Raw genomic sequence first — 72,089 nt, 5'->3', positions numbered from 1 at the left:
CGTTCACCCTCTAATATCTAACAGGCTGGAGAAACTTGCACCTACTGCCACTCTATCTTCAGCTCCTTTGTGAGAAACTAATGTATTTGGGAAGCCACTCAGTCTACCAAATAAAATTCCTGAGAAGGAAATTGGGGATGGCTTCGCTACTGGTACTGGGGGCAGTGCTAATACCATGGCGTCGTACCATAGTTTACTGGAAATATTCCAGGCTGGTTGGAGGCAAACAAATTCCCACAGAAAAGTACCAGCAGTAATGTTCAGGGACCCACGCTTGTAGAAGGCGGAGACAACATCGGGAGAAATAGTGACGACTGGGGACCGAGTATGGACATGAGGCATGAGGTTGTGAAAAGATTTCGCCTCCACAAGCCTAAAAGGCCATATTTCAAGTGCAAGCAGCTGCCCAGAAATCTGGCAGTTTAGTATTGCGGCCTGTGGGTGGGTTGGTGGGTGGCTGGCTGCATACTTGCACTTGCATTCCAAGTAACAGAAAACTAAGCAGATGATGGCCTCTATCATCATCATGGCCTCACCTCGGCACTATGAACTCTACTGAAGGAGAAGCCTCCGGTTTTCTGGTGGGCAAGTCCAACCCTGCCGAGAAGCAGCTCTGGCTAAGAAAAGTGTGGGGGAAGGTTCCTGGACACTCTATGGCTGCTTTTTTAATGTGGATTGGACGTGCTTATGCATGTTATTTCTCAAACCGCATTGCAGATCAGGCCATTTCCCAACTCTGTAGTCATGAAATTAAATGCGCGAAGAAAGATGTTTGTGTGTCAAAGCACCACCGACAAGTGCGAGTTGATGTTGGACGGGCTGCCATAGCTTCTGAAACAAGCTGCATTAGAGGACTTCCTGGGAGAAATGACACCCAGAGTAGATACTGTTTCCCTCTATGCCAGTCCTTTCACCGAGTTAAAGAATATGGCTGTGGTGAAATACAACTCTCAGCAAAAAAAGCTGTGGACTGGCTCTGTACCGTCCCTGGCCACATTCACTTGACCATATGTTTGTGGTTAGGCGGTCCTTCCCAGTAAGTGCACTGGGGAGGGCATGGGTAATGTTGTGGGACCCGTGCTTGTGGAAGACAGAGATGATACCCGGAGAAATAGTGGCGGCTGGGGACCGAGTATGGACACCTGGCCGCCTCCGGCATGAGGTTGTGAAAAGCTTTTGCCTCCACGAGCCTAAAAGGCCACATTTCAAGTGAAAGCAGCTTTAGAGGACTTCCTGTGGGAAATGACAGCTGGGTAGATATGGTTTCCTAAGTCCTTTCACCAAGCTAAAGAATATGGCTGTGGTGAAATACAACTCAGCTAAAAAAACTGTGGACTGGCTCCGTACCGTCCCTGGCCACATTCACCTGTCCACGTGTTTGTGGTTAGGCGGTCCTTCCCAGTAAGTGCACTGGGGAGGGCACGGGTAATGTTGTGGGACCCGTGCTTGTGGAAGGCGGAGACGACAACGGGACAAATAGTGGTGGCTGGGGACCGAATATGGATACCCGGTTGCCGCCGCCATAAGATTGTGGACAGCTTCTGCCCCCACAGCCTAAAAGGCCACATTTCACGTGCAAGCAGCTGTCAAAAATTTGGCAGTATAGTATTGAAGCCTGTAGGTGGGTGGGGGGCTGGCTGCATAATTGCGCTTGCATTCCAAGGAATGGGGTAGGGACAACTGAACGTTGCACTTGGACAAGGACATGGACGGTGATTGTTCCAAGTCTGCAACGACAGGTGCATGGCGGGAGGCATCTTCGCATGCGCCAAGGATCACTTATGATGGGCACACTTTTAGGCAGTGACCTGAGAGTCAGAGATGCTTCCAGAGGTCTTCCTCATGGTGTTCCCATGTCTTTTCAGCACTGTATGAATGTGTCTGATGATGTGTCACACACCACATGGCCAGATAAGGTTTTAAATTGTTAAAATGACATTTCCCAGTGAATGGATTTGTCTTGGTTGAAAGCAATGCAAAAGTGCAAAAACACATCAAAAACACTACGAGTGAACATAGCCCAAGGTGTGGAGGAGTATTTTTGGTTAATTATTTGGCCTTATATACAAGTCATTACCATGGAAAGGATGTTCCTTAACATATTTCCCAGGAAAATCCATTTTGGTTTCGTTTTCGTATGTTTTATTCTGAGTCCATAAAAGTGGCGTAATACTCTGACAACGTTGTTGACAGCAGTGACCTGGGAGTCAGAAATGCTTCCAGGGGTCTTCTCCATGCTGTTCCCATGTCATTTGAGCACTGTTCCCATCGATTTGGGCAATTTTTGGGCCCTCTGCAGACCGCTGGGGGGAGCCGCCTGAAAAATGCTTGCGTTTCCCATAGACTTACATTGGGCTCGTTGCTCGGGTCGAGTACCCGAGTATTCCAATTTGCTCGACCCGAGCATCAAGCACCCGAGCATTTTAGTGCTCGCTCATCACTAGTCACTACCTAATAGTCATCCCTTTTGCTTGATGTTAACAATACACCTGTAATCCCATAAGCATTCTAACCGATCTCACCAAGAAAGGCGCGAATACGGCCCAGTGGACTACTGAGGCCATTGAAGCGCTTGAGTATCTCAAAGAGAGGTTCAGTTCTGCCCCTATCCTTATGCAGCCTGATGAGACCAAGCCTTTTTTGGTCGAGGTCGATGCTTCATCGGTGGGGGTCGGAGCAGTTTTGTCTCAGGAGAACAAGAGTGGAGTGCATCCTTTGTCCGAGGGTTTTACTGTCATCTGGGTGGTCGTGGACCGTTTTAGTAAGATATGTCACTTGGATCCGTTCATTAAGTAGCCCTGCGCCAAGACACTCGCTAAGGCGTTTGTTAAGGAGATTGTCAAACTCCATGGCGTTCCCACAGATATTGTTTCTGATAGAGGACCTCAGTTTGTGGCTCGCTTTTGGCGTGCTTTTTGTGACAGGTTGGGAGTCCATTTGTCATTTTCGTCTGGTTATTATCCTGAGTCTAATGGACAGACTGAAAGAAAGAACCAGGATGTTGAACAGTTTTTGCGTTGTTTTGTGGCAGACAATCAAGAGGTGTGGTCTGAGTTTCTGCCTCTCGCAGAATTTGCTCTTAACAATCATACAACCTCCTCTGCTGGCTACATACCAACGGTTGTTATAAATGCGGCCACAATATCTGCTTATGTTGTGGACACATGAAAAATACTAAAACTTTTTCCTCCTCCAGTACGCATAAAATATACAATATCAAAAACTATATAAATTGTAATACTTCATATGTTATATATTTTCTCACATGTAATATATGCAATGTTCAATACGTAGGATGTACCACCAATTCATTAAAAACTTGAATCAGATGACATCTATCAGATAGCAATAACAAAATGATAACTAAATGCTCAGCAGCATCCAGACATTTCAGTGTGGAATACTTCCAGCTGCGAGGTAATTGGGATAGAAAAGGTTAGGAAACTACATAGCGGAGGAGATTATCGGAGAAAACTCCTTAACAGAGAATCCTGGTGTCTATTTCTTACACATTCCTCCCATGTAATAAAGCTGCCAAACAATTGCAAATCAAGCACACGGGAGGGATTCAAGCATATCACCGAGCAGCTATAAATACTCGGAGCTCGGCCCGAGCGTACTCGGACAGAACATATGCGCTCAACACTAGACAGGACATGATCTATTATTATGATTAATTGTATCATTTTTCATTGTATCTTGTATATGTTATTTTTTTTACTTGTGTGGATATGTTTTTTTTAAAGCAGTTTCATTGGAGGGGGCTAATCATGTGACCTGATAGGATATGACATAAAATGCTGCCCTGTGAATACATGCGGCTATGCAATGACTAAGGATTAATTTCCGAAACGCGTCTGCTGTTCTCCCATGTTTGGGATGGTTGTGACCTAAAAAAACGCATCTATTTGGTGATGTGAAATATTTTAAATGAATTAATAAATATGGCTTTTATTGGAGATCGTCTTGCTGGATTTTCCTCCTCTGCTGATTACCCTTTAAATTATAGACTGTCCATGTCGTTGTCAGTGGGCAAACTTACAAAAACAACAAGGGATCAAATAATTATTTCCTTCACTGTGTGTATATATATATATAATCTGTGAAGAGTGTGAGGGGATCTGATGGCAACATGTGCAGCGGTAACAAGACACTTGGCCAGCTTCAAAGAAGGGATTCACACCCCCACCAGCTGGTTAGTATGCAACCTTCTATATGAAGACCCCCTATGGATCCAAGCAATGTGGTCTAAAATTGCTTTGTTAAGGCAGCAATAGTTTCATAAGGAGTTATGGAGATACTATACATCCTAGCCGTACATCGCGTATATTTCTGAGATCCCCAGACCGGACCAGACTCCTTCCATGGTCTTGATCCGTTCTAGCACCCAGGGACATGGAGATACGTAGAACAGCTAGCAGAAGCTAGGTAGGAAGCTATGTTTAGTTTCCACGCATAGCAAGGGCCCGGCCGGATCCAATGGTGCCAGAACCGCCACCCAAGAAAGGAGTTATGATCTTTTATAGGTTTTGGGAGATTTAGCTACAAACCTCCAGGGGAGGGGGACTTAGGGTCCACCCAGAGGGCAGGAGGGGAGTGACCCAAAAAGGGATAAAATCTAGTTTAAGGCCATGTGCTTTCTCTCTGATGCATGCCGTCCACTTCAAAAGGGTGGGGTCACGTTAAGTAACGTGCCGTGAAGAACCTAGGACCCAGCTGGAAGCCGAAGCCCCTGAGGCCCAGTGCACATATGGTCGGACGTCACACCGGTAACTGGCATGATCCATTTGCAATTTGGAAATAAATAGATTCTCTTGCTTCGAGCCGGGCCTGTGGGCGAGTATTTCTTTGGTGCTCTGGCATTATCTTCATCTTTGTGGCTTATAAGACAGGTCACTGATCCTTCAGTGACTTGCCTCCTATTTTAAATACTGTGCTTGTGCAGTTCATATTGTGGTCTTTTAAAAAGAAATTTAACTCCAGCAAATTGGAGCCCGCCCATGCGCAGCACCATCTGTTGCTTGCCAATAGATGCTACTGTGCACGTGCCACGGCCATTTTGCTGGAGGCAAATTTTTTTTCTCCAACAAAATGGCACAGGCGTGTGCACAGTAGCATCTATCTGCAAGCAATGCTCTTATCTGTGCAAGTCCTGCCCACTGGTGGACGGCACAAGTGCAGTATTGCTTGCCGATGCACATGTGCCGGCGCCATTTTGTTGGAGCAAAAAAAAAAAATTGGCTCCATCAAAATGGCTGCGGCGTGTGTGCAGTAGCATCTATCGGCTACCGCGCATGCGTGGGCGTTAGCACCCTTTTGTTGGAGCAAAAAAAAGTTTACCTCCAGCAAAATGGCTGCAGCGTGTGTGCAGTAGCTACTGCGCATGTGCAGGCACCGGCACCATTTTGCTGGAGTTAAATTTTTTTTTTTTAAAAGACCACAATATGAACCTGTCAGTGACCTGTTATTTAAGCCCATAAGGATGAATATGAGAATGGAGCACCAAGAAAAGGCCCACCCACAGGCCCGCCTCAGAGCACAAACATATCATTATCTTCAAACTGCAATCAAATATTAAACAACAGCCACAGGAAGGATTTCATCAACCCAGGTATCATTTTAATCAGTGTAACTGCGCCAACCTGACACTGTTATGATCTGTAACAAGTACTAAGGAAAGATAGGGGAAAGCTGTCCCTACAGTAAGACTAAGCTGAATCCCTACGATGCAGCGAGCTGCCTGTTCCTAGTGAACAGACTCGCCTTCGCCCTCGGCTAGTCTGAATGAAGACCTATAGAATTAAGGGAGGGGTCCCTAAAAGAACTAAGGACTGGGACAAAAAATGGGACACCTCCTAATCAGAAATTGTTGTAGAACACAAAAGACAAACTGACAAAAAGTACTAGAGGTCCCAGAGGACCAAGCAAACTGACAGAGAAAGGTACCGAAGTACCAGGCTAGCAAAACAGTCAAACAACACTGAAGTCCAGCAAAGCCAGAAGGGCGGAGCTGGAATATATAGGCAGATGGTCACGTGACAGCAAAACACAAGATAGAAAAAACTAACAGGAGGGTTCTAACAGTACCCCCTCTTTTATGAGGATCCTCCGGATCCTCCAGGCCCAGGCCTATCCGGAAACCTCCTGTGGAAAGCTTTAACAAGCCTAGGAGCAGAGACATCATCCGTCCTTACCCAGGAGTTGTCTTCGGGACCGAAACCCTTCCAGGAGACAAGATACTGTAATCTCCCTCTATGCCACCTAGAATTCAAGATATGCGAAATTTCAAATTTGCCGTCTTCCACCACAGGGGGAACTGTGAACATCCAACCTAACAGCAGACGGGTTAACAACCTGAAGCACTTTAAATGGACCCACAAACTTAGGACCCAGTTTTTTAGAGGGAATCCTCAATCGCAGGTTCTTCGAGGACAACCAAACCATGTCACCCACAGTAAACAAAACCTCTTTACGTTTCCTGTCAAAATACTTCTTGTACTTCTTGTTAGCCTCTTGAAGGTTGCAACGCACATTAGTCCAAACTCTCTCCAAATCACCGGAAACATTCTCCTCCTCCGGCACCGCCAACCCTAATTTGGGAACGAACCAAAAGACGGATGTCTCCCAGTACAAGAAAAAAAAGGAGAACACCCAGCAGAGGAGGTTGTATGATTGTTAAGAGCAAATTCTGCGAGAGGCAGAAACTCAGACCACACCTCATGATTGTCTGCCACAAAACAACGCAAAAACTGTTCAACATCCTGGTTCTTTCTTTCAGTCTGTCCATTAGACTCAGGATAATAACCAGACGAAAATGACAAATGGACTCCCAACCTGTCACAAAAAGCACGCCAAAAGCGAGCCACAAACTGAGGTCCTCTATCAGAAACAATATCTGTGGGAACGCCATGGAGTTTGACAATCTCCTTAACAAACGCCTTAGCGAGTGTCTTGGCGAAGGGCGACTTAATGAACGAACCAAGTGACATATCTTACTAAAACGGTCCACGACCACCCAGATGACAGTAAAACCCTCGGACAAAGGAAGATCAGTAATAAAATCCATTGTGAGATGCGTCCAAGGCGCAATAGGAACTTCCAGAGGGCAAAGCAACCCTGCAGCAGGAGTATGTGAAGCCTTTGACCTAGCACACACAGTACATTGACCCACCCACTTGATGACTTCCTTCTGCCATCCAGGCCACCAAAAAATGCGACTGATAAATCTTTTCGTTTCTGAAATTCCTGGATGACCTGCCAACCGAGACTCATGACACTCCACAAACAAATCTCTCCTAAAGGCTCTAGGCACAAACAACCTCCCATGGGGAGTGTTAGATGGAGCATCATCTTGAGCTTTCAGAATCCCATTCTCCAAAACGGAGTCCAAAGCCGCCACCACAACTCCCTTCTGTAAAATGCTCTCCTCCTCCTCGGCACCGACCGTAGGAGAGAAGCTGGGAGATAAAGCATGGGCTTTAACATTCTCAGTATCAGGGATATAGGTGACAGAAAAATGAAACCAAGAAAAAAAAAGTGCCCACCTAGCTTGACGGGCATTCAAGCGCTTGGCAGCATCCAGATAGATCAAATTCTTATGATCTGTGAAAACCTGAATAGGAAATCTAGCGTCTTCCAAATAATGACGCCAATGTTCAAATGCAAGTTTAATAGCCAGCAACTCCTGATTTCCAACATCATAATTCAGTTCGGTTTCCGAAAATTTCCTCGAAAAGAAGGCACAAGGATGCATTCCACCCTTGTTCTCCTGAGAAAAAACTGCTCCGACCCCCACCGATGAAGCATCGACCTCGACCAAAAAAGGCTTGGTCTCATCAGGCTGCATAAGGATAGGGGCAGAACTGTACCTCTCTTTGAGATACTCAAGCGCTTCAATGGCCTCAGTAGTCCACTGGGCCGTATTCGCACCTTTCTTGGTGAGATCGGTTAGAGGTTTAACAATTACAGAAAAATTCTTAATGAATTTCCTGTAATAATTGGCAAAACCCAAAAATCTCTGTATAGATTTCAAACCAATAGGCCTAGGCCATTCCTGCACAGCCTGAACCTTCACAGGGTCCATCTCAAAGCCCTCGCTGGAGACAATGTAGCCCAAAAAACTAATTTTCTGCACAGCGAACTCACATTTCTCCAGTTTAGCAAAGAGTGAATTATCACTCAATAACTGCAAAACTTCACGTACACTCTGCCAATGGGACTCCAGATCTGGTGAATAAATCAAAATGTCATCCAAATACACAACCACATTCTTACCAATCAACGGTCTCATGATGTCATTAATAAGGTTCTGAAAAAATGCAGGTGCATTGGTAAGACCAAAAGGCATCACCAGATTCTCAAAATGACCTACCGGAGTGTTAAAAGCAGTTTTCCATTCATCACCCTCCTTCACTCGTAACAAATTGTATGCCCCCTGGAGATCAATTTTGGAGAACCACTTGGCTCCCACTAACTGGTTAAACAAGTCAGGAATTAACGGCAATGGGTAGGAATTGCGTATGGTAATCTTATTAATTTCACGAAAATCCAGACATGGACGTAAACCGCCGTCCTTTTTTTTTTAACAAAGAAGAATCCAACTGCCACAGGCGACTTAGAAGGTCTAATGTGACCAGCAGCCAGGCTAGTCTCTATGTACTCCTCCAAAGCCTTTCTTTCAGGGATAGTCAGATTAAACAAGCAACTTTTGGGAAGAGTAGCACCCGGAACAAACTCAATGGCGCAATCATAATCCTTATGAGGAGGTAAAACTTGCGACTCCTCCTCCAAAAAAACCCTCCAAAAATCCTGAATAGGTACAGGTAATTCCCCTTTTTCCACAGCCGCAATGCAACCATTACAACATTTATCATAGCACTTCGGACTCCAAGACTTAATCACATTAGTAGACCAGTCCAATAAAGGATTGTGCAGTTTTAACCAAGGAAATCCTAGAACAACTGGAGAGGGAAAATTATCAAAAACAACCAAGTCCAAAATTTCTTGGTGAACTCCATTGATAGTGAGGGAAAATGCAGCAGTCTTGTGAGTAATACATTTCAAAGGAGTGTTATCAATTGCAACCACAGAAATAGGTGATGACAAAGGTTTAGATTTCAATTTAAGGTTTTCCAAAAACCCTTTATCAATCACATTAAGTGTTGAACCACAATCCACAAATACCTGAAATTCAATCAAATCTCCCTGCAGAGTAGTACTCCCAGAAAGAAATACTCCTGAAGAGCGTAAACAAGCTATACGGGCGTAACTGACCTTTTTTTTTTCTTTACTTAAACGACGCTCACAATACTTAATCAAATGGTCAGCTTTACCACAATAAAGACATTGTAGTGCCGGCGTCCCTGCCCTCTGCTAGGCAGGGACGCTGTTCCCCTCACCTCTCTGCTCCGTGCCCGGCGTCCTCCTCCCGCTCTGCTGGCAGCGCGCGCTCCTTCCTGGCCACTGTGCTTAGGGCGCGCGCGCGCGCTCTCCCTCCCTCTTAAAGGGGCTGCGCGCGCTGTCCTAAGGAGTCCCCGGCCAATGGCCGGAGGACTTCACCATATATAAGGCACCTCCTCCAAAATGGAGGTGCCCGAGCAATGTTGTTGCACTGTTCCCTACTCTGCTTCAGCCCTCAGGTCCCGTTGCCAGATTCCTGCCAGCTTGCTGTCTTATTCCTGCCTGATATTCTGCTACCTGCCTGCTAGCCTGAGGTCCGACGGTCTGCCTTACAACTCCTGTCAGTCTGTCTAAGGACCAGCTTGCCCGCTCACCTGGGAGCGCACATCTGCTACCTGCCTGCTAGCCTACCTGGAGGCTCCGCCGTCACGTGCTGTGACCACCTGCCTGTCCAGTGACTCCTGCCCGCTCACCTGGGAGCGCTCATCTGCTGCTTGTCTGCTAGCCTACCTGGAGGCTCTGCCGTCACGTGCTGTGACCACCCGCCTGTCCAGAGACTTCTGCCCGCTCACCTGGGAGCGCTCATCTGCCGCCTGTCTGTTGGTCTTCCTGGAGGCTCCGCCGTCACATGCTGTGACCACCCGTTTATCCAAAGACTCTCGCCTGCTCACCTGGGAGCTCACGTCTACCATCAGCCGCCACAGGTCGTACCAACCCTTTACCCAGAGACTGCCCCGGTCACTTGCCGTGACCATCTGCCCGTTCACCCAGAGACTGCCCCGGTCACTTGCCGTGACCATCTGCCCGTTCATCCAGAGACTGCCCCGGTCACTTGCCGTGACCTCCTGCCCGTTCATCCAGAGACTGCCCCGGTCACCTGCTGTGACTGCCTGCCTGGTCGCCACCCGCTCCCTTACAAGGACCGCCCCCTTGTATAGTAGCTCAGAGGTTCCGCCTCCCAGACCCGTTACAGTTTGCTCGGGCCATGGAACCCGGTGGCACCCAAGCTCCCTCGCTCTCGGACCTGTGTCATGAACTGTCCCGTAGAGGTCCCAACAGGAGTCCATCCTGGGTCACCTGCGGAATGTCAATTCTCGCCTGGACACTCTGACTGCTCCGCCAGCAACCTCCGCCAGTGCCATGACTCGCAATCCGGCAGCTCCGCTGCCCACTAATACCATGGTATCCTACCCCGGACCCCGGCTTTCTGCACCTCCTCGCTTCGGAGGCGACTCCGCCCAGGCTCGGGGCTTCATAAATCAGTGCACCCTGCACTTTGAACTCCTGTCCCACCAGTTTAACTCCGACCGGGCCAAAATTGCCTTCATCATGTCCCATCTCACCGGGGAGGCCCTGGCCTGGCTAAATCCTCTATGGGAGAGAGGAGATCCCCTGGTGTCCGACTTGCCTGCCTTTCTCACGGCTTTCCGGAAAGTCTTCGACGAACCCGGACGGAAGACCTCATCCGCATCATCACTGCTACGCCTCCGTCAGGGAAGTCTCACCGTGGGCCAATTTGCCATACGGTTCCGTACCCTTGCCTCGGAGCTGGCCTGGGATAACGACGCTCTGGTATCCGTCTTCTGGGAGGGTCTGTCCGGCCGTATTAAAGATGAACTTGCCGGTCGGGACATTCCTACCACTCTCGATGACCTAATAACTCTTGCCACCCGGATTGACCTACGGTTCCAGGAGCGTGCCAAAGAGGTCACCCGTGAGAGGAGGTTTCCACGTCTAGCTCCTACTTTTCAGAAACCCGTCACTCCCTCCGTCTCTCCCCAGGTACACTCTCCTGAGCCTATGCAGGTCGACCAGACCAAGATGGTCAAAACCCGTCAGGACTTACGCCGTGCCGAGGGGAGCTGCTTCTACTGTGGCAGTAAGGAGCACCGGATCCGTGCCTGCCCGGAGAGGTCGGGAAACGCCTGTGTCTAGGTTCGCTCAGAGAGGTCGACCTAGACAAGAATAAATCCTCTCCATCTCTGCTGCTGTCAGTCTCAATCGTCTGCGGGGAGAACCGTTATTTCGAACTAGCCCAACTGGACTCTGGAGCAGCCGGGAATCTTATTTCACAGTCCCTGGTAGAGAAATACCGCATCCCCACCAAACCTCTGGCTGTACCCTTGTCTGTTGCTGCCGTGGATGGGGGTCTCTTACCACGCCCCATCCAACTCATCACCGAATCCATTACTCTGCAGGTGGGAATGCTGCATTCTGAGAGTATCTCCTTTCATGTTCTGCCTGGATTCTCTCACGCCCTCTTGCTAGGTCTACCTTGGCTCCAGAGACATGCACCCGTGCTTGACTGGCAGACCGGAGAAGTCCTTCGCTGGGGACAGGACTGCCATAAGACCTGTCTGGTTCCCGTCCATCCCGTCCGTCCTTCTCCTACCCCAGCTAATCTACCTGGACTTCCGATTCCTTATTGGTCTTATGCTAATGTCTTTAATAAAAAGGAGGCAGAGACACTACCCCCTCATAGACCATACGACTGCCCTATCGACCTGTTACCCGGTACTACTCCTCCCCATGGGCGCATTTATCCATTATCCGCTGCTGAGACCCGGTCGATGTCCGAATATATTGAGGAGAATCTGGCCAGGGGATTCATCCGGAAATCTACCTCCCCGGCGGGAGCAGGCTTCTTTTTCGTCAAAAAGAAGGACGGCTCTCTCCGTCCCTGTATAGACTATAGAGGCCTTAACCAGATCACGGTGAAGAATAAGTACCCCCTTCCGCTCATTCCGGAGTTATTTGATCGTCTGAGGGGGGCTAGAATCTTCACCAAACTGGACCTCCGTGGGGCGTACAACCTGGTCCGTATCCGTCAGGGGGATGAATGGAAGACGGCATTCAACACCCGGGACGGCCACTATGAATATCTGGTATTGCCATTTGGTCTCTGTAACGCTCCTGCCGTCTTTCAAGAGTTGGTCAATGACATCTTCCGGGACCTTCTCTACTCCTGCGTAGTGGTGTACCTGGACGACATCTTGGTCTTCTCTCCGGATCTCCAGACTCACCGGAGGGACGTTCGTCAGGTCCTGCTCAGGCTCAGGCAGAATCACCTCTTCGCTAAATACGAGAAGTACCTCTTTGAGCAGACCTCGCTTGCATTTTTGGGCTACATTATTTCTCAGACCGGCCTACGAATGGATCCAGAGAAACTGTCTGCCATCAAGAAATGGCCTCAACCGGAGGGGTTGAAGGCCATTCAGCGGTTCCTGGGCTTCGCCAACTACTACCGCCTCTTCATACCGCACTTCTCTTCCCGGACTGCCCCAATTTCCGCGCTCACCCGTAAGGGTACTAATCCCAAAGAGTGGCCGCCCGAAGCAGAGGAGGCCTTTCTTTCCTTAAAACAGGCCTTCTCTTCCGCCCCGGTGCTGCATCGCCCGGACGGCAACAAGCAGTTCTTCCTGGAAGTTGACGCCTCCTCCTCTGGAGCCGGAGCGGTACTTACTCAAAAATCATCTTCCGGGAGGATGGTAACTTGCGGCTTCTTCTCTAAACTCTTCTCCTCCTCAGAGCGCAATTATTCCATAGGAGACCGAGAGTTATTGGCCATCAAACTGGCATTGGAGGAGTGGCGTTACCTGCTCGAGGGGGCTCTTCACCCGGTAATAATTTACACTGACCACAAGAACTTGGCTTACCTCCAGCATGCCCAGAGACTTAACCCGCGCCAAGCCCGGTGGTCCTTGTTTTTTGCTCGCTTTGATTTTGTTCTTCATTTTCGCCCGGCTGACAAAAACGTCAAGGCGGACGCCTTGTCTCGATCCTTTTTGGTGTCTGATCTCGAGGAAGATCCGAAACACATCATCGATCCCGCCAGAGTAATGCAGGTGGCTCCCGTGAGTCTAAATCGTCTCCCTCCCGGAAAGACGTTCGTATCAGTACCTGATCGGGAGAAGATCCTTCACTGGGGTCACTCGTCTAAACTGGCTGGCCACGCCGGTCAGAAAAAGACCCTCCAGCTTATTACCCGGCACTACTGGTGGCCTACCCTGCACAAGGACGTAATAGACTTTGTTTCTGCCTGTGTGTCCTGCGCCCGCAACAAGGTTCCGAGACATCTGCCAGCCGGTCGCGTCCTTCCGCTTTCTGTACCTGCTGCCCCCTGGCAGCATATAGCAATGGACTTTATAACTGACCTCCCAGTCTCTGCCGGTTGTACGGTCATTTGGGTGGTCGCTGACCGCTTCTCCAAGATGGCTCATTTCGTTCCCCTGCCAGGCCTCCCGTGTGCACCCGAGCTAGCTAAAGACTTTATTCGTCACATCTTTCGTCTTCATGGCCTGCCCCTCCACATCGTGTCGGATCGTGGGGTACAGTTCACCTCACGCTTCTGGAGAGCCACTTGTAAACTGCTAGACGTCACCCTGGACTTCTCTTCCGCTTACCACCCACAGTCCAATGGTCAAGTGGAGCGGATCAATCAGAACCTGACCAGTTACCTCCGGCACTTCGTTAATGCCCATCATTCAGACTGGGTGGATCTCCTGCCATGGGCCGAGTTCTCTTATAACAATCACGAGAGCGAATCCTCCTCCAAATCCCCGTTTTTTGTAGTCTTCGTCAGCATCCTCGGATTCCTTTTCCTGTCTCCACCTCTGTGGACAACCCGGCTGCGGAATCTCTCGTTAGCAAATTTTCCTCCATTTGGGAGAGTACCCGATCCGCACTCCTTCAGTCGTCCGAACGGATGAAAAGACACGCTGACAAAAAACGCCTGGATCCTCCACAATTTCGTCCTGGAGATAAAGTCTGGCTCTCATCTAAATATGTCCGACTCAAGATACCTTCTTACAAGTTAGGGCCTCGGTTCATCGGTCCTCTGGAGGTCATCAGTCAGATCAACCCGGTGGCCTATAAATTGAAACTCCCGGCCAACTTACGGATCCCTAACTCCTTCCATGTATCTCTCCTCAAACCTATGGTACTTAACTCTTTTTCCAAGTCTACAGGTACGCCTCCTGCTTCGGTTTCTGCTGAGGACGAGTTTGAGGTAGAGAACATTCTTGCCACCAAAAGGGTAAGAGGAAAGACCTTTTTTTCTAGTAGATTGGAAGGGGTTTGGTCCTGAGGAGAGAACGTGGGAGCCCCGGGAGAACATCCATGCCCCGCTCATCCTTGCTAAATTTCTGTCTGGCCTAAAAAAGGGGGGGCCTAAAGGGGGGGTACTGTAGTGCCGGCGTCCCTGCCCTCTGCTAGGCAGGGACGCTGTTCCCCTCACCTCTCTGCTCCGTGCCCGGCGTCCTCCTCCCGCTCTGCTGGCAGCGCGCACTCCTTCCCGGCCACTGTGCTTAGGGCGCGCGCGCTCTCCCTCCCTCTTAAAGGGGCCGCGCGCGCTGTCCTAAGGAGTCCCCGGCCAATGGCCGGAGGACTTCACCATATATAAGGCACCTCCTCCAAAATGGAGGTGCCCGAGCAATGTTGTTGCACTGTTCCCTACTCTGCTTCAGCCCTCAGGTCCCGTTGCCAGATACCTGCCAGATTCCTGCCAGCTTGCTGTCTTATTCCTGCCTGATATTCTGCTACCTGCCTGCTAGCCTGAGGTCCGACGGTCTGCCTTACAACTCCTGTCAGACTGTCTAAGGACCAGCTTGCCCGCTCACCTGGGAGCGCACATCTGCTACCTGCCTGCTAGCCTACCTGGAGGCTCCGCCGTCACGTGCTGTGACCACCTGCCTGTCCAGTGACTCCTGCCCGCTCACCTGGGAGCGCTCATCTGCTGCCTGTCTGCTAGCCTACCTGGAGGCTCTGCCGTCACGTGCTGTGACCACCCGCCTGTCCAGAGACTTCTGCCCGCTCACCTGGGAGCGCTCATCTGCCGCCTGTCTGTTGGTCTTCCTGGAGGCTCCGCCGTCACATGCTGTGACCACCCGTTTATCCAAAGACTCTCGCCTGCTCACCTGGGAGCTCACGTCTACCATCAGCCGCCACAGGTCGTACCAACCCTTTACCCAGAGACTGCCCCGGTCACTTGCCGTGACCATCTGCCCGTTCACCCAGAGACTGCCCCGGTCACTTGCCGTGACCATCTGCCCGTTCATCCAGAGACTGCCCCGGTCACTTGCCGTGACCTCCTGCCCGTTCTTCCAGAGACTGTCCCGGTCACCTGCTGTGACTGCCTGCCTGGTCGCCACCCGCTCCCTTACAAGGACCGCCCCCTTGTATAGTAGCTCAGAGGTTCCGCCTCCCAGACCCGTTACAGACATAAACCCTCGGCGAATCTCCGGTCTCTTTCCTGAGAGCGGAGTGACATTGCCCCCACCTCCATTGGTTCTCCGCTGTCAGAGCAGAATTTCTGGGAACTAGGACCTGACGTTACAGGAGTTTTTACATCATTCACCCTGGACCTCAGTCTCCTGTCCACACGAACAGCTAACTGAATAACTTCCTGCAGAGTCTCAGGTGCAGGGAATGCAATTAGCAAATCCTTAACCCTTTCACTCAGACCAGCAAGAAATAAACATCTCAGCACAGAATCATTCCATTTAACTTCTGAGGCACATCTCCTGAAGTGTGTGCAATAATTTTCAACATCATCTGACCCCTGATTCAAACGTCTAAGTTCTGATTCAGCAGATGAGATTCGATCAGGATCGTCATATAATAGCCCCATAGCAGAAAAAAATTATTCAACAGAACTTAAACACGGATCATTAGGCTGGAGAGAAGAGGCCCAACCCTGCGGTTCTTTGCGCAAAAGTGACATAATAAAACCAATGCACTGTGATTTATTCCCAGAGGATCTTGGTCTCAAATGAAAATATAACAAACAAGCATTTTTAAAGGAAAAAAAATCTTGCTGTTTACCATAAAAAACATCAGGCAGTCCTACCTTCGGTTTGACAAAATGCGCTCCAGGACAGCTACTCACGTGTTGCTGAAGCTCAGCCACCTCCAGAGACAATCCCTGCAGGCGTTGAGCCAAATCCTGGACGGAAACCATACTGATCCCCGAATTTCTTTCCTTTAAGTTTTTTGGGCTGGACTTACTGTTATGATCTGCAACAAGTACTAAGGAAAGATAAGGGAAAGCTGTCCCTACAGTAAGACTAAGCTGAATCCCTACGATGTAGCGGGCTGCCTGTTCCTAGTGAACAGACCCGCCTTCGTTCTCGGCTAGTCTGAACGAAGACCTATAGAATTAAGGGAGGGGTCCCTAAAAGAACTAAGGACTGGGACAAAAAAATGGGACACCTCCTAAACAGAAATTGTTGTAGAACACAAAAGACAAACTGACAAAAAGTACTAGAGGTCCCAGAGGACCAAGCAAACTGACAGAGAAAGGTACCGAAACACCAGGCTAGCAAAACAATCAAACAACACTGAAGTCCAGCAAAGCCAGAAGGGCGGAGCTGGAATATATAGGCAGATGGTCACGTGACCGCAAAACACAAGATAGAAAAAAACTAACAGGAGGGTTCTAACAGACACTGCCTGTAGTTTACTTCTGATCCTGATGACAGGTTTGCTTTAAGGCGATTAAATCTATAACTTTGGGTTGCTCTTTTATCTCAATCCACGAACCCACATGTCCGTTGCTTGGCTAAACTTATCCATGCTGCCGGGGCTGGTTTCTGGCCTGATATAATTCCCGTTAACGGACTGGGCTTATATAATGAGGAACTGGTGATAGTTCTAATGGGCTGATAAGGTCCTGTTTCACTGGGGCTAGTGAAAGGGGCCTTTCAGCCTGCCAGGGTTGGGGGCGAGTGTGGTGCCACATCAGTAACTATGTGGGCTGCCTCCTCTCACTCCCTGTGTCTTTCAGGGCCCGTGTGAGCAGGGGGTGTCTTTGTAAAACTGTGCCAAGCTGACCTTATGTGTCCGCGAGGGGTGCAGAGTGGGGAGACTGTATCACGTGATCCTTCTGATGTAATAGTGACGTTAGGCGGGGTGGCGAGATGTGGATCCTTCACAATATCATTTTGACTTTTTGGTCAATGGAGCTGTTAGTGGGCTTGTTTTTTTGCAGGACGAGATCATGTTTCATTTTGGGATAGATATGACACTTTGATAGCTTCTTACAGCATTTTTTTTATAAAACGATGTTGTACCACAATCATGACACGGGACAGCTGTTGGATGCACTGAATGACGCATCAACATACCAGCGCTCTGTTAATGCCATTTTCAGAGATGGATAGCGGCATTTAATTGGTTAACAATTTGTTAGTGGCAGATCCTGGCTGTGCGTCACCCCCTGAACCCGTTCTAGACACCCACTCTTGATGTCGTTAAGGCGTTGAAGGCTGGACGTCAGCTCTTTGTTTAACTACTGCTTATTAACCTGTCTCTTCTAATTGTATCTAGGGGAAGAATAACCCAATGGTGTGCTGCAGTAGGATGATCAAGAAACATGTTTTTTTACACTAAGACATTATTTTAGCCCCAAATGTTTCATTTTCACAAATGTAACAGTAAAAAAATGTACCACACAATTTCTTGTGCAATTTCTCCTGTGTATGTCAATACCCCATTTATGGTTAGGAACTAATGTTTTGGCACACAGCAGGGCCCAGAAGGAAAGGAGTGCTATTTAACTTTTGTCCATGTCACATTTGTAAAGCCTTGGAGATGCCAAAACAGCAGAACGCCCCTCACACATAACCACAAGTGACACCATTTTGAAACAACAACACTCCTCAAGGAATTCATCTAGAGATGTATTGACCATCTTGAACCCACAGGTCCTTCACAGAATTTTACAATATTGTGCTGTGAAAGAGAAAAAATGTTTTTTTCCACTAAGGCTGTGTGCCCACTATGCGTTTTTTAAGCGTTTCCACAGCGGCAATTCCGCTGCAGAAATGCTTAAAAAACGCTTGGTAAAAGGTCTGCAATGATCCCCAATGATAATCCGCATGTGCTGTGCACATGCTGCGGAAATTTAAGCAGCGGATTATCATTGCAGAACAATCCGCAGCACTACCAATTATTTTGCGGAATCGCGGCGTTTTCGCCGCCATTGACTTGCATTGGAACGCATGGAATCCGCATCACTGCATCTGCAGTTTCAATGTGTGGATGATACCCGGGTTTGGAGAAGAGGAGACTCTCCTCCGGACCCGGGTACCATAGTACCTGTAAAAAAATAAAATAAAATAAAAAATAAAGAAATACTTACCTTCTGATGGCACCCGGTATCTTTGTCCTGGCTTGCCGGCAGCTCGCGGTAAACGAAAGGACCTGCGGTGACGTCATGTGACGGGTCACGCGACCGCTGACGTCGGCAGGTCCTTTAGTCTACCGCGAGCTGCCGGCAAGCCAGGACAAAGACACCGGGGGCCATCAGAAGGTAAGTATTTCTTTATTTTTTACCATTCTTTCGGTCACACTATATAAATCCATGCCGGTTGCATGGATTTATATAGTGTGACCAAGTTGTCAAGCACTTTCCAAGTGATGCTAAAATCGCTTGGAATGTGCTTGACAACCTGCATGCGGAAATGCATGTGAAGAACGCTTCACTTCCGCTTGTCCCTGGCAGGAAAAACTCATGTACAATCCGCATGCGTTTTTTCTGCCAGGGAGATGCAGAAACACTCAGGAAAAAATCCGGAGCATTTCTGCATCGCGGGCACATAGCCTAAGATGTTTTTGCCCTAATTGTTTTATTCTCACAAGGAAAACACAAAAAAATGAAACCCACAAGTTGTTGTGCAATTTCTCGTGAGTGCACCAATACACATGGTTGGAAACTACTGTTTGGGCACGTGGCAGGGATCAGAAGAGAAGGAGCGCAATTTCACTTTTGGAAAGCAATTTTACCTATAAAAAATACCAGGCACCATGTTGAATCTGAAAAGCCCCTGAGATGCCAAAACAGCAGAAACCCCCCAGAAGTAACCTTGGAAACTTCATCTCTCAAGGCATTGGTAATTCAATTTCTCCTGGGTATGCAAATCCCCAATATGTGATCAGAAATGTCACATATGTCACAACATTAACAATGTCACATTGGCAGGGCCCCTGAGGTGAGAGAACAGCAGAACCCAGCAAAAGAGACCCCTTTTAACAAATGATATTTCTCCATCAATTCATCTAGAAGTGCAGAGAGTATGTTGATGCTACAAGTATTTCACAGAATTTTATATCATTGCACCATAAAAATACAAAAATTACATTTTCAACAATAAAATGTTGTTTTAGCCTAAGACTTTTCATTTTCACAAGGGGTAATAGGTGAAAATTACCCTACAATACATTATTCACTTTCTTCCAACCTTGGAAATACCCAGGGACATACAAAGAAATCATAGGGCCCCAAGGCCAAGGCAGAAGTTGATATTGGGCCCTCTGCCACAAAAAAAAATTCTCAGGGTCACAGAAAAGCATATCTCGCAACTTTGCAGCCCTTGCTAAGTAATTTTCCTCCTATTGAAGGCCCTAGATTCCCCTTTCATCACCCCCATAAATTATGATGGTAACAAAAGTGCCCCCTAAACACAAAATGATACCCCCAAAATGAATTCCTTCACAGTACCCTCCACACTCACAGTATGATGACCCAGCTGAACCCCCCTAGCAAAGTATGGTGACCCCAACACAGTATGATACCCCAACTGTGACCCCAACACAGCTCGCCACATAATATGATGGCCTCCAAACAGCCCTCCATACAGTTTAATGGCTCCCACACCCCTCCACATAGTATGATGGCCCTAACACAACCCTTCACACAACATGATGGAACCCACACAATCATCCACACTGTATAATACTCCCCACTAGCCCTCCAAAAAATATAATGGCCCCCAAATAGCTCTCCAAACAGTATAATGCCCCCCACATAGCCCTCCAAACGGTATAACGGCCCCAAAATACCTTTCCAAACAGTATAATGGGCCCCACATAGCCTTCCATATACTATAATGGGCCCCTCATAGCCCTCCACATAGTATAATGGGTCCCATGTAGCCTTCCGTATAGTATAATGAGCCCCACATAGCCTTCTATATAGTATAATGAGCCTCACATAGCCTTCATGTAGCATAGTGGACGTTACATAATCGTCCATATAGTATAATGGGCCCCACAATGTACTCATTGATTTAAAAAAAAAAAAACTCACCTCTCCTCATTCCCCCACTACTTTTTATGCAGGATGCCGATACAGTTGTATTGTGAGAGAGCATCCACTGCCAGAGGATGATCTCCTGGGTCGAGAGAGAAGAAAGATGTTGTCTTTGCATTCATTCTGGATGCAAAAAGGTCTAGGTGCGGCTGACCCCATCTGCGAGTTAGTTGCTGGAACACCTCTTCGTTCAGTTCCCATTCTGAAGCCTTCATCTGACGCCTGCTGAGATAATCTGCCTCCTGATTGTCGGATCCCCAAAGGTGAACTGCTGAAATGGAGCTCACTATTTTCTCTGTCCCTAAGAATATCCTTTTGGTCAGGGACTGGAGAAGTGGACGTCTTGGTCCGCCCTGATGTCTGATGAAGGAGACTGCCGTGATGTTGTCCGACAGGATTTTTACATGTCTGTCTCTTAAGACCGCCCGGCTTCTCTGTAGGGCTTCCCAGATCGCCTGAAGTTCCTGAAAATTTGATGATCGGGTCTGAATTTCTGTGGACCATGTTCCTTGGAGATAAGAATCTCCCACTCGAGCTCCCCATCCTGAGAGACTTGCGTCCGTGGTCACTAAAAGACAAGGTTCCAGAATCCACTGCACTCCCATCTTTAGATTTTTCTGGTCGAGCCACCAGTGTAGAGAGTCCTGGGCGTCTCTGGACAAAGACATCCTCCTGTCTAGGTAATTCTGATGTCCGTCTGTCACTTCCAGGATGCATTTCTGTAGAGGCCTGGAATGGAACTGGCTCCATCTGACGCAGGTGATACATGACGTCATGATTCCCAAAATACTCATTGCCTTTCGGATTGAAGGTTTCTTCTCTCTTGAAAAAGAACGAATCCTTTGTGGAATTGAGAGCATTTTGTCTTCCGGGAGATAAGACATTCACCTTCGGAAGTCGAGCTGGACTCCCAGGAAGATGTGTGAAGTACTGGGGATAAGATTGGATTTTTCTTTGTTCACAATCAAACCCAAGTTGGTAAATGTCTGTAGGACAACTTCCAGATGTTGCGTCATACCTAGAAGAGATCCTGCCACCACCAGGAAGTCGTCCAAGTACGGAATGATGGTAATATCCCTGAGTCGGATATAGGCCACCACCTCTGCCATGATCTTCGTAAAGATTCTGGGAGCAGATAACAGGCCAAAGGGAAGACATCGGAACTGGTAGTGTAGAATCTGACTGCCTGATGGTAGTGCAAACCTCAGATATTGCTGACTTGAGGAATGTATTGGCAGGTGGTAGTATGCATCTCTGAGGTCCAGGGTGCACCTTACCGCATCTGCGTCTATTAGAGGAATGGCTGATCTTACCGATTCCATGCGGAATTTTTTGTAACAGACACATCGGTTTAGGAGTTTCAAGTTGATTATTGTACGGAACTCCCCTGACGGTTTCTTTATTGAAAACAGAGAGGAGTAATGGCCCTGATGTTGTTCGTGTTCCGGAACTGGCACAATAACCCTCTGATGTAGCAGCTTCTCTATGTCTGCCCGTAGACGGGAAAGAGAGGTAGGGGAACCCTTTGTCAGGCGGAATTTTTGAGGGGGATATTGAGAAAATTCTATCCTGTAACCCTGTGCTATAGTTGTTAGTATCCAGGGATTTTGAGTGACCCGATGCCAACTGTTTTTGAAAAACTTTAATCGCCCCCCCACTCTGACATAGTCATTGTCGTTTTGGACGGGAGCTAGCACTGGGCTGGTATTTCCTATCTTTTTTCCCCTTATTAAAACTCCAGCTTGTGGACCCCCCTTTTTTCTGAGTGTTATATTTACGGGAGGGGAAGGGTTTACGAAAGGGCTGCTCCTTCTTTTTCTCCTCGGGGAAGCCCTTCTTTCTATCGGACGCTTTTTCTAGAATGTCATCTAGTACAGGTCCGAATACTCTGAGCCCTGAAAATGGAATAGAGCACAGCTTGTTCTTAGAAGCTGTATCTCCAGACCATGTTTTTAACCAGACAGCTCTACGGGCCGAGTTGGAAAGCACATTATTTCTGGCCGCAAATCTGAGCGATTCCGCCGAAGCGTCGGCCAAAAAATTTGTTGCCATCTTTAACAGGGGCAATGATTGAAGGAGAGTTTCCCTCGGGGTGCCATCCCGTAGGTGACTCTCTAACTCTTCTAGCCAGATTCTCATGGATCTGGCAATAGATGTAGCAGCGATATTAGATTTAATGATTTCCACCGAAGATTCCCAGGCTTTTTTCCAAAAGTCCGTCCGCCTTCCTATCCATAGGATCTTTAAGTCCTGACTAGTCCTCAAAGGGGATAGAGGTTTTCTTGACCACTTTAGCCACTGGGACGTCAATTTTAGGAACAGTGTCCCACACGTTGGTGTCCTCTGGGTCAAAAGATAGTTGGGCGCGGAAGTCTCGTGGTATAGAGAGTCTCTTCTCCGCATCTTCCCATTCCTCCAGTATCATGTCCTTCACATGAGCATTAACAGGAAAAACCATGGATCTCTGGGTTCCGGCTCGTAGAAGAATATCCGTACCATCTGAGTGGAACATATATCTTTTCCGTTCCCCGCCCTGAGGTAGACTAATGGTCTCACTGTCAGAGTCGCCAGATGGGTCGATTTCACCCTCAGAAGATGGTGCTATATCTTCTCTGGGTCTTTTGGGTCCCGGGACTTCCTGGACTCCTGAACCAGGGGGCTGTAGAGACGTGATAGAAGCCTGAACTTCTTCTTTAATTATACTGCGCGTCTCATTTAATAAAGCCCCGTGCTCCTCCTTTAGCATGGAGGCTCTACATTCAGTATATAGACTCTTTGTATATGAGTCGGGAAGTTTGATGTTACAATCCAGGCACCTCTTGGATTTTACTGTGGCCTTTTTTCCCATATCCTTCTTTTTTTCAGAAGGAGGTGGTAACTGCCCAGAGACATCCTATAAAATATATGGAGGGCCTGGTAAGCGTAAGCCCCATTAGCCATATAAAATGGGGTAATGGTACACTTACATGACTCTGGGGCGATCCAGGGTGGGTATCAGGGTGTGACACGTCAGCCATTGTACTGCCAGGGGTGCCAAAGCTGTAAGCCTGCCTATGCTGCTCCCCAGACCCCCTTCTTATACCTTACCTGGTCGTTCAGTCATTTTCTCCTGCTCCCTGGCGTCTGGTCTAACCTCGGTTTGAATTTCCCGCGCGACCGCCACCGGAAGTCGTCATCTCCGGACTTCCGGTTTCGACGCCGGGCGGTCCTGGAGTCGGGAGAAGCCGGACCCGCCCAGAGCAGGATGCCGAGAGCCCCGGCGATGGGAAAGCAGCACCCGGAGGCTCCAGCACACCGGAGGGCTGAGGGACTCCCGGCAGGGAGTGTCGGCCCAGGACCCGCTTGACGGCGGGAAGGAAAGAGCCGCGGCCCCCCCGATCCCCCGGGGTCCCGCGAGGTAAAAAACCTTTTCTTCAGTGCTCCTGCACCACTGCTCCTCCTGCACTCCCTGTCCTGTGTAGGGACAGGAAAAACACTGAGGAGGTTGGGGGTGGGAGGGCTTTTAACCTCTTGTGCTTCCTGTCCCTACACAGGATATGGGATTACTCCTCCTATGGTGCTGTCATGGGGATGTACTGGAAAAACACACTACAGGCTGATCCAACTTTGATGCAATGTCCTTAAAACAAGTCAAAATGAGACTCAGTATTGTGTGTGGCCTCCACGTGCCTGTATGATCTCCCTACAATGCCTGGGCATGCTCCTGATGAGGTTGCGGATGGTCTCCTGTGGGATCTCCTCCCAGACCTGGACTAAAGCATCCGCCAACTCCTGGACAGTCTGTGCTGCAACGGGATGTTGGTGGATGGAGCGAGACATGATGTCCCAGATGTGCTCAACCGATTTCAGGTCTGGGGAACGGGCGGGCCAGTCCATAGCTTCAATGCCTTCATCTTGCAGGAACTGCTGACACACTTCAGCCACATGAGGTCTGGCATTGTCCTGCATTAAGAGGAACCCAGGGCCAACAGCACCAGCATATGGTCTCACAAGGGGTCTGGGGATCTCATCTCGGTACCTAATGGCAGTCAGGCTACCTCTGGCAAGCACATGGAGGGCTGTGCGGCCCTCCAAAGAAATGCCACCCCACACTATTACTGACCCACTGCCAAACCGGTCATGCTGAAGGATGTTGCAGGCAGGACTCAGTCACGTCTGTCACATGTGCTCAGTGTGAACCTGCTTTCATCTGTGAAGAGCACAGGGCGCCAGTGGCGACTTTGCCAATCCTGGTGCTCTGTGACAAATGCAAAGTGTCCTGCACGGTGTTGGGCTGTGAGAACAACCCCCATCTGTGGACGTCGGGCCCTCATACCACCCTCATGGACTCGGTTTCTAACCGTTTGTGCAGACACATGCACATTTGTGGCCTGCTGGAGGTCATTTTGCAGGGCTCTGGCAGTGCTCCTCCTGTTCCTCCTTGCACAAAGGAGGAGGTAACGGTCCTGCTGCTGGGTTGTTGCCCTCCTATGGCTCCCTCCACATCTCCTGGTATCTGCTCCATGCTCTGGACACTGTGCTGACAGACACAGCTACCCTTCTTGCCACAGCTCACACTGATGTGCCATCCTGGATGAACTGCACTACCTGAGCAACTTCTGTGGGTTGTATTGTAGACACTGACTCATGCTACTGTACTTTTAGGGGTGAGAGCAATGGCGAAATGAAAAAGTGACCAAAACAACAGCCAAAAAGGATGAGAACAGAGAAATGGTCTGTGGTCACCACCAGCAGAACCACTCCTTTATAGGGGGTATCTTGCTAATTGCCTATCATTTCTACCAGTTGTCTGTTCCATTTGCACAACAGCAGGAGCAATTGATTCACAATCAGTTTTGCTTTATAACTGGACAGGTAGATTTCACAGAAGTGTTATTGACTTGGAGTTACATTGTGCTGTTTAAGTGTTCCCTTTATTTTTTTGAGCAGTGTATTTATGTATATATACAGACATATACATGAACATAATACCAACCATATAATAATACTAATTACCCGACTGCGTTTCAAACAACATGCTTCATCAGAGGTATAAATCAGGTGTAGGTGTGCGCCCTTATAAATGCAAATGAAAAAATGGAAAAGGAGAACTTACATTAATATGTAGTTGTAATGTATTTCACCATGGAAGTGTAGATCCAAGATGGTGTGAACGCCATGAAGTGTCTATACAAGATAGTCATGTGAGTTGATCAGCTAACCCATCACATCATTGAAAGGTCAAGTGTCTCACGAGTGAAGCTGCATAATCTAGGGACGGTGCAGGATAACATAGCAGCACTCAGAAAGAGTATCATGCGATGCCCGATACCTCTCATAGACATAGCACGATGGAACATTGCAGTTTTTGTTTATACCAGCAGAGGGCGCCCAATGCAACAGACAGAATTAGACAAACATGAATCAAACAATGAAAGAACAAGACAATCAAAAAAGGAAAAGTGAATAAAGTGAGACATGTATATGGAAGTATCAATGTGAATATCAAGTGTCATATGAATGCACACATACAAGTGCTTCTCAATAAATTAGAATATCATCAAAAAGTTAATTTATTTCAGTTCTTCAATACAAAAAGTGAAACTCATAGTCATTACAAACAGAGTGATCTATTTCAAGTGTTTATTTCTGTTAATGTTGATGATTATGGCTTACAGCCAATGAAAACACAAAAGTTATTATCTCAGTAAATTAGCATACTTTATAACACCAGCTTGAAAAATGTTTTTAACCCCTTAAGGACGGAGCCAATTATGTACTTAATGACAAAGCCAAATTTTACAATTCTGACCACTGTCACTTTATGAGGTAATAACTCTGAAATGCTTCAACGGATCGCCCTAATTCCGAGAAAGTTTTTTCGTGACATAGTGTACTTCATGATAGTGGTAAAATTTCTTCTATATGACTTGCGTTTATTTGTGATAAAACGGAAATTTGACGAAAACTTTGAAAATTTCGCAATTTTCAAACTTTTAATTTTTAGGCCCTTAAATCAGAGAGATATGCCACACAAAATAGTTAATAAATAACATTTCCCACATGTCTACTTTACATCAGCACAATTTTGGAACCAACATTTTTTTTTGTTAGGAAGTTATAAGGGTTAAAAGTTGACCAGCGATTTCTCATTTTTCCTACAAAATTTACAAAAACATTTTTTTTAGGGACCACATCACATTTGAAGTGACTTTGAAGGGTCTTCATGACAGAATATGCCCAAAAGTGACACCATTCTAAAAACTGCACCCCTCAAGGTGCTCAAAACCACATTAAAGACGTTTATTAACCCTTCACGTGCTTCACAGGAACTGAAGCAACGTGGAAGGAAAAAATGAACATTTAACTTTTTTTCACACAAATTTAATTTCAGACCCCAAATTTTTAATTTTCTCAAAGGTAACAAGAGAAAATTGGCCACAAAATTTGTTGTGCAATTTCTCCTGAGCACACCGAAACCCCTGATGTGGGGGAAAAAGACTGTTTGTACGAGCGCAATTTGACTTTTTGAATGTAAAATTTGCTTGAATAATTAGTGGACGCCATTTCGCGTTTGGGGAGCCCCTGATGTGTTTAAATAGTGGAAACCCCCCACAAGTGACACCATTTTGTAAACTAGACCCCTCAGGGAACTTATCTAGATGTGTGGTGAGCACTTGAACCCCCAGGTGCTTCACAGAAGTTTATAACATTGAGCAGTAAAAATAAAATTTTCACATTTTTCCCCCCAAAATATTTTTCAACCCCCAATTTTGCGCTTTCATAAGGGTAACAGGAGAAATTGCACCATAAAATTTGTTGTGCAATTTCTCCTGAGTAAGCAGATACCTCATATGTGGGAGAAAACCACTGTTTGGACGCAAGGCAGGGTTCAGAAGGGAAGAAGCACTGTGTGACTTTTTGAACGCAAAACTGGCTGGAATCGAGAGCGGACGCCATGTCGCATTTGGAGAGCCCCTGATGCGCCTAAATAGTGGAAACCCCCCACAAGTGACCCCATTTTGGAAACTATGCCTCTCAAGGCTTTTATCAAGGGGTATAGTAAACATTTTGAACCAGAGATATGACACAGAATTTGATAACATTGGGCCATCATATTGAATAAGTTGTCATTAGTTTTGAGCGTAAGTGCTCGCTACTCGATAGGGGGATCGCTCGTGTATGGCAGGCAATCCCCGCGTGTTTTTTTTTGGCTGTGTAACAACCACGAAACATGCGGGGAGAGGACTCGAGCATGTCACCTGATGGAAACTCAAGTAGCGAGCACTTGCGCTCAACACTAATCACCATATCGTCATCATTTTTGTTTCTTTACTTTTGAGAAAATCCCAACCCTAATCCTAACCGTAACCCTGACCTTGGGCTAACCCTAGCCCTAACCCTGGGCTAACCCTAACCCTGGGATAACCCTAACTCTGGGATAACCCTAACCCTGGGCTAATCATAACCCTGGGCTAATCATAACCCTAACCTTGGACTAACCCTAACCCTGGGCTAACTCTAACCCTAACCCTGGGTTAACCCTAACACTGGGCTAACCCTAATCCTAACCCTGGGCTACCCCTAATCCTAACCCTAACAAATATATCTTGTGACCCTCCTTGAGATGGTTCTACTCCTTCATTGGAGTCCAACTGTGTTTAATTAAACTGATAGGACTTGATTTGGAAAAGCACACACCTGTCTATATAAGACCTCACAGCTCACAGTGCATGTCAGACCAAATGAGAATCATGAGCTCAAAGGAACTGCCCAAGGAGCTCAGAGACAGAATTGTGGCGTGGCATGGAGGCAATCAGCCTGTGGCACTGTTGAGGTGTTATGGAAGTCCAGGTTGCTTTGATAGCAGCCTTCAGCTCGTCTGCATTGTTGGGTCTGGTGTCTCTCATCTCCCTCTTGACAATACCCCATAGATTCTCTATGGGTTTAAGGTCAAGCGAGTTTTCTGGCCAATCAAGCACAGTGATACTGTTGTTTTTAAACCAGATATTGGTACTTTTGGCAGTGAGGACAGGTGCCAAGTCCTGCTGGAGAATGAAATTTCCATCTCCAAAAAGCTTGTCGGCAGAGGGAAGCATGAAGTGCTCTAAAATTTCCTGGTAGACAGCTGCGCTGACTTTGGTCTTGATAAAACACAGTGAACCTACACTAGCAGATGACATGGCTCCCCAAACCATCACTGATTGTGGAATCTTCATATTAGGCCTCAAGCAGCTTGGATTGTTTGCCTCTCCATTCTTCCTCCAGACTCTGGGACCTTGATTTTCAAATGAAATGCAAAATTTACTTTCATTTGAAAACAACACCTTGGACCACTGGGCAACAGTCCAGGTCTTTTTCTCCTTGGTCCAGGTAAGACGCTTCTGGTGTTGTCTATTGGTCATGAGTGGCTTGACACAAGGAATACGGCACTTGTAGCCTGGATCCATCTGTGTGTGGTGGCTCTTGAAGCAATGGCTCCAGCAGCAGTCCACTCCTTGTGAATCTCCCCCAAATTTTGAATGGCCTTTTCTTAACAATCCTTTCAAGGCTGCGGTTATCCCAGTTGCTTGTGCACCTTTTTCTACCACACTTTTTCCTTCCATTCAACTTTCCATTAATAGGCTTGGATACAGCACTCTGAACAGCCAGCTTCTTTAGCAATGACATTTTGTGGCTTACCCTCCTTGTGGAGTGTGTCAATGACTGCCTTCTGGACATCAATCAAGTCAGCAGTCTTCCCATGATTGTGAAGCCTACTGAAACAGACTAAGGGACCTTTTTAAATGCGTAGGAAGCCTTTGCAGGTGTTTTTTGTTAATTATTCTAATTTACTGAAATAATGGCTTTTGTGCTTCATTGGCTGTATGCCATAATCATCAACATTAACAGAAATAAACACTTTAAATAGATCACTCTGTTTGTAATGACTCTATATAATATATGAGTTTCACTTTTTGTATTGAAGAACTGAAATAAATTAACTTTTTATTGATATTCTAATTTAGTGACATACATATGCAAATATTATCTGTGCATATAAAGATGAAAAAATATATAAATTAATACATATTGTAGAGATTCGCTCAGGCATTAGGCAGTATTCACACAGGCAACGTTTTAGTCCAACAAGGCAAAGTTTATTAGATCCATAAACCCCGAAGGGACTCTAGCACAAGACACCCATGCTCCGGCACAAAAGTAAACACAGCAAGAAAGTACAGTACTCACAGCAGGTCAACGTCCAATACTCCGGCAGGTATACGTCCATGCACACACAGGTCAGTATGAGGTCTGTCCAGCTCCCACACTCTGGTAGACTGTCCACCACTAAATGTTCCTTTTTCTCTCTAGGACCAAAGCTGCTCAGCTACTCAGCAGTTTCTCCATTCAGAGAGAGACCCTCGTTTGTCACTCTCCCCACTGTAGCTCACATCCAACCAAGGATAACATCTGCAAGAAGTTTGTATATTCTCCTCGTATTTGCGTGAGTTTTCCTCTGGTTTCCTCCCACACATCAAAGACATACTGATAGGGAATCTAGGTTGTGAGCCGCCCTGATGGGAACAGCGATGATAATGTATGTAAAGTGCTGTGGAATTAATGGTGCTATATAAGTGAGTAAAAGAAATAGATAAGTCCTTAGGGTGTTAGTTTCAAAATCCACATAGTAACTTTTTTCAAGCTATTACCACATGGTCCAATTGTAACGCTATGCCCGGCACCCCTGCATGGTGTCCCCCTCTCCCTCCATGCAAGGACGCAGGCTTACTCCCCGCATTCCCTGCTCCCTGCTCTCCAGCGTGCTAACTGGTCCTCTGCTGTGTATGCAGCACTGTGTGTCAGCAGCATGCCTAGTGCGCGCGCTCCTCTGTTCTTAAAGGGGCAGCGCACGCACATGACAAAATGCTCTCAGCTGACAGCTGGGCGGCATTTTGATAATGTGTTCACCTGCAAGGTGTCCCCCAGTCAATAGCGGGGAGACATCTTATAAAAAAAGGCACCCTCCCCAATTGGGAGGTGCCTGAGCAACCCCTATAGTTATGTTAGTTGGTTAGTGTGTGCAACTATATGTTGCCAAGTCCCCCATCCCTAGTCTTTTAAAGTTATCCTGCATACCATATTCTGAGTCCCTTAGTCCAGTCTAGTTGTCCGTATCCTGAAACCGCATACCTGTCCACCACCCTGGGGGCTGAACTCCGAACCTGTCCCTGTGGCCATCCTGTCAGCGCAGATTGAACCTGTCCCTCTGGCCATTTTGTTTACACAGTCTGAACTTGTCTCAGTGGCTGTCCTGTCTGAACCTGTCCCAGTGGCCGTCCTGTCTGCACAGTGTGAACCTGTCCCAGTGGCCGTCCTGTCTGCACAATGTGAACATGTCCCAGTGGCCATCCTGTCTGCACAGTGTGAATTTGTCCCAAGTGGCCATCCAGTTGGCAAAGTCTGAACTTGTACCAAGTGGCCGTCCTGCCCTATTGAGAATCTGAAGTACGTCTCTGCCCTTTGGGGTCAGCAGCTACAGCCAGACGCCACCCTGGAATGGCACCTGGCAGCTACCTGCTGCACAAGCCTGACCTCACCACTAGAGGCTCCAGTGAACACCAAGGTAGCTGCTTAGTCACGCCCCACCAGGGTAAGTCTAGCTCGAGGCACAGTGGGTCCACGAACCATGTGCACCACCAAGGAGCGAAACACCAATAAGGACTTGGTCTAGGCCTTTAAACTGCAAATAAAGTTCCGTCACAATTGTGGAACATTTTAAAGTGACGTGGAATCATTTTAAAAACGGAAAGGTCCCCCTCATCTCATATGGCACAAAGATTCAATGCATGTTCCCTAATTCGTCTCCTGAATTGGCAAGTAGTTAGTCCCACATACATCTTACCACACAGACATACAGCCTGATACACAACTCTCTTAGTAGTACATTCAATCCGATGGGTAATGGTGTGTTCGCGAATGTAGTCAGAGTTAGAAAACAGGGTGCTATTAACCACATTTGGAGCCACAAGAAAAATATCTCCATCAGGGACCTTGAGAGCCAAAGATATTCGATGGAGTAATCCCATGGTAGTAGCTATGAACCTATCCATCTGGCAAATTCCTTGCTGTATGATGTGTTAGAGGGATACAGTGTTAAGTTTTATATCCCAATCCATCATTAGTATAAGCCAATATTTCTGCAAAATTGAGCTTAGCTCCTGATTTATCTAAGTAAAATTAGTTATAAATGCCTTGTTACTGGCTTCTAGTGATCAAGGTTTAGACTTGAGGAGTGTACTCCGATCATTCATTTTAGCCCTTCGATAGGAACGTTTGATTGAACTTTTGTTATAACCCCTTTCTAGAAAACTTTCATGGTTTGTCTTTCAAAAGCTCTCTTTGTTAAGAAGATTGTTCTAGCCCTTAAAAATTGAACAGATGGAATATTTGAAATGAGATAATGTGGATGGGCTGATTTTGTATATAGATGTGTATTTGCAGTTGTCGCCTTCCGATGTGGATACATCTGTAAAAATCCCTGTGAATCAACAGAAATGTTTAGATCCAAGAAAGCAATTGTATCTTGACTCATCCAGTATGTTAACTTGATGTTAAGATCGTTTTCATGTATTGTCCCATAAAAGAAGCCAGGTCACACTTGAGGCCTTGCTAGATAATAATGATCTATTTATCGGCCCAAATATAAAATCCACTCAATGTTATAGAGAGGATCTTTAAAAAAGATCCTCCTTTCTGACAGCCCCAGAAAGAGGTTAGCATATGTGGGTGCACAAGCCGCCCTCATACCTGTACCCTGGAGCTGCAGGTAAAAGGAGATGAAGAAGATGATGAAAAGATGAGGAGGAGATGAAGAAGATGATGAAGGAAAATCCTCCTTTCTGACAGCCCCAAAAAGAAGTTGAAAGTAGAGAGACAGGGGCGCAAATAGCGCTGTTATCCAACAACAACCATGTAGGTAAAAGAAATAATGCTCACCTTTGAGGGTTGTGTAATGCACAACTCATGTAAACATATGTAGCGAAGGGTTGCGGCCAGCAGAGTATCCCAGAGGATCTTGTAAAATTACTAGTAGGATGATGGAGATGGTGCCGGACCAGGATCACACTCCTCCGAGATGAAGAATTGTGCCGAAAGATTGTGTGATATTAACACAATAGATCAGCTATGTACCTGAGGAAGTGGACGGGATGTCCACAAAACGCATAGTAATTGTAGCTTATAGTAATAAACAAAGATTGTTAATATCACACAATCTTTCGGCACAATTCTTCATCTCGGAGGAGCGCGATCCTGTTAGAGGTGTCCTTGATACACCAAAGTAATGTTTCAACAAAGGGTTTCAAGATATATTCAATCCACTTACATAAAGGTTCACATAAACTATATGTCCAATAGATAATTAGTGTGTGAGTTTAAACAGTTTTTTGCAATTTTGGCAGCAATTATATTTCAATTACAGTTGGATCAAGAGGTAGCAAGCTGTCCATTTCTTTCTTAGAAAAAACTCCATCATCAAATTCTAACTAAATCTAACTAAAATGGTTTGTAATTCACCCTTAAATTTAGAGAGAGGTTAAAGGTCTCTCTCTTATGGCATGCATTATTCCATAATTTTCGCAACATCTCTCTTTCATACATGTTTGTTGGCCATAACACAATATTTCCCCATTTGACAAAGGGTTTGATAGCAACATCCTTTAAATCATCAAGTTAACAAAGTGCCTGCCGCTGTGGTGGACTTATATTATCACCTCTTCTACATTGTGAGTATTGGTACCCTTGAAATTGTTCCAGAACGCGAAGCATTTCTCCTACAATTACACGTTTTGTTATACGCATGTTTATTTCCTTTTTATGTTTTGGAACAACACAAAAATTGGACATAATTTCACACAAAACCCCCAAAAATGGGCCATACAAAATTGTTGGCACCTTTCCAAAATTGTGGGAAACAAAGTTCAGTCATGTGATTCTCGCTCAAACTCACCTGTGGCAATTAATAGGTGTGACCATTATGAAAATCACACCTGAAATCAGATAAAAAAAAAAGGCTAGAATTGACTCAACCTTTGCATTGTGTGTCCGTGTGTGCCATACTAAGTATGGAGACCAGAAAGAGGAGAAGAAAACTGAGAACGTGAGACCCAAAATTGTTAAAAAATATCAATAATCTCAAGGTTACAAGTCCATCTCCAGAGATCTTGATGTTAATTTGTCCACAGAGCAAAATAATCAATACATTTACAACCCATGGCACTGTAGCTAATCTCCCTGCATGTGGATGGCAGAGAAAAATTGGTGAAAGGTTGCAACGCAAGATAGTCAAGATGGTGGATAAGCAGCCCCAATCAAGTTCCAAAGAACTTCAAAAAGTCCTGCAGACTCAGGGTGCATCAGTGTCAGCACAAACTATCCGTCGACATTTGAATGAGATGAAACGCTATGGCAGGAGACCCAGGAAGACCCCACCGCTGACACAGAGACATAAAAAAGCCAGACTGCAGTTTCCCAAAATGTACATGAGTAAGCCAAAATCCTTCTGGGAAAGCATCTTGTGGACAGATGAGACCAAGATAGAGCTTTTTGGTAAATCACATCATTCTACTGTTTACCGAAAATGAATGAGGCCTACAAAGAAAAGAACACAGTACCTGCAGTCAAATATGGTGGGAGTTCAAAGATGTTTTGGGGTTGTTTTGCTGCCTTTGACACTGGGTGCCTTGACTGTGTGCAAGGCATCATGAAATCTGAAGATTACCAAAGGATTTTGTGTCTCAATGTAGTGTCCAGTGTCAAAAAGCTGGGTTTGTGTCCTAGGTTATGGGTCTTTCAGTAGGACAATGGCTGCAAACATACTTCAAGAAGGACCCAGAAATGGATGGAAACAAAGCGCTAGAGAGTTCTGAAGAGGCCAGCAATAAATCCCATTGAACACCCGTTGAGAGATCTTAAAATGGCTGTTGGGAGAAGGCACCCTTCAAATATGAGAGACCTGGAGCAGTTTGCAAAAGAAGAGTGGTCCAAAATTCCAGTTGAGAGTTATAAGAAGCTTGTTGATGGTTATAGGAAGCGATTGATTGCATTTATTTATTCCAAAGGGTGTGCAACCAAATATTAAGTTGTGTGCCAACAATTTTGTCCGGCCCATTTTTGGTGTTTTGTGAGAAATTATATCCAATTTTCCATTTTTTTCTCGGTTTTTCTTGTGTTGTTCCAATACACACAAAGGAAAGGTATGTATAACAAAACATGTGTAATTGCAACAATTTTCTGGGTGGAATACTTAGTTTTCTGGAACAATTTCAAGGGTGCCAACATTTTCGGCCATGACTGTATATTTATTTCCCTAAATTGTATTAGGGTAGAGAATTTTATGGATTTGGATAGTACATAAGAAAGAAACCTACCATCATTCGTAGGCAGTTATTCCTTATGTAATTCTTCCTGAGTCCTTAATACCTTCTTATTCTGTATCACTTGGAAATATATCCAATGTATCATTCTTGGCAAAGATCTTCTTAAGGTCCAATCTTTTTGCAAAAAGATGTAAATCCTTTACTGCAAGGAAGTAATCAAATTTGACTGTTGGTAGAAATGATAAACTCTGACTGAGTACTTCAAGTTGATCATGGGATAAAGCATGAAGTGATAAATTAATCTCCTTATAAGTGGAGTCATCATGGTCATAACATAACATCGGGGGGACCAATGTTGTTTCTTATTATTTGGTCTATTTGCATTTACCCTGCTGGAAATGATACCTATTTTGAGATTATGAAGACGCTGTGGACAGTGCATTATTAGCTGAAGTAGATGACATAGATGCCATTTTGTCACCATCCTTGGTGAGGGAAAGTTTCCAACGATAGACAGGATCAGTACAAACATCCTGTTGATCTTGTTGGTATTTCTTAATTTTTATTATCTGGATGTTTTTCTCTCATTCTTAGAAATTATTCTCCAATTCTTTATTAAAAGTGTCAATTTCATCTTTACAGCATACTGTGCGTAGTTTACGTTGGACCTCCTGAATTGCCTGTTCAAGGGTCTCAAGCGTAGCTCTATTAAATTGGATAATTCGTTCCATAAATGTCTTGGATCAAAATATGCGTACTTTCTCCCATTTACTTCTAAATGTGTAATCAAATGGAAAAGATGGAAACATATGAAAGCGAAGACCCCTCGGTTTAGCTTGAGAGACATAATTCTGTAAAGATATCTTATCCCACCAAATTTGTGCTTTCCTGTGTAACAAATTTCTCAACTTTTTTATAGCAGTTTTCTGAACTGATTCAAAACATTGAGTGGATCCATTAAAAATATTGCCAGCCTGTGCCAGTCAAATCACCTCACAGCTCCTAAGATCCATATCAAATCTAAACAAATTTGTAAAGATACAGAGAAAAAGCAATAATAACACCAATATATATACACTGCTCAAAAAAAATAAAGGGAACACTTAAACAACAAACTATAACTCTAAGTAAATCAAACTTCTGTGAAATCAAACTGTCCACTTAGGAAGCAACACTGATTGACAATCAATTTCACATGCTAATTCATAGTTTTGATGCCTTCAGTGTGAATGTACAATTTTCATAGTCATGAAAATACAGAAAAATCTTTAAATGAGAAGGTGTGTCCAAACTTTTAGTCTGTACTGTATGTGAAAGAGCTTGGAATGGTAGACCTGTGGAGGGTAAGGAATGAGGATTTGGTGTGTTACTCCTGCTACTCGGTTACTCATGGATCTCTCTCGCAAATTGATTTGGAGCTGGGTAATGAATTGTTGACATAATTGATTTGAGGAGTGGAATATCTCCCGAGAGCCTCTGGAGCTGATTATTAAAAAGAAGGGAGAGGGGTGGGGTGGGGGAAATCTAGACAGGGGTGCGGGTGGAGGCTCCATCCACTATGGCTGGAACATATTGGAACATATTAATATGGAAGCAATAAAGGGGGAGTTAGACGAATATTGGCAGATCAATGAAGGTAGTGCTGATAGGCGAGTAGTGGTGTGGGATGTCATGAAGACATATTTGAGGGGTCTTCTGTATGGGTCTTATTCCCCTATATGGCAAAATGAAAAACTGCCAGAGTTTGACAAAATGGGGGAATTTAAAAACTGGACGAGGAAAGGAATTCAATACATGGCCCAATTACAGGACTCGCGAGGACTAGTGACTTTTGAGAAACTACAGGAGGAATATGAGTTATCTGAGATCTGTAGATTCCAGTATAGACAGTTCTGTCACGCTTACATAGCGCAGGGTAAGATGGTTTCTATAAGGGTCCAAAAAGACATATTCGTGGACTATGTGTGTAGTGATGGGAGAACAAAAGGAGTTATGTCAGGTATTTATAAGGACTTAATGCACACCTTATTAATCAATTACCCGATTAAGGCTAAAGGAAAGTGGGAAGATGAATTGGGACCGATAGAAGAGGATAAGTGGGAGGCGATTATGGAATACACAGAAATATATGTGCTCCATAGAGTATACAGGACCCCTGAAAGACTATATAGAGCAGGACTGAGACAGACTTCTGAACGCCCTCATTGTCAGGCCGATGGGGCCGGGATCTTACATATGTTGCAGCTGTGCTCCAGACTGGAATCATACTGGACAGCGGTTATTAACACTATAGAGGGTATGACTGTAGAATTGAGAGGAATCCTGTGGTTTGTATTTTAGGTTATGTGGAGGAGATCCAGATTCAAAATCAGTTCAAATTGGCGAAAGCTGGGTTGTTATACATTGCACATAAATTAATAGCCAGGCATTGGATAAATGAAGAACCGCTGACGATACAAGAATTTTTTAGACAATCAGACTTTATTGTAAATATGGAAAAAGGTATTTATGGCAAAAGAAAAAAACGTTCAATGCATTGGGGACACCATGGGTGGAGAGACGATGATCCTGAAAGGAGGATGTACTTCTGAGTATTGTTTTTTGATGTTTTTATAAGGGAGGGGAGGAGATGCGCTGTAGTTGAAAATATGTGACCTTGTTGGACATTGTAATGTCTGGACTCTGTTTCTTTGTTTGAATTTCATTAATAAAAATTTATCCGATTAAAAAAAAAAAAAAAAAAAAAAAAACAAACAATGTATGGGCAGCGCCATGGGAAGCAAAATGTCCCCACAATATGCTAACCTATTTATGGCTAAACTGGAGGAGGAGTTTTTGTCATCTTGCTCTATTAAACCTCTAGCATACTTCCGCTACATTGATGATCTGATAATAATCTGGACAGATCTCAAAAGATGATCTGCTGAAACTCTACGATAACTTCAACAGGTTCCAACCAACCTTCAAGCTAACCCTCAACTTCTCAAAATCCCAAATACATTTTCTGGACACGACCATATACATCAAAGACAACACCATACAAACATCAATTTACCATAAGCCCACAGGAAATCCGGCATATCTTAGATGGAACAGCTTTCATCCAAGAAGACACACAAAAAAAAATCCATCATCTACAGTCAAGCTCTGAGGTACATTCAAATCTGTTAAGGACAGAAAACTGCAGCTGCTATCACTGAGGAATACATTCATACAGCAAGGATACCATCCACTGGTAATAGATGAACAGATCCACAGAGCTACAAGGATACCAGGAAGCAGCTTCCTGGATTACAGACAGAGGGAGAACAATAGGGTACCTCTTGTGGTCACATATAACCCCCACATGAACATCCCAAGGAAAATTGGTGCTGATCTCCAACCCATATTCCACAGAGACCACAAACTGAAAGAAATATTTTCAGAACTACCACTTCTCTCCTACAGCCCCCTAACTTAAGGAATCTTCTTGTCAGAAGTGTCCTCTCATCACCATCAGTGACGGGCACATTCCTATGTAAAAACAAAAAATGTAAAACTTATACCCACATATTACCATCAAATACAGTATACATACAAAGCACAAATCAGGACTACAAAATCATGGATGTCTTTTCATGCACATCCTCCAGTGTGGTGTACATGATACAATGTACAAGGTGCCCGGAAGGAGTTTATATTGGAGAAAGTATGCAAAAACTGCAAACGAGAATGAATTTACACAGACATACAATTAAGAATGAACTGGACACACCTGTGGGAAAACATTTCTCTGGCCCCCGGACACTGTATGACAGATCTAAAAGTTTTAATACTAAAAGGTCATTTCAAGGATGACAGAGAAAAATTTGGGAATTCAAATTGATAAGAATGTTCAATTCCTTGACAACAGGACTCAATCTGACACCTGGATTTATGACTCACTACATGGATTCAATTCACCCCTCCACCAGACGGTCTCCACATACCGTATTTTTCGGACAATAAGATGCACTCCACCCCCCCCCAAATTTGGGAGGAAAATAGGGGGTGCATCTTATGGTCCGAACGTTGCGTACCTGCGGTGTTGGTGGAGCGGGAACTCCCTCCTTGGCGGCGGCATCAAAGGAGGAGGAGGTGACATGCTGTGGGTGTCTGGCTGTGGGCCGGGGGGGTGAGCGGCGCAGGTTTCCGGTGTGCGCAGTCACTTCCTGAAGCTGTGATTCACAGGAAAATGGCTGCGAGCTGGCGCATGCGCCCGGAAAATGGCCCGAGCCGGCGCATGTGCTGACTTGTAGCTCGGACGGCCATTTTCCTGTAGACCACAGCTTCAGGAAGATGGCTGCGCACACCGGAAACCTGCGCAGCTCACCGCGTCGGCCCGCAATACGCCAATACGCTGCCCGCATTCAGTTCAACCCGCGCTGGCCCCCAGCCAGATAACCGCAGCATCTCACCTCCTCCGCTCACCGTCCGCAGTCAGACACTGCCCGCATCCAGTCTAACCCCAGCTAGACACCTGCCGCACCTCACCTCCTCCTCCTTTGCTGTTGCCACCGCTGCCACTGGTCCCGGTCTTTGGGCAGGTCCCTATCGCCAAACACTGGCCCCGGCCCTCAGCCAGGCCCGGCCCCCAGCCATGCACTGGGCCTCAGCATGGCCCCGGCCCCCAGCCATCTCTTCTGCCGCAGCCGCCAGTTTTCTGAGGGAGGGAACAGAGGGCCCTGCAATCCTGCTCCACTGCAACTCCCCGCTGCTGGAGCACCGGATTCCTGAAGGACCCCACCTCCTGTGACCCTCGCTCCACTGACCCCCAGGTAAGATACTGTACCTATTAAGACTATAAGACGGACCCCATCTTATTAAAATATATATTTTTTCTATATTCCACCCCAAAATTTGGGGTGCGTCTTATAGTCCGAAAAATACGGTAAATATTCCCAGACTTGCCCCCTGGGTCGTTGCTAGGGGAGATGTCACAGTGGCGGTGACCCGGTCCGTGACCCAGGGCAGTCAATCAAAAGGAGATATTTACAGGGGATTTATAGTTTTTATATACAGTTCGTGACGCCACCTGTGGTATGCAGCTATATGGAGCCGCCGCTGCGGAGCAGGTCCTCTGGAGCTGGTGTTAATGCAGCAGAGTTGGTTTAGCTCTCCACAGGTAGAGCTTAGCTCCAGGGATATGCTGAGATGTTATGGAAGTTGCGGTGTAGTGCAGGAGTAATGGCGCAGCAGTAATTCACAGAGACAGTGGGGTGCAGTCTTAAAGGTTTACTCACAGTTGTTGCAATCCAAGTTACAGGTACCGTTGTAACTTCCCTCGTCGTGCTGCGCTTACTCAGGGAGGGGTTCAGCCAACCCTCAGATATCTCCGGAGTACTTAGCGGGAACCCCTTCTGTGTGTTCTCCCTCTCTGGCAGTCTTCCTACACCTCACACCTAGTTTCCCAATCCAGTACCCGCGGGCCTTGTCGGGCGACGTCTGTTCCATCCCCTGGGTCCTCTATGGCTACCTTCTTGGTGAGACTGATATGGACTGTTGGCTGCAGGACTTGAAATACTGCAGCCTCCGGTTCCTAGTTGAGACATAAAGTACTCTGCTAGTTGAGGGACAGGTTCCCTTTGTGCGACCTGACCCCTCCACCTCCTGGTGGATTCAGGCATACGGGTGGCCTCCAGCTCTGCTCGTACCCCTGGGGTCCCTTTCTCCTGCTCCTCTCTTGTTAGGCCCTCCTCCTGAGCAGAGCTCCTGCTCCACACACTCTCCTCCTCTGACTTAACTGACTTCACAAGATGGTTCCCTCTTTTATAGCACTTCCTTTCATGTGCTCCCCTGAACTACATCCTCCACCCACACCCACTACATAGTTCCACCCTTCAGCTAGGGACCAGGGACTGTGCTCTCCCTTAGGAGCAATCTCGCCCTGCCCCCACTGAAGTGGAATGTGTTGAATGCAGGTGTTAGGGTCCCGGGCTGTACTCCTTCCTTACCTGAGAGTGAGATACCACACCTCTGGGTGAGATGCAGTACCTCTGTGGCGACTGAACCCTCAGGGGCACCACACAACTAAAAACCCTAAATTTGATCTCTTTGACTTATTACTAGGAGGCATCACCCCGTACTAGCCGGTCATCTCCCAGCAGCTCACAGCAGAAGTACCCTGACCGGCGGCGCCACTGACCCCCATTCTGCTACCGTCGGGAGATCAGCAGCTAGGGCCACTGATCTCCCGATAGCAAGTGGGAAGGGAAGACTGGGGAGCGGCGCCGCCAGTTGCGGTACTGCTTCTGCTCGAAGCGGAAGTACCCGCACAGGCAGCGCTGCTCCCCGATCCTCACTAACACGGTTCGCTGATTGGTCACAGCATATCGCCAAATTTAAACACCGCTCTGCTGATTGCACCCGGTCAGCCGCCTACATATTCGAGAATACCCGATTCGTTAGAATTGGGCCACCATCTAGTATATGTCATAAACAATCTTAAGTTTGAGAGATATTATAGTAGAACTTTTTAACATATGCGAAGTCCAGCACCTGTTTTAATAATTTATCTCTTCCTTCTAGATTTGGACCTTATTGAAAGTGATCAGTATAGACTTAAAAGCATACATGTCAAACTCTGGCCCGCGACACCAGAACCGCCACACCTATGTGGGGCCCATTATTTTGTATGGAGAACTATGTGGGCTTCATTAGTCAGTATACGGGCTGGCCCCTGACTGTGTGTCCCAAGTTTTTCATTTTTGGCCCTCTGTGTTTGACATTTAGACAGTTTAACATCCCTGACTTAGAGGCTAAAAACGAACCAAGCCTAAAGATAAGGAGTCTGATAGCCGTATAAGGGTATGTGCGCGTGATCCGGATTTGCTTGCAGAAATTTCCGCACCTCGTGGCATCAAAAAACGCTACGGAAATTCTACAGCGTTATCACTAATGCATTGTATAGGAAAAAAGCAGGCAAAAACACAGAGAATGGACATGCTGCTTCTTTTAACGCGCATCAAATTCTGTAAGGAAAAATCCTTATCATGTGCACAGATCTTGCAAAATGTCATAGAAAATGCTGGGGTAAGGTTTGCAATGCGTTTTTGGGGACAATTCTGAGCAGATTTACCGCATCAAAAACAGAAGGCTATATGCACAGTATGTTTTTTTCCACGCAGAAATAGGCCCAAAACACATTGCAACCCTTATCCCATGACATTTTGCAAGAGCTGTGCACACCGAATTTCATGTGCTGAAAAAGAAAAGTCCATTCTTTGTGCATTTTTCAAATACAATGAACTGGAAAAAACACGTGGCAATCCCACAGGCAAAAACACTGCTTACTGCTCAAGACGAGGATTGCAACACAATGCTCGGACTCGCTGTCTGCTCTCCCAATCTGAGCATAGCAGCATGTATTTCTATGCAGCTGTCATGCTCTGGTTGATAGAACCATCAGCCAGTCCAAGCATTGCAATCCTCGTCCAAGTTATACAGCAGTCCGACTCTTACCTTATACTGATTTTTAGGAGGCAGAATGAACAAACAGAAGTTGTGTTTTTTTTTGTTTAACACCATTCACTACACTGTATACGTGATAAGACAACTTTATTCTTTAAATCAGCACGATTACAGAGATCGCAAACTTCTACCTTATTTTGTGCTACTTTTACACACCAAGACCACTGTTTTGTGATTAAATATAAATGTTTCGAGATACCCATTTTTCCTACTATCAGAGCCTTAAGAGGACTCGTTTCTTGCAGTTTTTTTTTTTTATTGGTTACATTTTGGGGGTACATATAAAAAATATTTTAAGTTTGTAAATTCTGCCTGCAAAAAAAAAAAAAAGGAAAACAAAGTAATTCACCAATTGCTTTAACCCTTTTACAGCATGGAGTACAACCTTTATTCTTCGGATTAGTACAAATACAATGGATTTTGTTTTGCACATAGCCTTTTTTTTTTTTTTACTCCCCACCCAACAGAGGTTTTTTTTTCCACATCATATTCTTTAGAGGTATAGCTATATTTTTCCATTAACATGATCAGGTGAGTGCTTGAAAATGCAAAGACAAGATGACACTTGCAGTTATAGAATTTTGAATTTAGATAACATTTTGATAATGTTTGTATGTGCAATGGGGCAGGAGTGTAAAACTTCGAGTTTTTGCATCGTTTTTCAGTGTTCACCGTTAGGGTATGAGAGTTTTATAAAGTGGATTATTCTGGAGGTGGCAATATCAGTGCAGTACCTTAAATTTCTTTGATTTACATTAAAAATGTTTTAATTGGCACTCTTTATACATGTAATGATTTTTCAGTTTAATTTTTTTCACTTTGTCCAAGACTTCAACTTTTATCTGATCAGTGGTCTAAAGCACTGACAAGATGCCGAGTGTTTTGGGCATGCCCTAACAGGTTGCTATACCTGGCAGACTCCGGTAATTATTTCCTAGGTGCAATGAAATCCTTCCGCTTCCCATAATCACATCTATATTGGATTGAGAGAAAGTCCTCTCCACACTTCAGCTGCAAGTGATCAGACCACCTAGAGGGTTATAAACTGCAAGAGCCAATGCTGGCATTGGTCATATTTGAACAGAAAGCTGTCTGCACAATCACCATTACAGAACTGTACATCAATGTGGAAATAGTGGACATACATTTACATCAAGTGTTGGGAAGGTATTATACCTTAGGTTGAATTCCACACACTGCAGAAAACTAACATTGCCCAGTCATTTAAGAACAACCCAATTCAGATGGAACCAGTTTCTACAAAAAAAATCTGAAACAATCTGCAGTCTAGGAATTCACCCATGACTTAAAAAGATATTCTATATAAATGCTTAAAACACAATGTGTAAATGATTGATGCAACCATGCAGGCTCCCTCTTACTATCTGACCAATTATAGCATATCCACAAGATATACTAAAATTGTTTAGATAGGTGCAGGGGTCCCACAAATTGCAAAAATGCCTTTTATACTCTTTGCCCTTGGTATGTTTCTGTAGCAGGTTCTTTTTTTTCAATCGGTTGAAAACAGACAAACTTTCTGCATCTGTTGGAGCAGTCAGCTCACTATGAACAGACTTACTGCTGAGCCTTTCAGACTTGTTCATATACAGCAGCCAATCAGTGGAGGCAGAGCTGCAGGAAGAAGACAGCAGCAGTCTGAACAGGAGACAAGGGACATGTCTTACACGCTCAGGCCTCTGGTGGCCACGCTGCAGTCAGTCACATGACTGCTCAGTGGAGAGGAGTTAGAACTGCAGCCAACCGAACAAAACATAAAATGCAGGTAAGAAGCCACTCCCTTGTAGGTACGGACTTGCATTTAATTTTGTGTGGCCATGACTGGACAGCCGCTTTATTTACAATAGCCTCTGCATCCATAGAACACAGGCAAAACAAAGTGAGCAATTGCATTTAAGAAGTGCACCACCAGATCTTTTAGAGTAGCCCAATGTGCGAGTATCTTCTAACTGGACAAGTTCTTAGCGTATTCTCATCTCAGACAGTGCAGCAACATAGCATGAATTAAAAGGTATAGAACACCAAATGTGTAAATTAGTAACTGCATTACTGCTGTAGACTACTTCTAAAAGCAGTACAAGGTTGTTAAATTGTGTGCCTTTCTCACCCATTGTAGAAGGGAACCTACAATATTAAACTTGCCTCTTGGGTCAAGGCATAAAAATTTAAAGGTCACGTAAGATTTAGTTCTAATTAAAAACAGCCTAAAGCTTGTTTTGTACATCCGCGCTTTACAGCACAAATATCTATGGTGAAACACATGTAAGGCCTGTTTCACACGAGCACTGGTCCAAATATGGAGCACTGGTCCAAATATGGAGCACTGGTCCAAATATGGAGCACTGGTCCAAATATGGAGCACTGGTCCAAATATGGAGCACTGGTCCAAATATGGAGCACTGGTCCAAATATGGAGCACTGGTCCAATCTAAGGCCATTTATAAGTAGATCCTACCATCCTTTTAAATTTGTGTGCCCTGGCATGATGTTTGATAGCGCAGGTTTCTTTTTTTTCAGTGGAGCATGCCTTGTCAGGGTGGATAGCCATACAAATTGGCCAACCGGCATACATTTTGGAAGTATTGTCTACACATAGTAATGCAAATTCCTATATTCCCATAGAGCCTAGCACACTCAGTGTGCTGCTGCATTTGTTTGTATACTATTGCAGACAGCAGCTTACCCCTGTTCACATTTGACTCATTGTCAGGAGGTGCTAGTCTGCTTTGCATCTCAGACATTACAATAGGGTAACAAGCTCACATGGCTATGTGTAACTCCAGCAGGTATCAATAGAAAAAGCTGCTTTTGGGCCAACACTAACTCCACTGACAAAAGCTGTGAAATCGTAATATTTGAGATTGATTTGGGTCCCACACATGTATCAAAAATTTATAGCACATCCTACAGGTATGCCATACATGTCTGAAATGAGATTACCCTTTTAAGCAGAGGGCAGTTTGTAGACCATTCAATATTTTAGATCATTCACACTACCTAAAATGATAAATTGATACAAACAATGAACTGTCTTAACAGCAGAATATTTGAACAGTTATACTAATAAAATACATAACCAGATGAGGTCCTTTAATCTGAAGACAAGCTGCTGAAGCACAAAGCAGAACATTCTGCATTTAGAGCAAAACTACAGGCTTTGGAGGGAAAAATATAAATGTACAGTAGGTAAAACACAAGTTGACAAATTCAATACGGGGTCTCACACACACTCCTTTAAAAAAAAAAAAAGTCCGTAAGATACAGTCACATTCCATGAAATGACAATGTCCAGGTGTCAACAGGAAAAAAGGTTCATCTCCACATTGGAATGTCCACACCGAAGGCTCTTCAAATGCTAGTGCTAGGGGCACATGGAAGGGAACAAGTAGCACCCCTCCTACCCTCAGAGTCCTTTCAGTAAAGGGAGATGGCTTGAGGCTTGGAGAGAGGGGATTCAAACCATTCAGTCATCAAACCTTTTTCTCTTTCCTTGTCCCATATTTCCACCTCCTCTACCTAAAAATCAAACAAACATTCAGTCATTTTGCCAAAACGTAGTCCGTAAGTAGTGTAGTCAGAAAAAATAACCTTACCTCCAAAACCACCACGACCAAAACCTCTTCCGCCAAATCCTCCACGGCCACCTCCTCTGCCACCAAATCCACCTCGGCCACCTCCTCTGCCACCAAATCCACCGCGGCTGCCACCTCTGCCACCAAATCCACCGCGGCCACCCTCTCCTCTGGGTTTTGCAAAGTCTAATGTAACTTTGTTTCCATCAATTTCCCCATCTTCCATTGCTTCCATGGCAGATTTAGCATCTTCAGCTGTAGAGAAATCTACAAAACCAAACCTGTGGGGGATTACAAGGTAGAACATTAGATGAATGAATGTGGATCAAATACATTTACTCTTTACTTTAGCTCTCGTGTTGCACTCAAGCAATTCAACCCTCACTTGAGGGACATAAAGCCAAACATGCTATTTTTTATTCTTCTCGTGCGAATCCATCAACAGCCACAATATAAATTGGCTGGAAGGAGCTCAATGAGAAGGTATTAGGACAATAGTACATCTAGTAATTTTTAGATTACAACACTTACCCCTTTGATGCACCAGTGTCTCTATCTGTTGCTATTCTAGCATTAATAGAACCATCAAATGCTTCTTTTAAGGTCTCCTCTGTTGTGTCTTCAGAAAGTCCTCTGACAAATAGTGTTTTTGATTGAGTTGATCCTAAAACAAGTTCAGCAAGATTAGTAACACTAAAATTGGAGGCAATACCAGAAACAAACTGGCTGCAGTTATGCAGGTAACACTGTTTAAATGCAAAATAGCAACTATTACTGCAAAGCACCTTTGCAGTAATTGCCAGCAAAAAAAGGTTTATTCCTGCCGCTCCATGTGGCTGGAGCAGTTCCATCATTATTTTTAGCACAAGTAAACAAGGCCAAATCATTAGAGCACAAAATTTACCTCTTCCACCATGAGGACCACCTCCTTGGCTGATCTCAATACGTATTGGCCTGCCTTCAATCTCTGTGTTGTTAAGAGATTCTAAGGCTTCCTTTGCTTCTTCTGCAGTTGAAAATTCGACAAAAGCAAACCTGTGAAATAAGGAAAGTTCTATTGACTTAGGATCAAAACTACACTTGACAAATCTACCTAGGTCTTTGGTTTACGTTCCCAACAATAAGCAATAGCAGTCTTACAATCTCAACTGTAGCATGATACTTACCCTTTAGGTTTTCCCTGGTATTGTGGTACTCTAATTGAAGTGGCCTTCTCAAAGACTTCCTGCAAACTATCTTCTGTAGCGCTGTAGGACAAGTTGTTTACTAGAAGTACCTTGGCATCACCTTTTTTTAAAAGAATAAAAAAAAATAAAGCTATATGTATTTGTAACACGGGCTTTTTCTTAAGAGGCACTTTTATCTTTTTACCAAGAGGAGCAACAATTCTACATTTGTCAGCAGGATCAGAACTTGACTATCTAAATAAATTTCCACAAAAGCATTCAGATTCCTTCATTTGTCATCATTTCCAGCTGACAGTCATTTACACTATAACCTGCGGACTTCTACCTAAAATCAGTGCAGGGGTCTGTCTTATGTTGAGGAAATTTGTCAGCAGTTCTGCCAACTTAACTTTTCACAGTGCAATACAAGCAAAAGCAATTAGCCAAGAGCCCAGGACACTGCACATGGGAGACCAAAGAGGCACTTGTGCTTGCAGCACTTGCTTGCTCCTGGGCACCTACATTGAACTGTTAGTTTTGAGGGCGATTGGTTTAGATCTTGTTACTATACGTCAGCACCAACCTCCTCCTTGTGGTCCTCTTCTGCCTCCTGCATTCTTGCTTTTGTCTCCAGTGAAATCAACAACTATAGCGCGGCCTTCAATCTCAGCACCTTGCTGCTCTTCAATGGCTTGATTTGCCTCCGCCTCAGTGTTGAATTCTATATATGCAATCCTAAATTACAGCACAGGAGTAAGAATGCATGCATTGACCAAATATGCACAGCATCTTCTAGTTTACAAAGAGGAACCCCCACACTACCCATAACATTAACTTACCCTTTACTAGATCCATCTTTTCCAACAGGAAGGCGAATGTCTTTGGCATTCTCAAAGATCTTTAGCAACTCTTCAGCACCTGTGCTATAAGGCAAGTTCTTCACAAACAGAGTTCTTGAATCTCTTTCTGCCAAGCAAATTTGTAATCAAACAAAAAAAAGGTTAATTGAGAGAAAATAGCAGCAAGTACACATCTGTAAACAGACAAATACCTTTTCGATTTTCAGCACTGCTGTTTTTTTCATCAGGGTTATTTGGCAGCTGTATTTTAACTTCAAAACCAAGAACAGTCTCTCCAGATAGTTTAAGTGCCTTTTCCACATCTGCTGCAGAAGAGAAATCCACATAGGCGAATCTCCTAGAGTACAAATAGTAGGTGGTTAATAGGTGGTCTGGCAGAGGTTAGATTACATTGGTCAAGAATGAAAAACTTTCAATACACCTACCTCTTAACCCCAACTCGGACATCTTGCACATTTAAATCGTTCTCTGTGAAAAAGTCTTTCAGAGCAGCCTTTAATTCATTGAAGTCCTTAGACGCATTCAGGTTCCCAACAAAGACTGATAAGCCTTGTAAGGAGAGAAAAAAAAACCTGCATGTTTATGCTTTAACTATCATCAATGAGAAAATTAAGGGTCGTTCCATGTAAATGGCCACAAGTGGGTCTACAGGTTTAGATCAGCAAATTAATACAGCTTAGTTGAAAAAAAAAAATACATATTAGAGAACAGGCTTCTCACATTTCTACTTTGGATCACTCATAGGAACAGCAATACAAAAATAGTTATAATGATGGAAGCCACTCACGAATGACCCAACTGGACCATGAAGACAATGACAAACTATAATGGGATATTTCAGGTTTCTTTCATGGTGGCAAGCATTAGACAACTGGGCAATCTTGTTCCTTGCAAATCTTAGAACTTTAGCTGTTACAACCATACGGGTGGCACATGAGCCATTACTGGCTACATCCAGCAATTGCATGTTGTAGTCACATGGTTCACAATATGCCAGACCCCAAGAAGCAACAGAACAGCAGCAGTGCATCAGTAAGGAATGTATGATTTGGATTACATTCTGGACAACCCTTGGAGCATAATTAATTCACTAAATCAGATGTTTCATATCCACTAGTCGAGCAGTCAGCGTTGCACGTTATCGGCAGTAACAATTCCCCTGGATTAATACCTTCAGATGCTGCAGTCTTTTCTATCTTTTTTTTCTTTTCTGGAGCACCTTTATTTGGCATTTCTTTTTTGCGCTTTCCAGATTCTTTTACAGGTACTGAAAAGACACAAATAAATATATATATATATATAAAGCCTACACAAGCTATAAAAGAATTTCATTACGCACCTTCCTCCTCATCGCTGTCATCATCATCCTCCTCTTCAGATGCTTTCTTTTTAGATGCAATAGGAGGGGATGGTGCCATTGCTGCATCTTCATCATCTGCATTAAAATTTAGATATTTGGTTAGCATACAAAGCCAAACTATATGCAAATGTGAAAAAACTGACTGCTACTAGTGTCCACAAAATATCACTGCTAAAATGAATGTATTCCATATTGATTATTTGCCACAGCTGATCGATGAAGGACATGAAAATTTTTAACATACAAAAATTGCTGCACACAAATAGGGCTGCATGTACAGTATGACACTCCCTGTAAGTCACAGCTTTTAATATGCAGATTGTGTATAAAGGGATGCTCTCTAATAATTGAAATTACTTTGGATACTAAGCACATCAGTAAAATATTTCATCATGGGTTATTCAGTATTAAGTCCCATAAAGTATTCATCATTTGTGCTATGGTTAGTAAGATTTTTTTTTAACCACTATCTGTTCTTAACATGCAGTTTTCAGAAGATATGGTGTCTGTAAAGGAGTTTCCCACTTAAAAGAACAGAGCCCAAAACACTTTACTATACCCATCATATCCAAACAGGTACTCCGACTCCCCTGCTCCAGTGCTGGCTCTCAGCCACTACTCTGCTCTCCATGTATCGGTCTAAGTGGTGACGTCACTTAGACAGATCACATCACCGTTGGCGTAACCGCACTGGACCTGGGGAGGTAACTGCTCTGTGAAATACACTTATTAAAGTGGAAAAACCTTTCATAACATCTAGTCAGAAGTATGACAAACTGTATAGTAACACTTAGAACTGACAGTAACCAAGATGCCCATTGTCTTTACAAAGCGGTGATATTCAGGAATCATACCATCATCGTCGTCATCATCCTCATCGTCATCCTCATCATCATCCTCCTCTTCAGATTCTTCTTTTTTAGCTACAGGTTTTTTGGCAGCTGGCTTCTTCTTGGCAACAGGTTTTTCTTCCTCTAAAAGAATAGAAAAAATAAAGTTGTTACTGTACAATGTCAAAAAAGGAAATACGGCACTCCTGGTCAAGTGTAGGTGCTCAGATAAGTTCCCAATTTCACCAGTGACAGAAGTCGCTTATACACCAAGCGCTGCCTCAATTTTATCTCCTTCCAACCTTTGTAGCCAATAAGGTTATATTATACACAATATTAATTAGGACCACTATTAAAAACTACACGTCTTTTCACCATACTCAAGAGTGCCGGATTTTTTTTGGTATGTTGTTACTGTACAAGTTTACTTAAGTTTTTTACAAGTGTCAACTATTAACCAATTACATACCGGACTCCTCCTCTTCCTCCTCCTCCTCGTCATCCTCATCATCATCCTCATCATCATCTTCCTCCTCCTCTTCACTCTCTACCTTTTTTGCCTTTTTACCATTCTTGGCTCCAGCAGGAGTGGCACGCTTTTTACCAGGTGTGGCTGCAGCTTTAGCAGGAGTGGCAGCTTTCTTCCCTGGTGTTACCTTGGCTGGAGTAGCTGCTTTCTTAGAAGGTGTCTTCACAGGAACCTCCATCTATTAGAAGATAAACAAGTTGAAGAACCAAAAATGTCCATCTGACAAATTCACCGATATCCACTCATCGACAAATGTAGTGGTGAGTGAAAAATATGGATCAGGTTATGGAGCAGAGTAGAGATATATAGTTTTGTGAGAAAAGATTCAGTATATCTCTGTGACTTAAACTCCTGCCCTTTCTAATATTTTGGTCAGGTGGGCAGTCCGATCAGTGACTGACAGCTACTGCTGTATGCATTCTTATTTAAAAAAAAAACAAAAAAACACCAAAACGGTCAGTTACTGATAGGGCCACCCACCAGACTAAATCCCAGAAAGAGCAGGATTATATGATTACAAAACAAATTTCACAAAACTATATAGAACAATTGTAAACATTAAACAGCACATCAGTTATGCAGATCATCACTGAAATCAGTATTAAGTCCCATAGTAAGAATCATCATCTGTGCTGCGCTATATATTTTATATGTATTTAAAGATCGCAGTAGGAGGCCCTGTTCATATAATTGTATGGAGCCAGACACCTAATGATTGTCATTGTTTTTTTTATCAGATAAGGAATAAGTCAAACAGTGGCAGAAATGTGATATATATTAAGAACTAGTGATGAGAGTACATGCAGCTGTTAGGCAATCACCGCATATGTTGAGGATGTCTAAGCCACAAAACATGAAGCAGCAGGTACTCGAACATATTATCCGGGCACTATACTGATCTTCTGTAAGCCATCAATCTCACCATCAATCTCACTCCAGTCTTGATGAGCATGTCATTAACTGTTAGGGCCTGTGTCTAAGGGTGTAAACATATTATATTGCATATACAGATCTTTTCTTCCAGTATTTAAAGTAATTTTCAGCCCAATATCAGCCCTATCCTTAAATTAGGATGCACAGAGCAGTGACCGAACCAGGGCTGGTGCCATCCCTTTGCCGACCGCTGCCAGGGGGAATAAAGTTAATTTCCTCTCAGCAACGGGGCGCTAAGCGCAGCAGCCACATGGTGTCAGAACGATATTAACCTGCAGAGTAAGTGTTATTTTACATGATCGGTTCCCTTTAAGTCAGTTACACGTTTAAGGATTTATTCAGACTCCGCTTTGGAAGCCAAGCGTACTTTTCTCCATGCATTCTCACTTATGATCCACATCTGGCTCTGACTTCAAACAGCATTAAAAATACTAAAATCCCACAAACTAAAATGACCTGTGAACTGAAACACTTTGTTTTTGGATAACAGGAGTGACCCCGTGTCAGATCTCTGCTTGCTGTGTGAACGGAAACCTCATCCACATTGCGTGCGACAGGCGGTAAGGATCAGAAAGTTTCCGTTCACTTAAAGCAACCACAAACAGTTTATTGACTAATGGACACTTTAGCGATAAGCCCTCATAGCCAGAGGTGGCAGAACTCACCAGCTCCTCTTCGCTCTCCTCCATCTCTTCATCCTCGCTGGATTCCACCTGCTTGGGGGGAGGGGCCTTCTTAGGTTTGCCCTGTGCTTTTGCTCCCTGCAACACAAGACAACCAAAATCAAATACACAAGAAAAAAAATATAAACGCACAAAACGAGCGACCAAAGTCGTTCAGGTCACGTGACTGCGGGCCAGAACCGAGGGAAGCCAGGTGAAGAGCCGGGACACTGGAGCGGCCCTGAGGAGACCACGTGCGGAGGGTGACCCCGTGTGCAGCCCGACCACCCGTGTGGCATCTCCCTCCGCGGCCACGTGGAACACCCCCACCTACTGCAAGACCACGTGCACAAAGTGCGTGGGGGCGGAAGTGAGACTACACGTAGAAGTTCGGGTAGCGGGAAAACAAAATGGCGCCGTCAGTGCCGCGCGCACCTCTCCCAAGAATTTCAGGGTCTGTCCCCCCCTTCACGGCCCGCTCACACGGCAATGAATACTCACAGGCGGCCTCTGCCCTGTCGCCGCCATGAGCCCGTAGCACGTCCTTCGCTACGGAACAAGCTGACGTCACCGGTTGTAGCTCGCGCGCTCTTACACACGCATGCGTACTACAGGACTCCTTTCTTGTAGCTTCGAGCTACCAGGCCACAGAAAGCTGCCCCCTCTCTAAGCCGCTATAATCAATGCACAGTCACGGCGAATAGTCAGCCGAGCGCACACTGCACGTAGGTACACGAATTTACGGTAAAAGAACCTAAATGTTAACGAGATTAATCACATATTTAACTGCTGCCGCCCCTCGCGCACGCTTACCTTAGCTAGTTTCACCATGTCTTCGGTGGATATGTGGTTCCCGTGGATGTATGAATCACGTGCCTGAGCTGTTCAAGAGGACACGCAGTGCCTGTGACAAGAAACCGAGTGGCGGCGAGGAGCTTGAGAAGGCGCTAATAAAGGCTCCGTGTCACGTGCTCACCTCCAGCCAATCGTGACGGAGGAACGAAGCAGTCACCGCCCCTAACTCTTTCTGCGCTTCTGATCCTGTGCGAACGTGTGACCAATGGCAGGCGAGAGATCTGATGTGGAACGCACACCTTCGACCAATCAGGCTGCGAGACGTCAAAGAGACCTATAAACGAGCCGAGCGCGGCGCTCTTCGTAGCCATTTTGGGTTTACTTACCATGTGGTTCTTACTGACTGCAAGATGGCCGCGAGGTGGGGGATTCCCACGTGGGTATTATGTTCTGAAGCGGGTTTCTGCGCAGTGCCGCTCTCTAGCGCTGGCGCCTTAGTAGGTGTCGGTCCTGTTCTGGGAGGCTGCACGTCTGAATAGGGTTTTCTGTAACTGCTCCTAGTTTCTTTGATAATGGCTGGAAGTTCCTGTGATGACGAGTTCTCGGCCACAGTGGGGTACAGTCACGTGCTCAGTCACCAGGACACTCTTGTTAGTGATGGGGCAGTGGGGTGCACTTACTTTCTTGGTGTGAATGCTCCATGTGCTGTGTGGCCAGAGCTCTGCTACACTCACTGGTCACTTTCCTGCCCCTGCCCTCTGTACTGTCAGCTACAAATGATGGCAGACGGCCGCCATTTGTTGTGACTGTTGCTCACTATCGTGAACTGACGTGTTTTAAATCTGCAGTGTGTTAATGTCTCTTGTGGGTACACTGAGCTTTCTGTGCAGGATTTCCCCATAGACTTACATTCGGTGTAGAAATTCTGCAGGTAAAAACACCCGCACATGCGTCTTTAGTGTTTCCATGGTGGAAACTCATCAAACACATATAATCCGCACCTATCTATATCAATAAAATTTTGTCAAAGCAAAAAAAAAAAGCAGCTTAATTTATAGTATGGCACACAAGAGACAAAGAAACGCATACAGACCCAATGGAAAAATGCAAGTAGCCTAATTTTAAATAACAATTCTTTTTTTTTTTTTTCAGGTGCTAATGTTTATTTTGAATGAATTACAAGTATTTTGGAGGTGCTGAATTCAAAAATCCCATTACTTTTGGTTCTAGTTTTTGAGATAATTTATCCATGAAAATAATGCATTCCCCCAATGCAACTTGTGTGTGATAAGGAATGCAATAGCTTTTGGTTTGCCTTTTGACTCTTTAAAGCACCACCCCAGCGTTTATTTATTTTTTTTTTTGCTGGAGTGGCATTTTAAATCGAAGCCCCCTGGTCATAAACTCGCCCTCCGGCGTTTTCACTTTTTTTTTTTTTTTTGGGGTTCCGCTCCGGTCCTGTGGTACCATCTTCTGACTGGCCGGAAGTCAGAAGCTCTCAATAAAAGTCTGAGAGCCAGATCAAGGCTCTCACGGACTTGTGTTGAAAAGTGACCTCCACGCAGCTCCATAGTTACATAGTTTATGAGGCCGAAAAAAGACAAGCGTCCATGCACTGCAGCTATTCCGCAGCGTTGATCCAGGGGAAGGCAAAAAAAAAACATGCGGTATAGGCCAATTTACATCATTGAGGAAAAATTCACTTCCTGACACCAATCTGGCAGTCAGATTAAATCCATGGATTAATTAACTATCACTAAGCATAAAATGTAATTTTATTGTTCTCAAGAAAGGCGTCCAGGCCTCTCTTGAGCTCATTAAGTGAGTTGGACATCACCACTTCCTCTCCCAGAGAGTTCCAGAGTCTCACGGCTCTGACCGTAAAGAATCCCCTTCTATGCTGGTGCAGGAAGCTCCTTTCCTCCAGACGCATAGTGTGCCCCCTCGTCTTTGTCACCATCCTTGGTATAAACAGGTCATGGGAGAGATCTCTGTACTGCCCCCTGATGTATTTATACATGTTTATGAGGTCTCCCCTAAGCCTTCTCTTTTCCAACGTAAATAGGCCTAATTTTGACAACCTCTCTGGGTATTCTAGTCCCTCCATTCCCTTTATTACCTTAGTCGCCCTCCTTTGGACCCTCTCTAGCTCCAATATGTCTTTCCTGAGCACCGGAGCCCAGAACTGTGCACAATATTCTAAGTGCGGCCTTACCAGCGCTTTATACAGAGGAAGAACAATGTTCTCATCATATGCCCGTATTCCTCTTCTGATGCATGCCATGACTCTATTTGCCTTCGCAGCTGCTGCCTGACACTGGGCACTCCAATTTAATTTGCTATTAACCAAGACGCCCAGGTCCTCCATGTCAGATTTCCCCAACGGTTTCCCATTTAATATGTATGGGTGACTGCTGTTTTTCTTTCCCATGTGCATGACATTACATTTATCGGCATTGAACCCCATCTGCCATTTTTTGGCCCAACTCCCCAATTTATCTAAGTCTTCCTGTAGCTGTGCCCTATCCTCATCTGTATTAACTACTTTACAAAGTTTAGTATCATCTGCAAATATTGCTATTTTACTATGCAACCCTTCCACTAGATCATTAATAAATATATTAAATAATATAGGGCCCAAGACAGACCCTTGAGGCACCCCACTAGTAACCCCGACACCCCCTGAGCTTACTCCATTGATAACCACCCTCTGCTTTCTATCACTCAGCCAGCTATTTACCCACTTGCACACATTATCCCCCAGACCAAGCATTCTCATTTTATATACCAACCTTTTGTGTGGCACGGTATCAAACGCTTTGGAGAAGTCAAGGTATACAACATCCACTGACTCTCCCCGGTCCAGCTGTGAGCTCACCTCCTCGTAGAAGGCCATCAGGTTTGTTTGGCAGGAGCGATCCCTCATGAATCCATGTTGATATGGAGTAAGACAGTTATTATCATTAAGATATTCTACAATAGCATCTCTAAGAAATCCTTCAAACAAGTTACCCACAACAGACGTTAAGCTGACTGGTCCATGATGGAACACTTTAGCTGTGATCAGGTAACTTTTTCACCAGGAAGCGACAACGAAAACTATAAAATGCCGGAAGTGAGTATCAGGCAGGGGACTTGCATTTAAATGGGTATTCCCATCTCCAAGATCCTATCACAATATGTAGTAGGAATAATAATATTAGCAAATACCTCCAATTAGAAATGTGGTATAGTTTTTGTGATTCGCTATGTCTCTTTCCTCATGTGCAGGCATTGCAGGACCTTAAGTATTCATGGTTATGACCACTGACGTGGGGACAGTTAGCTCTCTGGTTGCTAGTGGTTGTAACCATGGATACCTAAGGTCTAATGGATACATTGCAGCCTGCACATGAGGAAAGAAACATAGTGGGCAGCGCAGTGGTTAGCACTGCAGCCTTGCAGCGCTGGGGTCCTAGGTTCAAATCCCACCAAGGACAACATCTGCAAGGAGTTTGTATGTTCTCCCCGTGTTTGCGTGGGTTTCCTCCGGGTTCTCCTGTTTCCTCCCACACTCCAAAGACATACTGATAGGGAATCTAGATTGTGAGCCCCGATGGGGACAGCGACGATAATGTATGTAAAGCGCTGCGGAATATGTTAGCGCTATATAAAAAATAAAGATTATTATAGTGAATCTCAAAAACCTGATGTCGTCATGACAACATCCGGGTCACTAGGAGGCAGGAAATTACTTTGGTCATGCGCAGTGCATGACCAAAGTAATGTCTCCCCTGTGTGCAGCGCTGACGGGCTGCATGGCGTAGGGAGCTGCTGCAAAAAGTGAAAGTCCCATAGTGGGACATAGTGTAAAAGTTTAAAAAAGGGCAGGAAAGTGAAAAAAAAAATCCCCCAAAAATAAAAGTATATTGTACCCATAATATTTATTACGAAAAATAATAAACCAATAAAAGTACACGTTTGGTATCGCCGTGTCCACAACGACCTGACATATAAAACTGTCCCACTAGTTAACCCCTTCAGTGAACACGGTAAAAAAAATGAAGCAAAAACAATGCTTTATCGTCATGCTGCCAAACAAAAAATGGAATAACATGCGATCAAAATGATGAATATAAATAAAAAATGTTACCGCTGAAAATGTCATCTTGTCCCGCAAAAAACAAGCCGCCATACAGCTCCATCAGCCGAAAAATAAAAGTTATAGATCTCAGAATAAAGCAATACAAAAAAATTATTTCTTCTAGAAAATAGTTGTGTAAAAGCGCCAAAACATAATAAAACTATATAAATGCGGAACCGCTGTAAACGTACTGACCCGAAGAATAAAGCTGCCTTATCAATTTTACCACACGCGGAACGGCATAACCCCCCCTCACCCCCCCAAAAAAAACAATTCCGGAATTGCTGTTTTTTGTGCGATCAAAAGTCACATGCCCGAAAATGGTACCAATAAAAACGTCAACTTGTCCCGCAAAAAACAAGCCGTCACATGACTGTCGGCCAAAATATGGAAAAATTATAGCTCTCAAAATATGGCGATGCAGAAACTAGTCTTTGCAACAAAAAAAAAGCGTCTTTTAGTGTGTGACTGCTGTCAATCATAAAAACCCGATATGAATCTGGTATCGCTGTAATCGCACCGAACTGAAGAATAAATTAATCTAATCACTTACACCGCACGAGGAACGACGTAAAAAATAAACTTTAGGGTTGGGATTTTTTCAAAAATAAAGAGAAAAAAAAAAATAACGATATGGCGACCAGTGTTGAGCGCAAGTGTTCGCTACTTGAGTTTGCATCGGGTGCTCGGGTATGCACTGAGTATCGCGGGTGCTCGAGTGACATGCTCGAGTCTCTGCCCCATATGCTTAGCGGCCAAAAAAAACATTGCTGGGATCGCCTGCCATGCACGAGCGATCCCCACATGTTTTTTTTTTTTTGGTGTCCAACTACCGTGAAACATGCGGGGCGGAGACTTGAACATGTCACTCGAGCACCCGTGATACTTGGTGCATACCCGAGTACCCGATGCAAACTCAAGTAGTGAGCACTTGCACTCAAGACTAATGACAACTTATTCAATATGATGACCTAATGTTATCAAATTCTGTCGTACCTCTGGGTTCAAAATGTACACTATACCCCTTGCTAAAATCCTTGAAAGGTCTAGTTTCCAAAATGGAGTCAATTGTGGGGAGTTTCCACTATTTAGGCACATCAGGGGCTCCCGAAATGCGACATGGCTTCCGCTCTTGATTCCAGCCAATTTTGTGTACAAAAGTCACACAGTGCTCATTCTCTTCTGAACCCTGACGTGCGCCCAAACAGTTTTTCCTCACGTATGGGGTGTCTGCATGCTCAGGAGAGATTGCACAACAAATTTTCAGGTCCATTTTTTCCTGTTACCCCTGCAAAAATAAAAAAATTGATGTCTAAAGTAACATTTTTGTGAAAAAAATTAATGTTCATTGTTTTCTTCCCCATTCCAAAAATTCCTGTGAAGCACGTGAAGGGTTAATAAACTTCTTGAATTTGGTTTTGAGCACCTTGAGGGGTGCAGTTTTTAGAATGGTGTCACTTTTGGGTATTTTCTGCCATAAAGACCCCTCAAAGTCACTTCAGATGTGATGTGGTCCCTAAAAAAAAAAAACCCCTTATAGCTCCCTAATTAAAAAAAAAAAAATGTTTGTTCCAAAATTGTGCTGATGTAAAGTAGACATGTGGGAAATGTTATTTATTAACTATTTTGTGGGATATATCTCTCTGATTTAAGGGCATAAAAATAAAAAATTTTGAAAATTGCAAAATTTTCCTTTTTTTTTTTTTTTTTTTTTTTAAACAAATAAACGCAAGTGATATCGAAGAAATTTTACCACTATCATGAAGTACAATATGTCACGAAAAAACAGTCTCCGAATCAGCGGGATCCGTTGAAGCTTTCCAGAGGTATAACCTCATAAAGTGACAGTGGATTTGTAAAAATTGGCCTGGTCATTAACGTGCAAACCACCCTCGGGGGTAAAGGGGTTAAACGTCTTGACTGTGATTTTTGAGGGGTGCAGTTTTTAAAATGGTGTCACTTTTGGGCATTTTCTGTCACATAGGCTTCTCAAAGTCACTTCAAATGTGATGTGGTCCCTTAATGTAAAACATTTTTTTTGTTGGAAAAATGAGAAATTGCTGATAAACTTTTAGCCCTTCTAACTTCCTAACAAAAAAAAGTTCAAAAAATGATGCAGATATGTAAAGTAGACATGTAATAAATGTTATTGATTTACTACTTTGTGTGATATAATGATCTGGTTTAAGGGTGTAAAAATTAAAAGTTTGAAATTTTCAAAATTTTCTCAAATTCCGATATTTTCGCGAACGCAAAAAAAAATCTAATTAAATTTACCACTAACATGAAGTACAATGTGTCACGAAAAAAGTCTGAGAATCACTGAGACACGTTGAAGCGTTCTAGGGTTATTACCACATAAAGTGACATTGGTCAGAATTGAAAAAATTGGCCTGGTCGGAAAGGTGAAAACAGGCTCTGGCACGAAATGGTTAAAGCATAATCACATTTGGATCACTTTAGGGATAGATGGGATTTGTGGAAACAAGAAGGATGCCCACATGCGTCTGTCTTACTGGCATTTAAATGAGGATGGGTCTACAGCGTATTACAGTAGCTTCTAGGTGAAAGCTACAGAATAAAGTCAGTTTGGATATTTTGGAGAATTTCATCTTTCGCAGTGCTAAGGGTGAAGCTCTCTGAAAATTGCAACACATTTTTTTCATACAAATTACAGTACATCAGCTGTTTTGTGGATTTTTTATTTTTTTTCCCGATTTGTAGCCTCATACAAGTCGCTCATAGACTTGCATTGAGAGCTTGTGACTGTTAGCTCTGGCGTCTGTTCAGTCAGAAGTTGTACTCACAATATGATGGCGCTGGGAAGAGCAGAAGACTGACTGATAAGTATAATACTAGGGTCAGGAAACTTGCGTTAGTGGCACCACTCCAACGCTGAAATAGAAAAAAAAATCAAACGCTGGTGTGCTTTAAGGGTACTTTCACACTATGGTTATTCTTCTTTTTGTCTCCGGGTGTGGTGTCTATCTGATGCCCAGAAAAACAGGATGAAGACGAAGCAATTTAGTTTCATGAAGCAAACTACATTTTATGTTTTTTGGACAATGTACGTCTTTTAGCATAATCTGGTGTGCTCATTATATGTGGTGGTGCAGTCAGTTACACCTAAATCCTTTTTCTTTTTTTTTTTTTTTTTGTTTTCAGATGGAAGGCGAAAGAGACCTAAACGTAGAGCATTTGTATATTGCTTATGTGCAGTCTTTGTCACTTGTGACAGCACAGCAGGAGGTTGTCTTTCTTGACCTTTGCTGGGACAGAAACAAAGCAAAGTTAATTGACCCCTCCTACTACCTTTAGAAGTCTAGTCCCTACAGAACATAGTTGCATGAGAGCTGCTCCTAGTGTGAAGATAAATTGGCCTTTTTAAACCAGTTGTACTGGTGGGATTATAGCTCAGGGCCTTCCTTTCCTCCTGTCAAGTGACCGGGCTGACACCTCTTGATAGAGGTCCCTCAACCACCAGATAACCGTAGAAACACCTGGTGCCATGCAGAGTTCTTGGTTAGGACTCTACTTTTCCTGGGGAGGTGTAGGTGGGTCTCTTGGCCTTTAGCAGCGCTGCCTGTTACTCTGCAGTGCAGTGGAAGTGGTGATGAGGAAAAGAAAGGGGAGAAGCTACATGTCCGAATGGGGGGGGGGGTGAAGCATAAGTAAGTGCCTAAATGTTGGTTCTGCTAAGCAAGGCTTCTATGCTGAGCAAGCTAGGCCTCTTGGTTCAAGTATATGATTTGGCCTCATGTCACAAATTCATGGTTTGACTTGATTCTTCAGCTACATAATTGAGCTCATGATTTGGCCTCGGGCAGTCTCATGATTTAGCTTTTAAGGTTTTCACCTCTTGCCTGGGCCTCATGGTTTGACTCCATAGTGTTGTAGAGGGCAGTCTATGGGAGAATAAAGTAATTTCCAATACAAGGCAAACTGTGCTTATTAGCTTGGCATGCTTCTAGATACGGGCTTCTCAGGTTTCTACTGTGAACATGTCAGACAGGGATGATGTCTCTGGCCCTCCATCCATAGTGGGCCATTTTATGTTAATGCAGCACATTATTCCGAAACTGAAGGCCTATCCAGCTGCATCTCATTATGAATTAGCTGACACCTTTCTGTTGGGGCCAGCCTCACAATTGAGAAATACCACTTGGGGAATATTGACAGGAGAAAGCTCATTCTGTTTTACATTTAATCATTGATTCAGTTAAGCCTTCATTCTTATTGGGTATTCTACTGGCTTGCTAGCCACGGTGCTACGAGTGTGAATTGTGCCCTATTGCAAGTTTCATCTGTGTGCAGTTTTAGTGCTAGGCAATCCCCCCCCCCCCCCCTCCATGGAGTAAGAGATTGAGAGTGGTTGTTCATCAGCATTCTGCACCTGTGTTACCTCCTTCTTACAAAAGGGGGCTTGCTGCATCCTGTTGTGCATTTTCCTTGAACATCTTGCCTGGTAACTACCATTGCCTTTTTGCTATTTTCTATTCTAAGCATCACCGGCTTTGAGGATAAATAAATGCATTGTCATATTTACAGTATGTCTGGCTAGATATATTTTATCCTGTTGAAATTCATGTGCTCTTTTTACTTAAAACATGATGGGTATTTATAAAAGTGTAAATTGTAAGCCTAATTCTTCAAAGAGCTTCAGCCATGTGCCTCCAAGTTTGGCTCCAGCCACTCCCCTTGTGCCTCTGAGCTTGGCCCTGGCCTTATGCCCCTGGGCTTGGCTCTGGCTAAAATGTGGCGATACTCTTTATTGCCTAGTAGTTCTCCTTACTGCTGTTTTGGTACTGGAGGCTCCGCTACTATATGTGCACTGTATGGACGAGGGTACTGGAACTCATCTTAATTACTGAATTCTGGATTCTTATTTAGTCCCATTGCTGCAGGTATATAGAGTCAAGGCAGTCGCCAGGTAGCAGGTCTTTATTAACATTTGTGAAAAAAGGGCTCATTCTAAACAGCTTGACAAGCTCCAGCACAGTCCAGAAATATGATGACACCCTTGTAACAAGTCCGTTCAGTTCATGACATTTCTTCCTTCCAAAATATTCCATGATCAATTCTGAGTGCATTTATTGAGTCCACTTTTCAATAATACCAAAACCCAAGTGCAAAGCCCCCTGTCAGAATGATAAATCGCACTCCTCTATCTGGTTTGTTTAATAGATTAATATGGTTTGGTGAATAACAGGAGAATTTTTCATGCCTGACTCCATAGGATCACAGCTGATTCTTTTTGTTAGTAAAACTTTTCACTTCCTGGTTTGTCTGTATACTCTTTTGCTTCCTCCCCTGCCCAGGAGCGGTGATATGATCAGACCGTGTTCCTGTATGGTAAGACGCAGTCATTACACAGTACAGCAGGAGCACATTTATAAGATTCTCTCAGCACAGGAACAATTTTTTAGCACATCCAATTGAGAAACTCATTATTCAAAGATTTTATGATTAAAATGTCGATTAAAATTAACTTTGTGGGAAAACTTCTTTAATGTTCCACAATACAAGATATTTTCTGTGTTTCCAGAGTTTTAACCCCTTAACGACCTTGGGTCTTTCTGTTTTTCTGTTTTCATTTTTTGCTCCCCTTCTTCCCAGAGCCAGAACTTGTTTATTTTTCGTTCAATATGGCTGTGTGAGGGCTTATTTTTTGCAGGACGAGTTGTACTGTTAAACGTCATCACTGGTTTTACCATATCGTGTGCTGGAAAAGGGGAAAAAAATTCCAAGTGCGGTGAAATTGCAAAAAAAATGCATGTATAGGTTCTTTTTTAAGTGGTGAAAAAAAATCCAAAGTTTGCTTAAAAAAAAAAAAAAGACGCAATTTTCCGAGATCCATAGCGTTTCCATTTTTCGGGATCTGGGGCTGGGTGAGGGCTTATTTTTTGCACACCGGGCTGTTGTTTTTAATGATACCATTTTGGGGTAGATCCAATGTTTTGACCGCCCTTTATTGCATTTTATTGCAATGTTGCAGCGACCAAAAAAAGTAATTCTGGCGTTTTGAATTTTTTTCTCGTTACGCCATTTACCGATCAGACTAATTCTTCTTTTATATTGATAGGGCTATTCTGAACGCGGCGATACCAAATATGTGTATGTGGGGTTTATTTTTTATTCTATTTTGAATGGGCGAAAGGGGGGTGATTTAAACTTTTTTTATATATATTTTTTTTAATATTTTTAAACATTTTTTTTACACTTTCTGCTTGCTTCTATAGTCTCCATAGGAGACTAGAAGCAGCAGTTGTCTTATTGCTTCTACTGCATACTGGCGATGAGCAGATCGCTTGTATGCAGCAGAAATGCTCATGTGCTATGAGCGCTGACCACTAGGTGGCGCTCATAGCAATTGAGACATGACAACCAGAGGCGTCTGCTGCCGACCCTGGGTTGTCATGCCCACCAATTGGTGACCCGCGATCATGTGATGGGTCACCGATGGGCGGGGCTTAGGACGCGCTTCCCGGAAGCGTGAGTTAAATGCCGCTGTCAGAGATTGACAGCGGCATTTAACTGGTTAACAGCCGCGGGTGGATCGTGGTTCTACCCACGGTTGTTGCGGGCACATGTCATCGGACATGTGCCCGGCCTTTCCGACCTGGTGCGTACTATTACTGACCAGGTCGGAAAGGGGTTAAAGGACCAACTCCATGTTTTAATGCCTTTTGAATTTAGATTAGACGTCCTGTTTTATCCAAGGATCTACATTCTAAATATTATTGGTTAGATCTTTTCTGTAATCCATGGCCTCTGTTTCACAGGATTGTTTGCTCACCATACATTTTTAGCTAATTTTAAGCACAGGTGAACCAGTGAAAGCACAGTCCTATTTTATGGATGGAATAGTCATATTTCTTAGTGCATGCAAGTTCTGTAGTTTGTAGATTAGTCTTACCCATAGTTTATTAGTTATTCAACCCCTTACCAACGTATGGTGTACAGGTACGTCGTAAGCCGGCTCCTTTACTTTAGTTCAGGAATTAAGCCCGCATCTTTGCTGGTATATAATAGCTGTGATATTCAGCCATTATCTGTCTCTAGCAGCTACGCGTGGAAAGGAGCTCTGCCTGTGGCTGGTAACCTGTTAAATACCGCTTTCAATCTCTTGACAGCTGCATTTACAGTGCCCTTGCAGGGGGGCACGTTTTTCTATATGCGCCCCTCAGATGTGATCGTGGTTGCCATGATGACCAGGGGTCTTAGTACACGCTATCTATGTAGTTTGTAGACCAGTCTTACCTATAGTTTAGTTGGTTAAGCACTTACTGACATATGACTTGCTCTCTACTTCGGACAAATCCAGACATCTGGAGAAGAGGAGAGAGCAGCCATAGCTCACTTCCTCCAGATGTCAATTATGCCTGTATGAGAGGAGTGAAGTCAGCGCTGATTTGCCACAGTGTTCTCGTGACATAACATTGTCACAGGTGCCCCAGGAGGGCCGGCATCAGAGGTGAGTGTAAAGTGTTATTATTTTACTGGGGGAGAAACATAGGGGTTGATTACCCTTATAACCTTTTATTTCTGAGGCTGGTTGCGCAACCCTGGGATCTTCTCCTTTCACTGGCCATCAGTTTATTTACTAATATCAAGGTTATTCACCAAAGGTATCGATCGTTCTAATCTTTAATCAGGGCCATTGCTCTTTCTGTATGTTATGGAGTTTAAACCAAGCACATGGTGCTGTTAGTAGGAAGTCTTGAAATGCACTTACAGACCAGTTATGTCTAGCCTAGTTCTTGCCTGGGAGTTTGGTCCTTAAGGCTACTGTACCCTCCCTGGTGCTATTAATGTGATAATGCTCCTGGTAAGCTGGCATGAGGGATGTACTGGAAAGGTGTAATTAGACCTACCAGTAAATTGGTATCCAGGATAGCACTCGTGTTCTACCTTATTTTCTTTTATGTGAAATCCAATGATTTCTGATTATATCAGCCACTTGTTCACTCTCTTCCCCAAATGTTGAAACAATGGGTATTCTCCCTTCATTCTTTTTCTTACTAGTTGTTTTTAATAAGGTATCTCTGTTCACTCTACTGACTTTTTCTTTGTTCAGCCAGAAGTTTGAGGATAACCTCTTGTTTCAAACTTCCTTGTCAATTCTCTCAAACTATTACATAAGCCATCCTCGTTACTTTCTATTCTCTTAACCCTTAAATATTGTCTATATTGGAGTGATTTTACTGTTCGTGTGGGGTGATGACTATTGAATCTTAAAATGTCATTTTTATCCGCCGGTTTAGTGAAGAGAGGTCATCAGTCTTTTATTTTCTTGAATAACAAGAACATCCAAAAACTGAATTGCTTCACTAGAACTAACTAGCATAAATTTAATCGTCCTATCCACTTGGTTCAAATATACATGAAATTCCTCCAATTCTTTCTGTGTGCCTGAGGAGGAAGACGTCGTCTATGTACTGCCACCACGCCATGACTTGTCTGAAGTGGTGGGATACATAGAAGAGGTCCTCCTCCAATGCGGCCGTAACAAGATTTGCATAGGTGGGGGCCATATTGGCCCCCATTGCGGTTCCTCTCTTTTGGAGGAAAAATTTATCCCCAAATAAAAAATAATTATGATGTAACACAAAGTCTAACAACTTAATAATCAATTCTTGACTATTACTTGTAAGGTCAGTGAGCAACAACCTCCGTTTAATCGCATCCATTCCCCTAATACTATCAATTGAGGTATAAAGAGAAACCACGTCGAATGAGTCCAAAATGGCATCCTCCTCCAATTTTATCTCCTGTAGTTTCAATAAAAAATCAGTATCACGTGTTTAAGGGACAACAAAGGATGGAAGAATCATGATTTAAGTAGACATTTATACAGTGGGTACGGAAAGTATTCAGACCCCTTTAATTTTTTCACTCTTTGTTTCATTTAGACCATTTCGTAAATTCTAAAAAGTTCATTTATTTTTCTCTTTCCCCCATGACGGCACCACGGAGAGAGGGGATCCGCCCTTCAAGGACAGGAAACCTACAGATAAAAGGGCAGTACCTCTCTCCGCATCAGTTGGTTTCCTGTCCTTGACTGGACCCTACAGTCCGGAGGAGGCATACCTGCGGGGTGCCAGAAGATGGACGTCGTGGGATGCAGTTCCTGCAGGGCATGTATCAGGGTAGCTAAAGCTGACAATGAATTAAAGCTTGCAAGAGATGTCAAAAGCAATAAAAAAGGATTTTGGGGGTATGTCAAAAGTAAAAGAAAAGTCAAAGATGCTATAGGATTTTTACAGGATGAAAATGGAGAAATGGTAAGAGAGGATGTTGAGAAGGCCGAACTTTTTAATTCCTATTTTGCATCTGTTTTCTCTCAGAAAGAAAATGTAACATCAACTGATCTTCACTGTCCTTTTAAAGGAATAGAGGAATCCAAGTTATCTGTAAACAGAAAGATTGTGAGGGAATATTTAGCTAACATAAATGAGTTCAAGTCTCCAGGTCCAGATGAATTACACCCCAGAGTACTGAAGGAGATCGTAGAAGAAATTTTAGAACCACTCTCCATAATCTTTGAAAATTCTTGGAGAACAGGAGAAGTCCCAGAAGACTGGAGAAGAGCAAATGTTGTTCCTATCTTCAAAAAGGGGAAGAAGGTGGACCCAGGGAACTATAGGCCGGTGAGTCTGACTTCTATACCAGGAAAGATCTTTGAACAAATTATTAAACAACATGTATGTAAGTACATGGATAAGAATGAAGTGATTAACCAGAGTCAGCATGGGTTTGTAACTAACAAGTCATGTCAGACTAACTTAATTTCCTTCTATGACAGAATCACTGACTGGGTGGATCAGGGAAATGCTGTAGATATAGTATATCTTGACTTCAGCAAAGCATTTGACAAAGTATCTCACACCATCCTTATTGAAAAAATGACCAAGTATGCAATGGACCAGGCAACTGTTAGGTGGATTCATAACTGGCTTAGTGATCGGACTCAAAGGGTGGTTGTAAATGGCTTCACATCCAGCTGGATGAATGTCTCAAGTGGGGTACCACAGGGCTCCGTCCTGGGACCTGTATTGTTCAACATCTTTATCAATGATTTAGATGAAGGAATTGAGGGTAAACTGATTAAATTTGCTGATGACACAAAGCTAGGAGGGATAGCTAATACTAGAGAAGAGAGAGGATTCAAAAAGACCTAAATAAACTGGAGCAGTGGGCAGCAACCAACAGAATGGTTTTTAACAGGGAAAAATGCAAAGTACTACATCTGGGCAATAAAAATGAAAAAAGCATATACAGAATGGGAGGAAAAGAGCTAAGCAACAGTACATGTGAAAAAGACTTAGGTATACTAATAGATCATAGACTGAACATGAGTCAACAGTGTGATGCAGCAGCAAAAAAGGCAAATACAATTCTGGGATGTATTAACAGAAGCATACAGTCTAGATCACGTGAAGTCATTATCGGTCTTTACTCCTCTTTGGTCAGACCTCATCTGGAATACTGTGTACAGTTTTGGGCACCACATTTTAAAAAAGACATAGACAAACTGGAGCAAGTTCAGAGAAGAGCGACCAGAATGGTGACTGGTCTGCAAACCATGTCCTATGAGGAACGGTTGCAGGATTTGGGAATGTTTAGCTTGCAAAAAAGAAGACTGAGAGGAGACTTAATAGCTGTCTACAAATATGTCAAGGGCTGTCACATTGTAGAAGGATCATCTTTATTCTCATTTGCACAAGGAAAGACTAGAAGCAATGGGATGAAACTAAATGGGAGGAGACACAGATTAGATATTAGAAAAAACTTTTTGACAGTTAGGGTGATTAATGAGTGGAACAGGCTGCCACGAGAGGTGGTGAGTTCCCCTTCAATGGACGTCTTCAAACAGAGGCTGGACAGACATCTGTCTGAGATGATCTAGTGAATCCTGCTTTGAGCAGGGGGTTGGACCAGATGACCCAGGAGGTCCCTTCCAACTCTACCATTCTATGATTCTATGCCAGTCCCGGTCAGTCTGATCCAGGCAGCGGGGGTCCCCCTGCCTCGGCTGGTGCGGTGTCCTGAAGCGCCACCGCTGAGGTCAGTGGGCCTTTAGGGTGTGCGGAGGGGGGTCTGGATGAAGAGGAGGCCGCCAGGACTGTGCTAGACCCCTCTGGTTGCAGAGGTGAGAACGCGCGCGGCCCGGCAGCAAGCATTTAAGCTTCCGGGTTCACCGCGGGGCGCCCCCGGATGACACGGCGCCGCAATGCATGACTGGGTAACTAATCTGTGCAGGCGAGGGCGTCCCCCCGCGGGGGATGAAGGGGGGGGGCAGGTCACTACATGCACTATGGGAGGGACTCCCAGTGCCTTAAAACACAGCAGAGGACGCCAGTATTTGCTCTTCTGGGCTCTGGCACGCTGTGTGGGGGAAAAAAAAAAAAAAACTATACCTTAACAATGAGTGACCAGGACCTACCTGAGGAGCAGCAGCTACATCCTCAGTCACAAACCCAACGGAAAAAGGGACCGGAAGGCCAGGATCGGAGTGGAAGCGGGCGCTCTGGCAGATTGTCACAGCGCAGCAAGGACTCCACCTCGGCATCTTCCAGGAGGACTTCGGCTACAAAGATGGCTCCACCTCCTGAACCGGTACCTGCTGTTCCATCTGGTTGGTAAGTGAACTTTGTGAAAGTCCACTTTGTAACTAGGGGCCCTTGCTCTCTCTCTTTTGTCTCCTGTAGGGAAAAAAGAGTAAGGGGAAAACAAAAAATAGGACTTGTGCATTATGCACTGAGGCCTTGTCCACTACTTGGGAAAAGACTCTGCCGCTCCTGCATTGAGCAGACCATATGCGAGGGAACCCCGAGATTTGTCTCTGATCTTAGAGACCTAATTAAGTCGCAAGTTGAAAACACTATTAAATCTTTTCAGGGCAAAAGACTAAAGAAAACTAAAAACATATCCCCCAAGTCCACGTCTAGTAGTTCTGAGGATGATGAGGAATCGGACACTTCCACCTCTTCCTCCTCCTCTTCCTCATCTACAGTTAGAGGAGGTCGGAGCTGTTTTCCCGTTGAGGAAACAGAGAGCCTTATCAAGGCAGTCAGGTCTACCATGGGTCTAACAGATCCCGGGCCCAAAAAATCCATACAAGACATGATGTTTAGCGGCCTAGAACAGAAAAAGAGGAGATCTTTTCCACTCAATGAACATGTTCATTTGCTGATTATGAAAGAGTGGAAAAGACCGGAGAGGAAGGGCTTCCTTTCCCCTAAACGAAAGTACCAATTTGAGGACCCCGTATGCTCCTTTTGGGAGAAAGCACCGAAACTGGATGTCGCTATAGCCAAAGCCTCAAAAAAATACTCCCTTCCATTTGAGGACATGGATGTCTTGAAAGACCCCATGGATAAAAAGGCAGACACCTTCTTAAAGGGTTCCTGGGAATCCGCTGGGGGGGGGGGGGTTAAAACCGGCGATGGCTGCCACGTGTATGGGCAGATCCCTAATGGTCTGGTGGGACCAGCTAGAATCACAACTGAGGCAGAAGACATCCAGAGACACAATCCTTGAAGCCATCCCGATAATGAAAGGGGCAGCGGCCTTCCTGGCAGACGCCTCGGCGGACTCCGTTAGGTTAAGTGCTAGAGCGGCGGGGCTTGCCAACGCGGCTAGACGAGCCCTCTGGCTCAAATGTTGGCCCGGGGACCTACAAACTAAATCCAGATTGTGCTCCATCCCCTGTGAGGGCGAGTTTCTATTTGGGTCTGCCCTTGATGACATCCTGGATAAAGCAGGGGATAATAAGAAACTGTTTCCTGTCCCGTCTAATACTGCTTACAGGAAACCTTTTCGGAGTAGAAGATTTATGCGTAGGAAACCCCCTAAAGAGCAGGACAGGTAGGAAGACCAAGGGATTCCTATTTAACAAGCCCTCCAGTGATGATAGAAATGCCCCCCCCCAATGAAGATTTGCCCCAGGTGGGGGGAAGGCTATCAAGTTTTCTCCCGGCCTGGGAGCTAATATCCAACAGCTCATGGATTCTGACCCTAATTCAATCGGGCCTGAAACTCCAGTTCTTCAAAGTCCCTCAGAGAAACTTTATTATAACCCCCGAAAGATCTTCAAACGAGGAGAAACTAGCCTTGGAGCAGGAAATCCGGGGACTAGTAGGGAAAGCAGTCCTCCAGGAGGTCCCGGGGGGGGGGGGGGAAGGCATGGGCTTCTATTCTCCACTATTCCTGAGAAAAAAAACAGATGGGACATACAGGACGATTGTGAATCTGAAAAAGCTGAACAAGCTGTTGAAGGTGGAACCCTTCAAAATGGAAACAAAATCTTCAATAAAAATGCAGTTTCCTGGTTGTTTCATGGCCGTCCTGGACTTAAAAGACGCTTATTATCACGTCCCGATACACAAGGACTACCAGAAGTTCCTCAGGGTAGCTGTTCCTATGGATGGAGTGGTCAAGCACTACCAATATACAGCCCTCCCATTCGGCATCGCCATAGCCCCAAGGGTCTTCACCAAAGTGGTTGCAGAGGTGATGGCTCATCTAAGGGAGCAGAACACCCTGGTCGTCCCATACCTAGACGACTTCCTGATAATAGGCAGCTCCTTCCTAGACTGCAAATCCCATCTGGAAAAGGTCATGGATTCCTTGACTCGCTTAGGGTGGCTTTTGAATCTGGAAAAGTCCAAGACAGAACCATGCAAGATACAGGAGTACCTAGGCGTCATACTGGATTCAAAAATTCAGGAGTGTCGTCTCCCCTCAGGGAAAATTCAAAAAATCTTAAACCTGATATCACTGGCGAAATCCCACCCGTCTATGTCCCTTCGTAAGGCCATGTCCCTGCTAGGTTCCCTGACAGCGTGCTTTCCGGCCATTCAATGGGCTCAAATACATACCAGGACCCTTCAGTGGGAAATCCTAGAGGCAGAAAAAGCACTAAAAGGGCGTTTAGAAGGGCTGTTAACGCTATCTGTAAAAAACACACTTTCCCTAGAGTGGTGGGGAAACATACACAATCTGGCCCGGTTTCCTTGGACAATCCCGACACCGCAAGTCCTGACCACAGATGCAAGCCCCAGGGACTGGGGGGCCCACCTCAACAACCTGATAGCTCAGGGGGTCTGGACAGAACGCCTGAAACCAATGTCCTCAAACATGAAGGAGCTCCTAGCAGTAGAGCAGGCACTCCGGGAGTTCATACACACACTACAAGGACATCATGTGAGGGTCTTCTCAGACAACTGAGTAGTAGTGGCATACCTGAACCACCAAGGGGGTACACGGTCCCATTCCCTAATGCAGATGACAGAGGTCATCTTTCACTTAGCCGAGGAGAACTTGCAATCCCTATCCGCTCTACACATAAAAGGGGTAGAAAACCGCACCGCAGACTTTGAGTCGGACTCAGTTGAAGCAGGGCGAGTGGGAATTAAGTCAGGCGGTTTTTCGGAAGATTGTACAATGGTGGGGCCGTCCCTCCATAGATCTGTTTGCCAACAATCAGAACAAAAAAAACACGCTCTTTTTGCTCCCTAGATCCCAAAGGGAACCCAGTAGCCGTGGATGCCTTTATGATCCTTTGGAATTACCCTCTAGCTTACTCTTTTCCTCCGACCGCTCTGATTCCAGCTGTTCTGAGGAAAATCAGAGAAGAGGAAGCGAGGGTAATCCTAATAGCCCCCTTTTGGCCAAAGAGAGCATGGTTTTCATGGCTGAGGAGGTTGTCAATCTCCGATCCATGGGTTCTCCTGGAGCTCCCGGACCTTCTTTCTCAGGGTCCGGTCCTCCTTCCTCGGGTGTCAAGCTTACACTTGACAGCCTGGAATTTGAGAGGGCTCTTCTGAAAGACAAAGGTTTCTCCCCAAATTTGATCACCACACTACTTCAAAGTAGAAAACCAGTCACCACCAAACTGTACGGGAAAACCTGGAAGAAA

The 72,089-nt window shown here is 44.8% G+C and overlaps 1 protein-coding gene and 3 non-coding genes across 5 annotated transcripts; all 4 read right to left on the bottom strand.

Annotated features, from left to right (window-relative positions):
* Positions 1-44,117: 44,117 nt before the first annotated feature.
* Positions 44,118-53,241, bottom strand: NCL (nucleolin). Of its 2 annotated transcripts, none has more exons than XM_073675273.1 (15): positions 53,062-53,241; positions 52,252-52,347; positions 50,594-50,831; positions 50,149-50,268; positions 49,274-49,369; positions 49,106-49,201; positions 48,360-48,483; positions 48,126-48,271; positions 47,914-48,040; positions 47,658-47,809; positions 47,075-47,195; positions 46,813-46,943; positions 46,440-46,572; positions 45,930-46,189; positions 44,118-45,852 (listed from the first exon to the last, which is right to left on the bottom strand). In XM_073675273.1, the coding sequence occupies exons 1-15, from the start codon at positions 53,077-53,079 to the stop codon at positions 45,800-45,802; spliced, it is 1,911 nt and encodes a 636-aa protein (XP_073531374.1). In that variant the 5' UTR covers positions 53,080-53,241; the 3' UTR covers positions 44,118-45,799. The 2 variants fall into 2 exon arrangements, with proteins under 2 accessions (XP_073531374.1, XP_073531373.1); XM_073675272.1 differs by lacking the exon at positions 53,062-53,241 and adding an exon at positions 52,750-52,865.
* On the bottom strand, positions 47,310-47,382 carry LOC141260652 (small nucleolar RNA SNORD20). Its single transcript, XR_012319379.1, has one exon. It is a non-coding gene; the product is annotated as a small nucleolar RNA SNORD20 (small nucleolar RNA).
* On the bottom strand, positions 49,664-49,733 carry LOC141260648 (small nucleolar RNA SNORD82). Its single transcript, XR_012319375.1, has one exon. It is a non-coding gene; the product is annotated as a small nucleolar RNA SNORD82 (small nucleolar RNA).
* LOC141260649 (small nucleolar RNA SNORD82) lies at positions 51,219-51,287 on the bottom strand. Its single transcript, XR_012319376.1, has one exon. It is a non-coding gene; the product is annotated as a small nucleolar RNA SNORD82 (small nucleolar RNA).
* Positions 53,242-72,089: the final 18,848 nt, after the last annotated feature.

The sequence above is a fragment of the Phyllobates terribilis genome, unplaced genomic scaffold, assembly GCF_046119375.1.
Source record: "Phyllobates terribilis strain yellow unplaced genomic scaffold, ASM4611937v1 Scaffold_3__8_contigs__length_932513732, whole genome shotgun sequence".
NCBI lineage: Eukaryota > Metazoa > Chordata > Amphibia > Anura > Dendrobatidae > Phyllobates > Phyllobates terribilis.
This window is presented reverse-complemented; position numbering and strand designations above follow the sequence as displayed.

Excerpts from the sequence above, each read along its gene's own strand:
- NCL (XM_073675272.1), bottom strand. The coding sequence starts at position 52,776 with ATGGCGGCGACAGGGCAGAGGCCGCCT. Across the intron at positions 49,202-49,273 it reads TGACAGCGATGAGGAGGAAG|TACCTGTAAAAGAATCTGGA; the intron begins GTGCGTAATGAA and ends GTGTCTTTTCAG. Across the intron at positions 48,272-48,359 it reads GTCCGAGTTGGGGTTAAGAG|GAGATTCGCCTATGTGGATT; the intron begins GTAGGTGTATTG and ends TTTGTACTCTAG.